The sequence below is a fragment of the Branchiostoma belcheri genome, unplaced genomic scaffold (genome assembly GCF_001625305.1).
Source record: "Branchiostoma belcheri isolate BF01 breed outbred unplaced genomic scaffold, Haploidv18h27 scaffold1, whole genome shotgun sequence".
Classification (NCBI taxonomy): domain Eukaryota; kingdom Metazoa; phylum Chordata; class Leptocardii; order Amphioxiformes; family Branchiostomatidae; genus Branchiostoma; species Branchiostoma belcheri.
This window is the reverse complement of record NW_017802379.1, coordinates 7,782,274-7,854,079: the sequence shown is the minus strand read 5'-3', so window position 1 is coordinate 7,854,079 and position 71,806 is coordinate 7,782,274. Positions and strand designations below refer to the sequence as shown.

The window sequence follows — 71,806 nt, the reverse complement described above, 5'->3', positions numbered from 1 at the left end:
ATTTTTTTATTCACACACACACACACACACACACACACACACACACACACACACACACAGACACACACACACACACACACACACACAAACACACACACACACACACACACACAGGCAGACCCAAAATAATACCTCCATTTTTCATAGAGGTAAAAACACCAAGTCACATTCACCTTCAAATAAGTCCTACAGGACGAGAGTAAGAAGTTACATAGTAAGAACGTTCACATTTTTGTGTGCCGTATACGGTGGCTAGGGTGGTTCGAATGTTTAACCCCTCCATTTTAAAGTGAGTATCGACTTCAAGACATGAGACAAACAGCACTTTGGACTAAAAGCATGCCGCGACGGCATCGAACTCCGTGTTAATGTACTGTCACAGTGGTACGTACCGGTAGAATCATTATGTGAAACTGATGAGCATGCCAGTTCTTTTTTTGGTATCTGGTCTGCATTTTTTTCAAAGACCCAAATAATAAAACAAACATGACAATGCATTGACGCGAAATGATTCAAGGACATTAACTGCACACACAACGATTTCTACGCCCCTAATCGAAAATTAATGAGATTTAAATCCAATGCAATTTTAGGGTGGTAAGACAAAAATATTTTGGATGAGGAAATCTGTCAGAAATTAACATTTATTTAGCACATTTTAGTAATCATTTCATACTTGAATTGTTTGAAATAACCCGATAACAGATAAATGAGGCATCTCTTTATTTTTGGGTACCACCCGTAAATAGCCAGAACCAGCCTCGATACAAAACAAGCAACCGTTTTCCATCAGCGACGTCGCAATTTTGCGTCACAGATATCAGTATGCTGTGATATAGGATTGATTCAACTTTTAACTACATTAAAAGAATGACATTAAAAGAAAATTGACAACGCAGTTTTCCCGCTCTGAAATTGCCTTAAATGAAACTCCAATCCTCGGGGATTCAATAGCTTTTACTCTATACAAATCAGACCCGATGGCAATGTCAGATACACACATACATCTGACATAGTGTTAATTGGTGCTCTGTTCTCTGGAGAAGAAAACTCCCGTATCTATTGACTTTGAGTCTCGTTTCTCCGTCCTCTTTTATGGAAGATGACCTACGGATCGTTTTGCCTTTCATGTGGGTTTCTCGTTTGCCTTACAGTCGGTGAGAGTTGGTTCTGGCGACAGCTCACAGACAGAAGTTTTCCCCCGACAGTTGCTTTGCACCGTGTCCAATTAAACAAGGCATCCAAAGGAAATGCAGGGCAACAAAAATATATTCCGGAAGAGGGAATCTGTCCGATATTGACATTTACTGACATTTTTAAAAGCAAATTTTCGTCATCATTTCATACTTGAAGCGTTTGAAATAGCCTGAAAACAAGCTATGTGACGCGCTTTTTTTGGGGGGGGGCGGGGCTACCACCAATAAATGGCTAGAACCAGGTTGCGATTCGGTCGGGTTGGCTACTGTTCGGCTGGCTAATGTTTCAAGACGTTTAAAACATTCGGATGTTTACGGGGAGCTAGTCTATGGCCGGCTAATGGTTGGCTGGCGTTTGGGAGTATGTCGGGACGTGGTTGGCAGTAAAATTTGACTCAAATTTAACTCAATTTTTTTTTCAAAATTTAACTCAAGTTTTCTCTGTTTTGTGTATTTTTGCCACATAATGATTGTACAAATCAGTGCAATTCAGCTTGTTGTACATGCACCTCATGCTGCGAGGCTGATTTTCTTAATAACTGTAAACTGTAAAGACAAAGTCAAGTTCATACCAGGCCCAGGATACAAACCTTGAAACATCGGCTTGAGGCTGCGGAGGTCGATGTGTGGACAGTAGGGTTTGATGGTGACGTTCAGCAGCCCGGCCGCCACGGTCTGGACAACCCGCATCACCCGGGGGGAGCAGGCGAACGGCGCCGAGCCTAGACACGTCACGAACTCCTGGAATATAACCACGGTAACGGGTAGGTAGAGGTAGAGTTACAGGTACAGGTAGAGTTACAGGTACAGGTAGAGTTACAGGTACAGATAGAGTTACAGGTACAGGTAGAGTTACAGGTACAGGTAGAGTTACAGGTACAGGTAGAGTTACAGATACAGGTAGAGTTACATGTACAGGTAGAGTTACAGGTACAGGTAGAGTTACAGGTACAGGAAGAGTTACAGGTACAGGTAGAGTTACAGGTACAGGTAGAGTTACAGGTACAGGTAGAGTTACAGGTACAGGTAGAGTTACAGGTACAGGAAGAGTTACAGGTACAGGTAGAGTTACAGATACAGGTAGAGTTACAGGTACAGGTACAGGCACAGGTACAGGTAGAGTTACAGGTACAGGCACAGGTACAGGTATAGGTACAGGCACAGACACAGGTATAGGTACAGGCACAGGCACAGGCACAGGTACAGGCACAGGTACAGGCACAGGCACAGACACAGGTATAGGTACAGGCACAGGCACAGGTATAGGTACAGGTACAGGCACAGGTACAGGCACAGGCACAGACACAGGTATAGGTACAGGCACAGGTACAGGCACATGTATAGGTACAGGCACAGGTACAGACGCAGACACAGGTATAGGTAAAGCTGTACAGGTGAAGGCACAGGTACAGGTACAGGCACAGGCACAGATACAGGTACAGGCACAGGTACAGGTACCATGATTGAGTTAGAGGTACAGGTAGTCCCATAACTTTTTTGCGGGGCAATGGGGTGTTAAAGCCCCTGGTACACATAGCCGAAATTGCCGAACTCCCCTAACCCGGGTTTGGAGTAGGTTGTATGAAATAAAGTCGACTGGTGTCAGGCAAGGTCGCATCGGCTACTACCAGTATTCGGTTGCGGCGGTTTCAGGATGTTAAAAACATTCGTGGGTTGATCGGGAGCTTCGGCTATGGTTGGCAGGTGTTCGGCAGTATAGTAAGTCAGCAGAACACCAGCCAACCATTCGGGAGTACGTAAATCAGCAGTGTTCGGTTGTCAAATTTGACTCAAATTTAACTCAAATTCGTTTCGATTCGTATGTAGACAGGGCCTAAATCTGGCCAGACTGCCAACTTCAAACGGCCTTGGTCGGCTGGTGTTCGGAAGCGATGAAAGCAGGTGAAGGTGCTGAATGTGTGACAACCACGCATAAACAACGTCATCGTGTTGGTAAATCAATATATACTGGGTTCTTATCTACATACGGAACAAAAAGATTTTTTTCTGCCGACGTTTCGGCAACCGTCACTTTTGGTCACCCTTCCTCAAGGCCGTGCAATCTCTACATACCGATACGTCACAAGGATGAGAAGAGTCAAGGATGAGAAGAGTTCGTGCGTCAAGCCCCGAGGCTATAGTCGAAAGGTTGCCAAAACGTCGTAAGAGAAAATCCATTTGTTGTGTAGATAAACACCCACAGTAAATGCATTTGATATAGAATGAGCATTCGTCCTTCACTGTTCTACAACAGACGTCCTTGTAAAATGGACATGTGTGACCAATATGTTGTACATGTACATGAGTTCCGTAGATATTCATGAAAAGCATTGCATAGATATTGATAACTCCCTATTTGTTGTCAAATTCAACCCACAGTAATTTAATCAACGTTGAGCATAAAAATGCCCCAACACCTCAAAACAAGCTGTTTAACGTCAACAGGATCATTCCGATGCCTTCCTGTCCTATGCAAATTAAATGGAGCTTAGGCCCCAGGATTCGCAATGCATCCTGGGGATATGGGAAACTCGTGAATATGCCTCACCTGTTCGGCTCCGCAGAGATGTTGCAGCAGTGCATCCTGGGATAGCCCCATCATCTCCCTGTCTAGTCTGGAGTAGCTGTCAGCCTGCTGGCGTACACAGCCAGCCGTCACACGGACTTCACATAGCCGCGGGGCTAGTATCAACACCACGGTACTGTTAGGCAACGACAAGTAAGTTTTATGGATGGCATCAGCGCGCCTGACTTTGGAGAAAAAAACAAGAACTTTTGTTGCCCTTTGACAGTAGTCAACATGCCGAAAATGGGTAAAATGGCATGCCCTGCCATGCTGGAACGTGTATGGCAGATAGATATGAAGACAGGAGACAAGACAAGGCTCTGATTTATTGTTTTGCCTTTTAAGTTGATGCAGTGATGTATTCATTCCTTTCATATGTGACGTTTCCACTGAATCAAAACTATTTCTACAATGATTGAAAATTTTTATTTTTCAATGACAATGGATGTTGTAATAGATCACAATATAGGTATCATTCATTGTTTAGCAAAGTTTATAATGTCAAAATTTGAAAATGAGGGAACCTTGTTTTTTGGCCGCCTTGTTTTTTTCGCCCTCTCGCATTAGATTTCTAGTCTGCGAAGGATGCCATCCATTAAATTTACTTACTGTGGCCTTATCATGTAAACCCGTGTACACGTCGAGAATAAAGGTTGTACACATAACTCAACCACCCACCGCGTTCATGTAGAAGAAATCAAACTTCTACTTCACACAACTTATCAATGTTAGCATTAAGTCAACTATAAAGCCATTGCTTTCAACTATAACATTTGAGAGGAAAGCTACGTGGGAGTAAGAATGCTTTGATATTTGTAACTTACGTTCCAACGAAAGGACCCGGTCTCCAAGCAACTTTTCAATCTGGAAGAAAAACAAATGTCGAAATTTGTCCAATAGTTATAGGATAGGCGCTACCAACTGACCCGGCCGAAGGGTCTAGACCTTTTCAGCCGAGTGTTTAGAGCGTCGGCATGTGGACTAGTGCGCGGTTTCGAACCCCGACCCTGGTTTCTTTCTGTTTCTACTAGTACTGCTCGCCCCTGTTTCTTACATACTGACAGTAAGGCTGTAAAATTGGGTTGAACGTGTAGCTTATGCACGTTGGGAAACAGCAAAATTGAATGAAAAAAACTTGCTATAATCTTGCAACATATGGAGAAAAAATCACTGTAATTAGACACCGTTTTTCACTTTTCACGTTTGAGCGTTTGGAGGAAAAGAATTTGCACGTACGATTGGAGGCGGCAAAAATACGATAACATGCGGACCACTGCATGCTGTATAACAACATATGTGAAAGTCCTGAAAAAATCCAGACAAGTGTTCATTCCTAATGTCCGTATAACGCACATTTTCTTTTAAGGCCAGACCATACTGACTTATCTTCTGGAGATGCCAAAACTATGGGGAAGGGTGAAAAAAATCCAGACAAAAATGCTACTAAACCACGGGGATACAAACCTGGTGATGACAAACACAGAAAAACGTGCATCAATCAAGCAACAAATCTTCCTTTGTACGAGGTAGGAAAATGATCAAAGAAGTAGGTTGTCTTGTTCTAAGACTGACATGTTGTTCACGTCGCTATGATGCATACTGCTTTCATGTTATTTGATGAAAAGAAACCATCTATACGCCAAAAAGCAGTTACTAAAGCAACTGGATATGATTTTGATAGTTTATAAACCTGCATTTCTCCTCTGGTCTCACTGACGAAAGCTAGTGGATGCTAGCTGAAACGTCTGACCGTTTCCAAAATCATATCCAGTTACTTGAGTAACTGCTTTTTGGCGTATCGTATTACCTAGATGTCTAACCTTCATCGACAAACCATCTATAGCTTACCAGCCTTTTCTGGAATTTATGAAGCGGCACCACACCACAGTTTCGCGGAGCATCCGAGGGGGTGATTTTTGGCCGTGTGCGCACTGTAGCATTTTACACGAAGAGATGTTGTCTATTATCAGGCTGATTTTTTATAAGGATGTAGCACTTTTACGGCCGTGTACCAGTTCGCTGGACCGGTAGTTCCAGACTTGTAAAAATGTTTAGGTTCAAGTCCCCCAAAAACCTAAAAGCCAAGAACAGATTACGGACGTATTGCAAAATGAAAACATTTCACATACCCTTTTCTTTCTAAACCACCAAAAACCTTCCATAGGTTGCAAAATCTGTGCTGCAAAATGAGGAAAACATTGCCATCTGGCATCGTCAAGTGTCGGCCTACATGTTATGTGGCAACAATTTTGTCCATACAACATTGCAAGGTTGTCAACATGCAATTTTGTACATGCCATGGGTTTAGATCCGGACTTACAAGTCCAGAATTGAACCTAAACCTCTGGACTTGAATTTGGACCTGGACGTGGGTTTAGGTACACAGCACTACTAGTCTTACCTGTTGTGTTCTCTTCACCTGTCCCCAACCTTTCATAGCGACAGCCATGTTCAGCACCAAGGACAGAACCACCAAAACACACCTTCTAGAGGTCTTCGCCATTCCTTCTATGCTGGAGAGTAGTACTATAAGAGAAAGACTATTGCTGAAATACTTGTCGGAGCAGGCTGTTTTATGTACTGAATACCACCGACCTGTAGTGACGTTACTGACGTGTGATGACGTATTTGCTAATTAGAATACGGCCACCCTCCAGGTAAGAAAATCGTCCTTAGATGAAAGGCTGATTTTGATTGGTCTTTGGTTACAGGATGTGCGTCAATGCATGGGGCTATAATGAACATTTCCTGAACGTTGATGAAATCATCTCTTTAACGTCTCTGTCAGGCATCCGCAGGGATTCTTAAGTAAAACGTCTTCAATTTAAGTTGAAGGACATATTGTTTTCATCATAGTTCTTATATCTGCGTCATTCTATATTACCTCTCTTTCTATCAAACTAAAAATCAAATCTTGTAGCATTGGTGGCGTGTTTGTTTGTAAGGCCAAATTGATTGTATTTTATGGATGACGTCCTTTGAATGCAAGTGCACACAAAGCAATGCCTTAAGTTTAAGTGATGGCAAAGGTTACAAAAACACACGAAATACCGCATGACAAACAAAAATGTAAGTAATTCTTTGTTCTTGTTCTTAGGTACTAGTAGATAGGTTGCCTTGCAGGCCATCATGGCAGGCCAATTCTTGGCAAGACTCTTTTTTGTGGTGGGTTCTTTAACGTGCGTGGGGTGTGGCTCTCCCCAAACACGGGACCTCCATTTAACGTCCTACCTGAGGGACGTCCCTAACCGAAGCTAGGTACTCATTTACACCTGAGTGAAGTGAGGAAAGTCGTGTAAAGTGCCAAGTGCACAGGATCGGTGACATGGGTAAGAATCGAACCCGGGACCTCGAGGTCCTGAGCCAGATGCGCTACCGCTGCGCCACACCATCTTACAAATCTAACAGCATTTTGGAAGAAAAGTTCGACATGTAGTAAGAGACAGACAAAAACACAATTGCATTCGCTCAACATTTTCTTTTTTCCTAATGAAATTTGGATGTGGTACCCTTTAGAATGTGAACCTTCGTACAGCCCTACTGCAATAATTGCTGCTGCAGTATCATGAACTGCTAGTCGGCGCTTTTGAACCGCTGAGGCTTGACCGACAATGTACGGACCGCCATCAACGAGAAGGGTGAGGCGTACTGTAATCATGTTTTCAACAGTATTTCTTGTTCTGGATATGTTATTGTATGACTTTTTATGGTAGCCTGCTTCTGGGCTCGGTAAAAAGTGGTATACATGTATTGTGATTGTATAAATGATGAAATTGAGAATTTTTCTGCCCATAAGTTATAATCAGTTGCCTATGTCCTGGGACTTCTAGGCTTCCCGGGATTTTGGGGCCCTCTTCCAGATTTGGCAACGAGGGGCGTGGCTTGAAAACTACGATAGCCCAAAAGTACAATGCCCCCCCCCCCGGAAACAGTACAAGCACAGTATATCTTAAAAACTACAAATGAATAATGGAAAGGTAAAAAAAAAACAACAACAACAACGCAACTCTTTTCTCATATAGACACGGTTTATTTCTCCAAACTTGACATCATAGTTTTAACAAATACACGTAGATATGGTACAGTCATTGGCAGAGGCATCTCCAAGCCCCTTGTTCAACATGTTATCACTGCTCAAAATCCTAGTTGGCGCTTCCATAGAACTACTAGGGCAGTACATATACTATACTCTATCAAAAGAACAGAATAACATCTATTTTCTGCCTAGAAATACATGTACCAGAGTCCAAACTTTGTATACATACATACCCAGCGTACATACATACTTGTAGGGCGAGACTTGTCCTAACCCTCTTAATGCACACATTAAGTATGATACAGACAACTCTGCTCTCACATGCACCAAAACTTACACCTATATTCTGAGATAAAACATATAGAAAACAAATATAATTATTCATATAAGAATTTTTTTTATTACTATTTGAGCAACAGGTATCACTTTTTATCTTGTCTCACTTTGGTCCTGTACACAACTGCAGCGACAGAAAATGGCACGGAGCATGGCAGACAACAAGTAAACAACAAACAACAACAACGACAACAAACACATCATCATTTTTACATCACAACTAAAGACAAAATAGTTAACTGTACAGATGTATTTTCCCCCTATATACAGGAGTGTCTTCTATATTGCCCCCTTTTTTTCAACAAGACCTCAGTCCTCACTATGCGTTAACTAAGAATCATCGTCAGTCATTAAGTATAACTTCCACTCAGGTCTGGCAAAAAGCGACACTTCAAGTCATACCGACTTAAGCAACTGGATTATTTATATCTTAATACTGCCTATTGCCAGCGTACGGCACCCAATATTGCATGTTTTAAGCAAAATACATTTTAGTCTCAATTCTCCATGGCACAAAAATTAGAGAATGCAGTTGAAGGCAAAACTGAACTACACACTTTTCACACTGTCTATATCAGAATGGTAGTATTTGAGTAGGGAAGAGGGGACTAGATCCTACACACAGCACTATGTTTGAACAATAGGCAAAACATTCAAAATACACATCATATCTGTCTGATTCTGTTGAAATGCCCCAGTACATGTATAAGAGAAGTGGTTTGTGAGGTAGGACCTGGATTAGAAATACAGTACAGCCGTTTCAAAGAAATGTTTCAAATCATGTTTTATTTTGTGGTGTAAGGCCACACCAATTTAATTTGTTGGTTCAGCCTTTTGTGTTGACTTCATGGCTCCTATCATACCGTTTAATAGGATGCCTAGACCTGTCCTATAATAGGATGCCTAGACCTGTTTTTATTTTTATTTCTTATTTTTTGTCCTGTGGCTTCATGTTTTTTCTGAAAAAATCCGAGAACCAACAAATTAAATTGGTGTGGCCTAAAAGTAATATATGTAAGCATGGCAACATCATGTATTTTAGTAGTGGGGCAGTTGGGAATGAGACAGACATGTAATGTGCAATACAAGCTTAGCATGGAACAATACCATACATACATTTAACAGAACAAAACACAACATTTTTAATATAGGGGTATTTTCAAAAGTACCACCAACATCTAAGCTCACTGTTTCTGTGCTAGAGTAATAAATTATCTCTTGAAGTATTGAACACAAAACTATGTGGAAAGTTTAAAAGATAAAACATTAAATGTCCTAACATTAATCTAATGATAGTAATACACTTTTCCTTAGTCCATCTGTTGTAATCTCAACTAAATTATAATCCTTCATACTTACATATTAATATCTTCCATACCTAATCATGGTAATTGTGTCTTTACACAGAGTTGTTTTTTTTTCACACTGAGGTACAGGCGATTGAGAACCTCATGTCAAGGAATGTGTAAAATCTTAGTTATCATCACAAAGTCATACCTAATTTTACATTGCTCTACATCATCCTTTACTAAATTAATGAATTCTGTAGTTTTCATTCTCAAGAATGATTCAGATATCTTATATTCAGATATGTCAGAGGCAGACAAAATTGTTTTGATTTTAATATCATGAATGGGTCCTTTAAGTGCATCTGTCAAGAATGAATACTGAAGTGTGAATTTTTAATTAGTAAACACAGCTCCAAAAACAAATGGGATTCAACCATTCTTCACAACTGAAACTTACAATAGACCACATATTAAAACCTCAGATGGTAGAGCAGAACTTCCCTTTCAGAAAATTTTTTCCAGCATTAGACAACACCATATTAATTTGTTGGTTCTCGGATTTGCCTCTTCATTTTTTTTCTGATTTGCAAAAAAAAAAAAAAAAAAATTCTGGTTCTGAATCAACTCAAATATGCCCATATTTTGCCCCCAACAGTTGAAGAAAGTCCTTTTTTTCCTAGTGGTTGTTACAGTTTTTCCATCAATGCAGTGGTTTGATCAAAAGTTCAAAATTCATTGTTTAAATATTAACCCAGCCTTTTGCATTGACTTCCTATCATAGCTTTTGGAGCTACAATAGGATGCCAAGACCTGTTTTATTTTTATATATTTTTTTGCCCTGTGGCTTCATAGTCTTTCTGAAAAAATCCGAGAACCAACAAATTAAATTGGTGTGGCCTTACCCTACATGTACTGGGTACAAATACATGTACTGTGATGTACATGTAGTTGCAACACCACAAACTCACTTTAGGAGGCTTTCCAAATTTATCAAACAACATCATCCTACACTTGGGATGTTAAAATGAGAATCGAATTGCACTGACTTGACAAATGTGAAAGTCTACGTCCTGGTTATTCTAATGCTGAAGGCTCTAGAATTGCAGAATAGAGAGTAAGTTTATCATGTAGAGTCCTGACACAGTAGATTTTAAAAATAGGCTTCAAATCTATTTTTAGAGCCAGGATTTGGGGCATGTACATTGTATTTTTTTTAAGCTTCTTTCTGACTGACTTTTGAACTTCTTTTCCAGAAGACCTGCTTCCATCAATGTTTTTTTTTTGTCATAAATAATTCTGTCCTTTATTTAATCTTTTCATAATTGTAAAATTTTGTTGATTCTACAACATCGTATAGTTTTCTGTAGTTTTTGTTGTCTTAGAGCCAACATTGCAGTGCGTGAGGAAACGAAATGTGTTGCATTTCTAAATCATGTACCAATATTATTACAAGAATATGGTTATAATCTTTAAGTAAATAATATACGTTTTAGTACTTTATACATAATGTACCTGACTACATGTATACTTATCATTACCAATAGGATCATGTCTTGGACTCAAATTTTGTCTCAATTATATTGATGATTCAAATAATGTCATGAAAATAAGGAGGTCAAATAATTATTTGCAACAAGACCATATACGTATACGTAATTTTTTATAGTTTGCAGTTATCGCTGTCACCAATCTAGGCATCCAAAGTGTGCTTATGCCAGGAAAAAACCCAACAGTACTTTTCCTGCTTTTGTAGATTTAGCAAAAGTGCTACACCATGTTTTACAAGGATTTTCTCAATTTAGATCATGAAATTTCAGGGTGCAAAATTGATAAATCTGACTTTAAATAAGCCTACATGTATGCTTCTTTCCTCATGAAATCGTTATTAAGAAACAATCATTAAATTTTCGACTGTCAGCAACTTATTGACAGCAAAGTGTCCATTTTTTCTTAACTTTCAAAAATAAGCTGGACTAAAGGAATAAAATCATTATGTACTGTACGTCGCATCAACAAATACCTATCTATGGTGTAAGCACAGTTCACTACTTTGTAAAAGGAACTTTTACGTCCAGCCTCCAGCCTTCAAGTATCATAGTACCTAAAAGAGTATTAAATGTTACTACAATCTACAACCCCAGTTGACAAGTATGTTGTCTGAATACCTTTATGGACATGGCTACATTCACATGAACTCCAAGGTTCTACGAGTAAAATGTGTATAGTAAGCTAAGAATGTACAGTAATTACAATATTATTCACCGTTTTCCCATTCCCAGGATGCATAGCGCCAGGGTGGTAAAAATTCCCAGAATGCACAGCGCCAGAGGGGGTCGATATACATGTACAACATACTGTTGATGTTGTAACAGCTTGTTTTTCTGTGTGTTTTGAGGTGTTGCAGCATTTTGTCTTTTGTGTCATATTATTATAAACCTCCATATGTTGTAGAAACTTGGCATTGACGTAAATGTAGCCACTTCATAGCTCTCACCACCTAGTACGATGTATTGAATGGCTCAAGTCTACAAAGGTACATCCACATATTGCACGTCACGGGGGTAAGTTATCAGTCCAAGATGTAGGGTTAGTAATTAAGAGAGCCCACACTGCACTTCCACCTGTACAAACCACCCCCATGGAGCATAATGGTTTCTTCTTTTATCTCTGACCAATGGCTGTACAGTTGGGTGAGATGACTTTGTTGTAGCATGGTATAACATGTGAATTTGTCATGGAATAAGTACTACATGTATATGCAAGCCAGGAATACTGCAAGACTCAAAGGGCATCATAGTGATCTCATTTTTTCTATTAAAAGCTGTTACAGTACTATTTTTGTAGTGATTCTTCCTGTTCAAGACTACATCATTTGTGAAGCAAGTCACTCTACACACTCAGACAGAAACTGTTAGTTACAATCCATAAACTGAGACTCACGTAAGCAATGCTCCAAAGCAGAAACCACCACTGAAAACGTAGTATAGTGGCTGTGGACTGCACCATTGCTTCATGGGGGGTGTACAGGGTAGGGAGGGCAGCCGGCTCGACTGGTCACATGTATAATGTAGTACATGTTGTGTGAATACGTACACATTTGTATATGCTACATTCACGGGTTGAAGAATTCCTTGGTTGTACGTCAGTTCCCGTTGCTGTTTCTCTGTGCCAGCGGGACCTTCCCGAGGTCAGAGGCCGAGCTGGACTTGGCGAACTGTTTTGGCGCCATGCTCATGACCCGCTGTGCCTCCATCAGGGCGTCCTTTATCTCCTTCATCCACTGAACAAACTCTGGGTCACTCTGCAAGGGGAAAGGTCATGATCAAGCCTCGAAATTAACTTTTCTTCCTATTGTCCCAGTACTGTCCCTAAAATACATTTCAACTGTCCCGAAGTCAGGATGAACTTTCCCAACCTGTTTTTCGGAAGTATTGTGTGACTTCAACTTTATCACACAACATTGACATGTTTACGATACAAAGAGAATTGTAACACCGATAATCACTTTCAGAGAACCATCCCAATTAATTTGAGGCGCTGGCTACCGTGAAATAAGGAGAGAAAACCTGGCAAAAAGCTTCTTCCTAGGCCTTATGTGCTACTTGTCTTTCTGCCACCCCTGCAAACTCAACTGAAATAGGGTGTACAGAAAATGCAAAACCAGTGCAAACAATGGAAAACAAGCTGAAAGAAACATAACAGAAGGATATGGAATGAAATATACAGCACATTTATCATATAAAATGCAATGTTTCATTTCAACACACTTAGGCCACACCTAAGTGTTGGTTCTCGGATTTGTCTCTTCATTTTTTTCTGATTTGCAAAGAAAAGAAAAGATTCTAGTTTTGAATCAACCCAAAAATGCTCATATTTTGCCCCAACAGTTGAGGAAAGTCCTTTTCTTCCTAGATGTTACAGTTTCTCTGTCTATCAATGCAGTGGTTTGATTAAAAGTTCAAAATTTATTGTTTAAATTTTAACCCAGCCTTTTGTGTTGACTTCATTGCTCCTATCAAAGCATTTGGGCCAATAACAGGATGTCTAGACCTGTACTGACTGGTCAATCAGACAAGTTCTGTATCTGTCCTTGGTGCTGACTGACCAATCAGACAAGTTCTGTATCTGTCCTTGGTGCTGACTGACCAATCAGACAAGTTCTGTACCTGTCCTTGGTGCTGACTGACCAATCAGACAAGTTCTGTATCTGTCCTTGGTGCTGACTGACCAATCAGACAAGTTCTGTACCTGTCCTTGGTGCTAATTGGCCAATCAGGCAAGTTCTGTACCTGCCCTTGGTGCTAACTGGCCAATCAGGTAAGTTCTGTACCTGTCCTTGGTGCTGACTAGCCAATAAAACAAGTTCTGTACCTGTCCTTGGTGCTAACTGGCCAATCAGGTAAGTTCTGTACCTGTCCTTGGTGCTGACTAGCCAAAAAAACAAGTTCTGTACCTGTCCTTGGTACTGACTGGCCAATGAGAAAGTTAAATTGGCGTGGCCTTACCACATTCAAGGTCAGACTCACCTCTGGACGCAGGAGGAACTGTTTCCCGCCCTTGACCTTCAGCTGGATACACTTGTTGCCCTTGACTGTCGTCTCCTCCACCGCCAAAACAGACTCAAGAACTAAAACATTATTCTGTTGGACGACGTCCTGAAAATGAAATAAAACCACATCCTGAAAAGACGAAGAGACGCTTTGGTTAGGACATAGCTTTCCACATTCTGCAGACTTTTTGTCACACTTACACACTGCCAAAAACTGGCAAATTTTTTTTTCAAAATTTGGCATAAATATTTACATGTAAAAAACATACAAACAAAATTTTAGGGGAAAATGAAAAAAAATGGGTGAATAAAATCTGCAATCATGTGGAAAGGAATGGTGATGTAAAAACACAGCAAAATGCTTCGATGTTAAAACCATGGAGTTAACCATTAAATCATTGCCTACATGAACAATATTGTATAGAATGCACACTGAATAAAATTATAAGCATTACAGTATCATTAAAATGTATTGTGGGTAACATTGAAAATAACCTGCGCCAGAAAAGTTTTACATGTACCTGCACCACATGTACATGTTATTCCACAAAGCAAGCTATAACAGACCAGACTTGGCATACCTGTAACATGTTGTTAAGGACACAATTTGATTTGTTGGTTCTCGGATTTTTATAGAAAAAATATGTAGAAAAAATAAAAATAGAACCAAGCATCCTATAATAGCCCTAAATGCTCTGATATGAGCCATAAAGTCTACATACCAGGCTGGTTTGTAATTCAAACATTGAATTTAAAACTTTCAATCAAACCACTGCATTGATACAAATGTACATGTTGATGGAATAACTGTAGCAACTCTGAAGAGAATCAACTGTTGGGGCCAAAATATGAGCATTTGGGAGTTAATTCTGAGGCTAAAATGTTGGGGTTTTTTTTGCAAATCAGAAAACTATGAAGTGGGCAAATCCGTGAACCAACAAATTAAATTGGTGTGGCCTAAAGTTAGTTGTCATGAACAACCAGATATAAAAATCCTGAGAGTTAACCATCAGCATGCCACGGGTGACTCCACATCTGTACTGTGGTGCTACTAACACTGGTACACGTAACTCGGCATGCTAAAGGTTAACACAGAAACCACCCTACATGTCCTACAGGTCTCCTATGTCTACACTGAGTCAACCTCCGACTCAGCTTCCTACTAAGGGATGTGAGCAGCTTCCTACAAGTATGTCGTCTGCCTGTCTCCTTAGTAACAGCACACAGCACAAACAACAATCAAGACACACAGCAAATTATTCAAAATACAAGGGGAAGCAGAGCACGTCAGCAAAACGTACTGCACCTGCGCAAAACCCTGATTTTTCAGTTTTCGTTGGAATTTGGGTCAACGTTGCATCAAAATTTTACCTGTTGCAGACGATATTTAGCTGGTGTGTTACGCCAAAGGGCAGTTATACCGGCTATACAGATACAGATTTTGTTTGACATAACATTTGGAAACTACAGATGGAGTGTTAACCTTATATGCGCAAATACAACCTTGTATGAGACATTCTGCCAAAGTGCTATGCACTACACTTTACGGGTTTCGCGCAGGTGCAGTACGTTCTGCCAACGTGCTGGGAAGCAGGATTCTAATAGTACTTGAGGAAAAGTCTTGCAGTGTCTATAGTTCAGTTAGTAGCTTTTTATTTCCAGAGTATTGTATTTTAGTTCCTTGTTGATTGCTACTGTGCAAATGGAAGGGGAAAGAATTTTTGGTACTGAGTGTTAATTATCATTGGATGCCAAATATATGAGAAATTTGTGAAAAAATGGAGATCAAATTTGAATGTTCCTCAAAGTCAAAAGGAACATCGAATTTCAGAGAAAATGATACTACATTAAAGGTATAAAGAGGGGGTTACTTTTGGAGATACAAATGTATAACAATGTATGCACCTGCAATATCATTTCCTCAGAAAGTTGGAAAAGCATAAAACATATAGGCTTATATAAAACAGCTAATATATCTAAATAATCTAGGCACACAGATTAAGAATTTTATGTCACAGAAATTAGAATTAGGGTGTCAAACACCTTAGCATTAAACATCAAATAATGTAGTTCCTTTTACTTGATTGTCACCACTTAGCCAGAGTAAATTGTGCACAAAAAAAGTCAAAGCAAGTCATAAGTTATGGCCAACAGACAAGAGAAAGAAGACCTATGCGTATTAAAGGATATAAAAGCAAACAAATCACATACCTCCATGGGTAGCAACAAAGCGAACGACTGATGACAAAACAAAAAAGGGGGTAGTCATTACACAAAAAAGCTAACCTTACAGGGGAGAGATAGATGAAAACACACAAACAATGCACAAAACTACATCAAATCAGGATCTATGACTACAAAATGTACAGTACACAAGAAATAAAGCATGAATGGCTTGATTATTAAACTGTCTCTAAACAGTTTCAGCTCAAACCATGTTGAGTCCTAAAACCAGTCAGTTTGAAACAAGACTTGAAGAGAGAATTTTTTGTGTTGGATCAAAAGTTTTAACTCTAAACAAGACTTGAAGATCCTGTTCATTTCAACCCAGTGTCAAATCAAAGGTCTATGGTAAGGAACATTGCGAAATATTCTCGGTTCTTATACGTTTGTGGTTTTCTGGTTATCACTGATTTACGTGTGTCATCTGCACAACGTTACATCACAGGAATAGTGGATTGTTCATTCCTTGATAAAGACTAGAGTTGTACTGTCGAAAAGGTGGGTATGTTTTGGATCCCACTTCTGACACCATGTTATGCTTGTTGCTTTGCTTGTAGATACGCTTTCTTGTGTAGGAAATTACACTTTGATTAAATTTTGCTTTATAATAGTCTTTGAAGTGTTCTACCAAAGGTGTTGTTCTGCCAAATGTGTTGCATGGTTTACTGTCAAAAGTTTGGGTAAGTCCAATTTCTTGTGTTGGAAATTACATTTGCTTCAAATAGTCTTCAAATTGTTCTGCCAAAGGTATTGTTCTACCAAAGATGCTGTTCTGCCAAAGATGTGGCATGGTTTGACCCTTACCCCTTTCTCGGCTTCACCCTGCCACTCCAGACGGTTGGGGAAGAGCCAGAAGTACCTCTTCTGCCAGGCCGTCAGGAACGGGCCGCCCAGCTTCAGCAGGTGGCCATGGATGATGCAGTCCTTCCCCTCAGCATATTCTGACAGAGTGACATACAAAATAACTCAATCTAACATACTAAATATGTACTAGTCAGATATTAAACACACTAAATTCACTTATCTTCTCTTTTGCACCCACTGAATCAATTACCTAACACTAGCATGTTCCTTAGTGCCCTAACCGTCATTTTCCCTTTGTTTATTCGTACTGGTCACTTGTTATTCTCTTACATTCTTTTCACATACAAGTGTTCTCTTACCTTTTTCATCCATCATTTTCTTGGCTCGTTTCTTCGCCTCGTTCTTGTCAGCGTCAGTGTTGACTGCATCGTACACAGTTTCTGGAAAGGAAATGACAGAAATTGTATCGGATACCTCTAAAAGACTGAACAACACTTTCAGCACCAAGGAGAGGACCTGTTCGGTATAAAAAAAACCTCTTTACATGGCTTCCTATCAAAGCCAGTTGTAAACATGGATACTGATTGATTCAACTTACTACACTAAAAGTATGGCCAGTAAACTAATGCCCTAGAATTGCATTGAATGCCTTTAATAACACAATAAAGAATTTCCAGGGTAAGAAAAAAACCTTCCACTGACCAGCGATCTCTTGCTGCCACCTCTCGGACACCACCAGGGGGAAGTTCTTGTACAGCTCCTGGTCAGCCTCGGTCAGTTTGATGCCTTTGGTGTCCTCCTCGTCAAACGATCCAATGTCAAAGGCATCTGCAGCGTTGACCTCCCCTCGTGGGGGCACCAGAGGTGGGGGGTACTGTACAGAATGGACCATAAGGAACATGTTTTAATCTACCAATGCCAGAAGTCTTGTGATTAGGCCACACCAATTTAATTTGTTGTTTCTCGGATTTTTTTCAGAAAAAATACGAAGCGACAGGGTGAAACAAGGCAACCCATGTTAGCCGGAAATGTTACAATATGAGCCATGAAGTGTACATACCTGGCTGGTTTATAATTAAAACAATAGATTTTGAACTTTCAATGAAACAAAATTGCATTGTTACATTGAAAATTAAGAACTAGAAGGAAAAGGACTTTCTTGAACCATTGGGCCAAAGTATGTTTTTCAATGAGCATTTTGCTGTTAATTTAGGACAGTTTTTTTTTTGAAAATCAGAAAAAAATGGACAGGGCAATCCGAGAAGCAACAAATTAAATTGGCTTGGCCTTACCACCGTGAAAAATGGAGGTATTGTTTTGGTCTGTCCGTCTGTGTGTCTGTCTAAGTTCCTGCATATTTGTGGTCAACATAATAGGAAAGCCTTTATGGATTGTGATATTTGGTATGTGGGTACAAAATCTAGGTCATAGGAAGAAAAGGTAAAGGTCAAATGTAGGCCTCCTTGTGGCTGTCCTTGGTACTGCAGCAGCACTTTTGGTCTTTGTGTCTTTTGTCCCGGACATGGCTTGGTCTTGATTTTTGGGTAGCTGATACATGTAGATTTGCATGTGAGGAATAAGAACTTATTGGAATAAGCAGACAGTAACTTTCCTACCTTGAGTTGGTACACTTTGGCCCAGTCGATGTCCTTGAAAAATCTCAGAGTCTTTACCTCCTCAGCTCTGAAATATACAGTCATGTATGTCAGAAAATATCCCTGAACTGTTTATATGGTAACAGTACAGGCTGTTAGCACATAAGTTCATAACTCAATGATTCATGTTAAATTGCTAAGATAACACCCTTCATATCCTTTCCCTGCATAAGAATCTTCAATAGGATAAAATGTATTTCCAAGTTACAGCTACAGCATTATTGTTATGATTATCTACAAATTACATTAGGCATGCGACAGTTACATTGAAAACTTGTTAAAAAAAGCTCCCTACATCCTATACCTACGTTAATATTTCAGAGTCTACTTTTACACTTAAGTTAAAGCTGCATTATGTAACATTAGGTCGATGAAACAAAAAGAAAACTAGTCATTCCTTTATAAATTATTAAATAAGCGTGTGAAAGAAATGTGACACAATCGCACAAACATGTGGAAAAAATATTTCCATTTTTGGTGCAAAATGTTACATAATGCCCCTTTAACAGTAAAAGACTTTACGAAGGCTTTCAAACCAGTTCAGTCTACAGAATGCTCAATATAGGTTTGTGTCTCATTCTACACCCCATCACTGACCCTCTCCCTTGGCAGCCCAGCCTATCGTTGACATCTCTCTTGAGTAAACCCCCCAGCAGTTCCTTGCACTCTGAGGATAAGGAGTCGGGCAGGTCCACATCCTGGGGCGACAGGTGTCAATCAAACATTCAAATTCTGACTCTACACGCATCAACAATCTGGTGACTTGATTTTCAAACTTTTGTGGCATGTAAAATCTGATCAAGTTTAGCGTCAAATATTATCAGTCTATACAGTGAATACCAGAAAATACAATGTAGATATATCATGATAAAGGGTAATTATCCATTGTGATAATAGCAAATGAGGACTAATTACAATGTATAGAAACATTTAGATTTAAGTCTAAGAATGATATCGCAATTTCCTGGATTTATCAACACTAATAACATTAATAACAACAATCACCAAACAGTTTTTACTTAATCAGTTGCCATCACAAATACAGTCACAGAATATACATGTATATAGGAGTGGGCAAATATTTTTCTGCATAAATCAGAGCAATGAGTAAAAATGATCTTTCCAAAATGTTGAGCATGAGTGCTTTCTAGATTCAAATTGTTGCTATTTTCCTCATTAAATTCTGAAATAAACTTTCCAAGCATCAGCTATGGAGTAATCTTGCCTACGAGTCTGAAGCTTGTATTACACAATATGTACTAAGTAGTGACCACAGATAGCCTACAACCCATCTCAAAGAATTGGCATAGGACTGCTGTCAGCCAACAAGAATGTACCCCACTGCATGATGTCGTTTCTACCAGCCAATCAAATCGCGATATAGTAAGGAGGCAAGCTGATTGGCTGATAACCTGCCCAATGAAGTCTGTGTGCAAATTGGGCCAATTAGATGCGCCAAAAACTTGTAACATTGAGACCAGTGTAAAATGCATTTTGAACCAACAATCAAGCTCAAGAGGTACATTCTAGCTAGTATGTTGCTTTTGAAGGTAATTCTTATTTGGAAAACTAGTTTTTAGCCCTGTTGGTGTTCTCTTGACTCACATCACAGTCATGGTAGACAACACCTAGGAGGTGCAGTGGCTTACCCTTACCATGGTCATGGTCATCCTGTCAATCTCGTGTTTGTCTTTTGTCTTGTGCTGTCGGAATGGGCTGTGTCTGTGATAATAACAATAAGACGTTGCAGTTCATGGCATTCAATGGTCTTATCGTGGTCTAGTCAAACCGAGGAAAAGTGGTCTTCTTATACAAAAGCCATGGCAACAAGGCTAGACAGGAAGAAAACTGCAGCAAAATTTCCATCCATTTTACAAGACTGCCCCATTGATCCAAATTGACCCAGTCGGTGCCATTCCACAATGTGCGAAGGCAGTTGCCATGTTGTCAAAATCACAGAAAGTAGGACTAATCAAGCAAAATATTTAAAAGTGTCACTCATGTTAACAGGAAACCTCATGAAAAACTACAGTGACTGTACCATTAATTTATACCTGACCACATGATTAAGAATAGTTCTTAATAAGCAGGTAGACTTGATGCATCTTCTTTCCTACTAGTACTGAAAACATCATTTTTACCAGATGTGATCATCATTCTGATTCCTAGTATGTTTCCTGAATGTTACATTTATTTATCAACTTGAGCCAACACACCTGTGCCCTGTCTGTGGAATATTAGATTTACCTGACACACGGCAAGTCTAGACAAATACATTAGCATGATAACTCACCCTTTTAGTAGTTTAAAGAGCATACAGCCCAGGGAGAACCAGTCTGCACTCGAGTCGTAAGCCTGGCCCTTAGCCAGGACTTCAGGAGCCATGTACCCATGTGTGCCCCTATGAGGAAACAACAGGCATGGTTAGCAATCAGTGGAACACGCACACATTCTCATCTTTTTCACAGTGTAGGGGGATTTAGTGCTGTGCATGGGGTCTTGGGGCACCCCCCTGGAAAATTTTGAAATTCAAAACCCACCGAAACCCCATTTTCTGCATTTTGATGGCCAAACCAAGTTTTTTTTCCAATGTTTGTTACAGGTCTACTACCAGCAGTACTTTTAAGTCAAAAGTTATTTTTTTTATTGGTAAAGGGTTTGTTTGTTTGTTTGTTTGTTTATTAAGATCTCCTTTAGTATGGTAAATTCCATACTATTCTACATTCTAATATCCAGCAAAATAGAATAAAATAACAATAATAATAATAGTAATTACTTTTAGCAATAATGATAATAAATAAAACATAAAAATAAAACAAAATTATGCTGAAATTATGACAAACTTGAAACTAAATCAGCATAGAGAAATAAAATGGTGATGATAAATTAGTTACTCGTTCTCATCCTCAACAAATAGAGTCTACAGTACTGATTGAAAAGGGAAAAACAACACAACTCCCCCATGCTGTGTTTCAAACCAGTGTAGGGGCGAAATCACAGCGTTGAAATTCAAAATCACTAGCCTCCATAGCATGACAAAAACTGGGTGTTTTGGGGGTCTTCGGGATCTTTTATGTGCTATTTTCTGATCGCATATAGACAACATAGCCGGCCTGGTTGAATTACCCCGTTTTTTAGAACTGGGCTACTGAGAAAACAGCCGAGGACCACCAAACCCCCAGTTCTATAAAGCCTGCTACGGAGGCTACAAAATCACAGTGTTGGGGCCCCTTACGCTTAATTGTGCTGGCTAGACCCCTGACATTCATGCATCCAAAATCCTGAGTCATACACCAAGGGAGGTATAAAAACAACAGCTGCTTCATACACTTCAGTTAGGAAAGCACGATGTCATAATTAACCTTACAGCTACAATGTAGGTGGAGAGTAATTGGTCAACATTACAACAATTAAGTACCAGACCTGACATCAACAATATGGTAAGGCCAAAGGAAGTAAATTTTATGGATGACATCCTCCGCAGACTCCAAATCTAATGCGAGTGGGAAAAAAACAAGGTGGGCCGAAAAAAACAAGGTTCCTACATTTTCAAATTTAGACTCAATCATTGTACAAATGGTTTTGATTCAGTGGGAACATCACATATTATATATACACAGCCACCATCACATATCACTGCATCAAAGTAAAAAAAAACAAGCCATTAAATCAGAGCCTTTTTTGTCTCCTCTCTTCATAGTTATCTGCCATCCACCTTCCGGCATGGCAACAGACATCTGTTGCCAACATTAAGTTATGCTGACTACAAATGTGCGGAAACACAAACACACAAACAGACACACACATACACACTCCAAAAACAATACCTCCATTTAAAAAAAAACAGGAGTTAAACTTACACGCTAGCATGGGGCTTCTTCTTGGAAAAGTCACAAGCCAGACCCAGGTCTGATATTCTGACATGTCCGTGTTCATCCAGTAGAATGTTGGCAGGCTGGGAAGAAATACAAAATCAGTGTTAACACAATAAAATATGCTTTATAAAGCTACAGTTGGTAACAATTATCAAGACAAGGACTTTCCTCAACAGTCCAGGACAAAATATGAACATTTTGGAGTTGATTCATAACTTGAATTTCTTTGTTTTCAAGTAAGTTTTCAGATTAAACGTGGGTGGAGTGACGAGAGTTGTGCCTTTCCAAAGAACACAACTTCTTGCCAGGAATGCCAGAAAACGAACCCATGACTTTTCACTTGTCAGAGAACCGGTACACAGCTCTAGGTACCGCAAAAGTCTTATTATATTACATTTACCTTGAGATCCCTGTAGACGATGCTCCTGCTGTGCATGTGCTCCAAGCCCAGGATAATCTCTGCTGCGTAGAACTTCATCTCTGACTCTGTGAACACTCCGTGCTGGGACAGGTGGTAGTGTAGGTCACCACCTAGCAACACAGGAGAATATTCATGTTTACCTTGAAGAAGAAACACAAATTAACCTGAACAAGGCATTTGTCACCATGGTAACTGGTGCTGTAGCAGACACCCTGTGGTGTTGGGTCATATCATGTTTACCTAGAGTAGTGAAGTTCGCAGAAGAAACACATATTGCTCTGTTGCTTCTTGCTCTTTATCTTCTCCAAACAAATCAAGTCAATGACCTGAACCAGGCATCTGTCACCATGGTAACTGGTGCTGTAGCAGACACCCCGTGGTGTTGGGTCATATTATGTAGTAGGACAGAGTTGGAGCGGCTGGTCACCATATATTATATGTGAATGTGTTTGAGCAACAATAAACAGAGCAGTAGTAAAAAAATGGTGAGTCTTTCATGTTGGAACAAAGATTACTACGTGTTGTATATATTTGTATAATATTTATTGTATCAAATGTAATTTTACCGTTCATAAGATCCAGAATGAAGCACAGCTTGTCGGGAGTCTGGAATGCGTATGTCATGCACACTATGAAGGGAGAGTCAGCCTGTAGGGACACACAACATCATCAGAGCTCATTTTAGGTATAGGTAGAAAAAGAAAATAGTCACATAAAATTACTTCTAAGATCAAATATTTTTGGATCTCTTTTTAATAACCAGGATTCTTCGTTAATCAAGATTTAACGAAAATCCACCTTGTTAGCAGCTGAAAACGGGGTTTTTATCATACTAAGGGGTTGCATCAAGTGTTGTCAATTCAGGGTCTAGATCTGTCAGCTATTGCCTGGACTGGTTGACCAAAACATACAAGTCATGCCGTGCATATCAAACACTCAGACCAAAGTGCATGGTATACAATAAAACACATCCTGCTTACTGTAACATTAAACAAATGAATCCTGTTCAAAACAAACTGTGTGCATCCCCCAAATATTACATTATCCATGACCGTTTCCAAAATCATATCCAGTTGCTTGAGTAACTGCTTTTTGGCTTATCCATGAATTATAGTTTCATCAGGTTGGTAAGTCACTGAATGAAGAATTTTTTTACACTTGTCAATCAAAAGGTTTATTCGGCCAATGTTTTGATGACCGTCTGTCACCTTCCTCATGGTTCTGACTGGTTCACATTACACAGCACAGGTGTTAATGGGAACACATCTATAGCAACAACACCTGTGCTGCTGTGCAATGTGAACCAGTCAGAATTGCCCTGAGGAAGGTGACAGACAGTCACCAAAACATCGACTGAATAATCCTCTTGTGTAAAATGAGTCTCCTTATTCTAAGAGCATGATCACTTTTTGAATAACAAAAAAATGGCAAATATGAATTTCGAGATGTATTTATATTAGCCATTTACAGATACTGAAGATCCCATAGGCAGAAAATATAACAGTGTTTAAGTGATTTTCTGACTAACTTATAGAGCCTGTGGCCTTTATTTTGTCATGTACATATGTACATGTACAACTTCACTAATTTAGAATAACCACTTCCAAAACAAAGTGTTTGACATGTATCAGCAATTGGCCCTCATTACAGCATTGCTGAACCCCCCCTCCTATCCAATCTTGCACAGATAGTTCAAAAGCCAAAAGGTACAGTGTGCATGCGCAGAAATACGACAACAGAAATGACTAACACATGTGCAGCACAAGTACATGTACACAGCTAAAATGTGTCAGTTTGTTTCTTCCACTATATCATGCCACTACTTTCGGTGCTTGTGAAATGTCTGCTTTAAGGTCTTCCTACCTGCCCTACCATCTGCCGAAGCCCAAGGAAAAGCAAGGAAAGGAAAATAAGCGGATGCCAGAAAGGCTGGTTAGCATAGTTACTGTAGTACTGTATATATAGCTGGGGAGACCCCATAGTTGAAGCAAATGCACATGTATGCACATTCAACCTCACCATACGATAGAGTATATTGTGGCTGTTCAGGCATTAATATAACATGGAGGCAATGACAAACATTGTTGTTAACCATTGCTAGAGCTTGGCTAGGCCTAGGAAAAAAAATGTTTATTTTCCGATTACCTGAACAACCATAGCAATCCCCCAAGACTTTTTTTGGGGCCATCATGGCGGCACATGAGAAACATCAAATTTTTGATCTGTCGTAATGTCACATACCAGTACACTGGACCCAATTCAGAACCTTTTTGTTCGAGTCCAAATACATTTGTTTGTACTTGTGTGTACTGATGCATAAATTTCAGTGTCGTATTAACTGTATGATAAAAACTTCATCCGTACTGACTGAACCTAATTTTTTGAAGACATTATGAGGAAATACAACATTAATTTTCCTAGGCACCTATAATGACAATCCCTTAGTACAACAATGGAGTGTATTTACTGCATGTAGTATACAGCCAGCTTTGCTAGTCTCCTGGGCAACACCACAGGTATAATATTACAGCTTTGTGTTGACAATGTTGTCAATAATGTATCATGCACAATTATTGCATGATGTAAGTATATTAGATCATATGGAGTTTAGTAATTGTAACATGGAGTTTTGTACTTACCCCCGTGCTAACTAAGGATAACATGATACGCTCGTTCAAAGCCAGTGTCTCCCCCTGCTTCATTTTGATTCTCTTTTTATCCAGGCATTTCATTGCATACCTGGAAAGAAAGCAGAAAAAACAACAAAGACTTTACATTGAGAAACTTTGACTTAACATTTTTAGTACTAATTTCTTTACTTTTCTAATTTTTACTGCATTTTTTTCTGATTGATAGATTGAAAAATCTATACAATGAAGTTTAAAGGCATCCCATGCAATTTTAGGGCAGCAAAATGAAAAATATTCTGGATGAGAAAATCTGACTGATATTGACATTTACTGCCATTTCATAGCACATTTTAGTTATCATTTCATACTTGAAGCATTTGAAATAGCCCAAACACAACCTATCTTTATTTTCTGGGTACTGCCCATAAATAGCTAGAAGTCAATACAAAACAAGCAACCGTTTACTGTCAGTGACATCGCATTTTCCCCTTACAGATATCAGTGTGCTATTGGATAGGATTGATTCAACTTACTACAGTGTAACAATAAAAGAATGACCAGAAAATTGACTTTGAAATTTCAGTTTTGCTGCCATGAAATTGCATCGGATGCCATTTCCTCTATAGATGCAGACCTTAACATGCACATATTTTTTGCCAAATGTCAATGATAGTTCAGGCCAAAGCCGTGACGTACATTTTGCCTGTGTCCGCTTTTCGGCATCCGTACACTTCTCCGAAGCCGCCTCTGCCGATAATTCTGTGAACGCTGAAGTCGTTCATTGTTAACTGAAAAGAACAGGACAGTGTAAAGTTCTTTTCTACAAAGTTGAAATGAATCTGCAACACAGCCCTAATTAAACATATAATTGTTTTTGCTCAGTTTCTTCCTCTTCTTCTTCTCCAAACAGTGACCTCTGACCTGACCAATGATATGATTTGTTGACATCTGTCACCATGGTGACTGGTGTTGGGTAACATAATGTTGCAATTTCATGGTCTGCTCTGCTCCTGTCACCATATACTAGTAGTACATGTATGTGAATTTGTATGAGTAAGAATTAACAGAGCAGACCATGTCTGAAGGTAAACATTACACGGTATGTATTTTCTTTGCAAATGTTACTTCTAGTTTGTTCATGTTTAAAATCCTCACCACGCCTTTAAGTGCATATTTATGGCATACAAATATACTTACCTGGATGTTCAGCTCTAAATTTTTCCACTGGCAAAATCGTGTGTACTTTTCACTGCAAAGAAACAAAAATACATTTTTTTTTTTTATCAGCATACTTTCAGCAACTCACGCAAAGTAAAAAGCTCCTAAGCTCTTGTAAGAAATCTACAAAAATAAAGTGAATTCTGAATCTGGCTATCAGCATATTGACAAGGTTGAATAGCTCTTCTTTCACACTAAATATATCCCTTACAATGGAAAGGTGTGGCTCTATTTAAACACGGGACCTCCGGTTTTACGTCCCATCTGAGAGGACATCCTTAACCAAAGTTAGCTACTCATTTACACCTGATAGATCATGAGTCAAGTCAGGGAATAGGTGTGAAGTGCCCTTCCTGAGGACACTTTATTTCCCAGTGGGACCTGCCAGAGATTCAAACCCAGAACCGTCAGATTCTGAGTCAGCAACCCAAGCCACAAGACCCCCTTGCCACAGTATAGTGCTGCTCTCTCCAAGGTACTGAAGTTACATCACTTAATCCACAGCTTGATAATGTTGTGTTAGCAACAAACTGCTGCAGCTCTTCCCTTTGAGATTTTGGTATAAAATGATAGTACAATGTAAGTTCATAATTGATGCTACTGACCTTTCTAGAAATTTCTGAAATATTTCTCCTCGTAAACTGTTGCATATCTCTTCAATGTAGGGCTAGAAAAGGAAGAAGGAAAGTGGAAATTCAGCATAATTATTGTGTAGAAATGTGGGATACACAGATGCAATAAAGACGAGAAATATATCTGGGAGACACTTGACAAGCTCAACTAAAATCATTTTAAAAGAATTTGGCTTAAAACAAGGCCACCAAAGCTTTAGAGGTGTAAAAGTAGGTGTTGGTTTTAGGCATATATAGTATCAATATAATCTAGATCCCTATCACTGACACCTACACAAAGACTAGCCTCCATAGCATGCCAAAAACTGGGGGTTTTGGGGGTTTTCAGGGTCTTTGGGAGCTTTTATGTGCTATTTTCTGATTGCATATAGACAACATAGCCGGCCTGGTTAAATTACCCCCGTTTAGAACTGGGCCAATCACTCAGAAAACAGCCGAAGACCACCAAACCCCCAGTTCCATAAGCCTGCTACGGAGACTACACAAAGACTTAGTCATGAAATGTAGGACCTTACCTCGAACAGGTCGACTGGCACCTCTTGCTTGAGCAGCCGAGTTTGCACGTATTCAACAGCACTTTCCGAGAATTTCTGAGGATCAAAGATAGAAGAAAGCACTCAATATTCTGTTTAGGTCAAAGATATGGGATGATTCACAATGCCACATTTGTAGAAAAAAAGCTAGGAATTTTATATCTACAAACACTCTGAGTGAGAAACCAACACCCGGTGTCCTTACATGGGAACAAGACAGCAGCTCCTTCATGATGTAGGTGTCGTAGATGTGTCGGGCAGCCTTCAACCGCTCATCCTCCTCATCCATGTGTTCATATGCCTTCGTCTGAAACACAATTTAATATTCAACACATCATCATCATACCTCCAATACGGTAGGGTACGTTTGACAAAGTCACTCCATGCCAGTACCCCATTCCTCATGATAGACACATTAGTGCAGTCACTGCGAGACCAGTGTCTTTATCATATTATTCAATGCAAATAATTGTTCAACATGTACAGGGCTTGAAATACTGGGTGCATATGCACCTTACCTTACCTTACCTGGGCCCTTGGCCCCGTGTGGAGCATAGGCCATCAACGATATGCACCTTAATGCAGGTAAAATTAGGGCTATGCGGGTACTTCTGATGTCTACCTGCACCTAAACTGTCCTGGGTCATGTCCTGGGTTTATATTATACATGACTTGTATATGTACATGTAGGTATGGATTTTTATTTGCTGCATGGACTGTTAGTGTTACCAGTCCTGTAAAAGGAATGCTGGCAATGGTTTCTGAACAGTTTTCAGTGTAATTCATATGCTTTCTAAAGTCTGAGTGGTGATGAGGCACCAGTCCAAGTGTGCAGAAAGAAAAGATTTCGAGCTCACACACACACACACACACACACACACACACATTTCTTGACGCCGCTACAGCACCTTATTTTCCAAAACCTGAATCTGTGGAATGATAGACTTCTCTCCTATGATGGTGTGTTTGACTTCAGGCCATAGGACCAAGGTTATCATATGTCACAACAGGATTTCTAGGATGACATTAACAGGTGGGACTTGCACTACTAAACCCTTACACAGGCAAAACACACACATCTATCACGTATCAAGTTACAGCTGCTGTAGGTGCAAGTAAAACTGAAAGTGATCTCGAACCAGTTTAGCTCACTAAAGACTGTAGCAGGAAAGACAAGCGCTATGTACGGTTCATACAGGTTCAGTGTATTGGGCTGTTTTTAACTTGTACAATGAACAGCAGACCAAGGATTAACGTTCCGTACTAATGACTACAATTCTTTCCAGTAGAGTGTTTGTTGGATGAATGACAACAGCTGGGATTTGAACTCCAGATGCAGGCCTCTAACCACTACATGTATGCTGTTTTAGTTCATATCTGCAATCACAGTTTATTTTTCTGTGAATTGAAGGTAGACTGCTGGGCCCTCAGAGTTCTAGCCAGCCTGAATTTTTTCTGTCATTATCATGTATTAAGTATTAATATTTTAAAATTTTGACCATCTGAAACCCTATTACCAGCATTTTGAGCTGCAAATTTGTTGATATGCTTTGATTTGCTGAATTACCTTTTCTTACTATTGTCCCAGCACTGTATTAATTTCAACTGTTCCAAAGTGAGGGTGAACTTTCCCAACCTGTTTTTCGGAAGTATTGTATGACTAAAATTTGTATGACAAAAATAGGAAATTTGAGGGGACTTTTCTAGAGCCAAAAGCAAGGATGTGTGCCTGGTGAACAAAAGAAGGGCTGACATTCTGTGGACGTGTGGTTGATTATTTTTTTATTGTCCCCAAAAAAATGTCCCAAAGTGTCTTTATAATTGTCCTGGCCAAAATTTTTGGTTAGTGGCCACTGGGACACAGTTAATTTCGAGGCTTGCTAGTTTAATGACATCTCTTTCCATATCTTTACACATTGATCTCTGTCATAGATGATTGATTGGCCAAAGTTTGTGTCCAATATTCTGTCAAATGATGGATAGATGCCCCTGGTTGGAACACTGCTGATTTCTAAGTTGTTTATACCTTCAATTTTACTACCAGGGCTCAAAATTAACAGTGTCCCGATGGCCACTGACCACTAAAATTTTGGTCGGGACAACTGTAAAGACACTTTGGGACATTTTGGGGACAACAGAAAAATAATCAACCACAGAATGTCATCCCTTCTTTTGTTCACCAGGCACACATCCTGGCTTTTGGCTCCGGAAAAGTCCCCTCAAATTTCCTTTTTTTGTCATACAAAAGTCATACAATACTTCTGAAAAACAGGCTGGGAAACTTCATCCTCACTTCGGGACAGTTGAAATTAATATAGGGACAGTACTAGTGCTGGGACAATGGTAAGAAAAGTTAATTTCCAGGCCTGACTACAGATTGTTTTTCTGCAAATTAAAGGTCCTGCACACTTTACTCTTTGGAGGATTCTGAGAATCCTTCGACTGGCACCAAAAGGCCTCATTGACGCATGACTGACATTCATGGTCGGCCAGACTGCCTGTTTCAAAGGCCGATCATTCTTCAGTCTTAGTTGATGGAAAGCAGACAAAGGGAAACTACGTACATGTAACTCCAGAATTGAGTTCAGGCCACTTTTCACATAAAATATCTACAATTTTCATTACGGCAAAAAAACCTTCACAAGGTAAGGTAAAAAAAATTCTAAAGAGGTAACTTAATGAACCGAGAGATTACAATTACAGGTACTTGGGAATACCTATTGTACAATTAAAATTGCTTAGAGTTCAAAATCATTTTTTTTCTGTATGACCTACACTGGTGCAGGTAACACTAAAAATCATACAGAAACTGTTCAGAAACCGCATTTATTATTTCATGTATACTTCTTCATAGGTGCTAACAGTCGATGCAGTTACTGTACATGTAAATAAAAAGCAACATAGTTTTATTACATATAACATAAGGTGCAAATATAGTACAATTGACCGGTGCAGGTTATGTGCAGGTAGACATCAGAAATACCTGCATAGGTCCAATTTTACCTGCACCCAATACCAGACAGTATTTCGAGCCCTGGTGCTTCAGATCATAATTGTATTAACAGACGTGCTTAACAAACTCATTGAAATCACATAATTGTCCTTCTTGAAACAAATTCCACTCTTTGAAGGTTGAGATTGCTCAAGCACCATTCTTCCATCGCGACTAAAGCCACAATACTTCTTCAAATTCAATGAGCCTTCGTTAGCAAGAAATATTTCATCCACAATAGCCATTTCAAACACACATACATGCATGTATGTAGTATATTACATACATTGTACATGTAATGAACATATGTAAGTCCATACGTAAGAGTAATTTGAAATCATCTGACCCTAGGCTTTTTTGGGGGTGGATCCCTGGCCTCCAAGAGACATAAAATTTTTTAGCTGATCAACCTTTTCTACAATTGTGGCCGCGCCATAAAATGCTGAACATAAATGTACATGTACAATCAGTTTTCAAACACAGACCTTGAAAATATAAGTGTTCTCATGCAAGTTTTACTTTTTTAAACTGTATGGTATAAAATACGCCAAATCTCTAGAGATTGCCAAAAAAGAAAGAAAAAATATATCCCTAACCTACCTAATTTTTTCTGGACTGAAAGAGGAAACACAATATTTTTCCTAGGCCTAGCAAAACTTTATAATCTTACCTCTTCATAAAACTGTAGCTGTGGCACTGGCTCCTCAATCACGTTCTCACAGTAATCTTTGAACAGCAAGAACCCTGGACAACAGAACATCAACCAAAGTATTAGTCATTCAAGTACATGTACATGTCTTACAGCTAAAAGATATACATGTGCTACATATCATTGATAACAATCTTTCATGTAGAACTACGTATACATGTTGTGTGGCAATAGCCACCCTGTTTATTGACCAAAAGCCAAGAATTTAAAGCTGGATATACATGGATTTTTCAGTTGTATATTGTTATTCAGGAAGTTTTGGATATAGACAAGTATTTAGTAAATTCTAGGTAAGTACTTTCCAAGGCTGAAGAATCTGAAGATATTCATCTATTATATGTAGGATTGAGACAACAAAGGTCAAGGTCAACATAGACAATCTAGCAGCTTTGTATGGTACTGCAGCTGAGTGTACATGGGTGGGGCACCCTGTGTTGTGGACATGCTATGGTTTTAATATTTGGTAGGTAAGTTGGGCATTGGGACAGAAAAATTCAAGGTCAACTATGGGCAACCTAGCAGCTTTGTATGGTACTGCAGCAGTTTACAATGTACATGAATGTGATCTCCGTATCTCCGTCAAACTAAAAGGTTATTTTGAGCCGAAGCAATCTACAATCATGGTTCATTACATAACACCCAGCAAAATCAGCTTTACCATATTATACAAAAATCAAAACTACAAAATTACTAACAACGAAGGGATCAGATTTTTTACCTCTAGTCAAGTATAATTTTTATGACATTTTCTTTCAAACGGTGACAAATGATCATGCAACATGTTAATGCCATCAAAGCCAAATCCATTATCTGACAGGTGTTTCTATTGTACCAACAGTAACATTAGGCATCTAAATGAATAGGCTTATGGATTGAAACATGAAATATGTATGAAGACACTAAATTACTAATGGAACCAATAATAATCTGTGGTTTACTGGGATATATAGGTCCAAGATTAAGTCTTAGTTGACCTTGGCAAGATAGACGCATTATCATAAAACATCAGCTGTTCATAATGCATTTGATAAAAAAAATTAATCTGCAGTACAGTATTTTTCTCTTCAATCTGAGACAAGTGGTAATATTACTAAATATGTGCCAGACTGGTTTTAAGATTGATTTTTTTTTCTTACAAAGTACAGGTCCACGTGGCTTTACACTAAAAGAACTTGTTTAAAATATATTCAAAATGAACATCCCAAATCTCTTAGTACTACTGTGTTTTTGCTCAACAGTATCTCATAATGACTTGAATGTGCTATCTAAGGCCACGTTTTAAAGAGGACCACAATTGGGCGAGTTGGACAGCCCAAATAGCAAGTGGTATAGCCCAATTTCTGTCATAGATTTATTGTATTACGTTATAGGTGAAAGTGGCCATAATGTACATGTCATTTGTTGCCATGGCCATGAGGTCAATATTATAACATAACAAACAGACAAATCTGTTGCTATTGAATATTTGGTAATGGATATGGCAATTATGATATTTCAACCATGTGCACTTAGCTTGTTCAGGGACACCATACCATCAAAGTCAGGTGTCACTAAGGGAATATTTTACAGGTTGGTATGATAATTAGACAAAGATATCTTATTCTGAATTTAAGCCTACCTTAAGTTAACATGACCTTTTGGTTTTGTTATGGCTTCACCACTATATGGTGAAGACATTGTTTTTCCTTCTGTTTCTTCTTCTTCTCCTCCTCCTCCTTCTCCTGCCATTTCTTTAAACTGATTCACTTCATACTATAGTTATATCAATGTAAAGAATAGTTTTCCCTTGTGTTTATCCCTGCCATGTTGTAAAATGTGTGAAGCCATCTCCTACATTTGCTCCAAAGCAAATGTCTGCCTTTCTATTTCTAATATTGTTAAACAGTTAATAGATATGAGGCATAATAAACTACTCTTGTACACCAGCAGGTGACATAATCATTGAAAATTACCTGCACCAGACAAATTTTACCTGCACCACTCAGAATTTAGAAGTATGGGTCACACTAAGAACTAATCAGAAACCATTGCCATTATTTCTTTTAAACTTCAGGTGGTCACAATCTCCAGTTTTACCCGCACTAAGGCGCATAATTGCGCACAGTATTTTGAGCCCTGCTTTCAAATCTAATGGCCCAAATCTGTCAGCATTGAAATATAGAGGGCACGAGTGTATGACGCAAAGACAGTGAAACCACCAGAAATCTGCCAATTAATATAACTTCATACAGTCATAAATCATAACAGGACAGCAATTCATCACCCAAATTTTGCTGATAGAGACAACTTAATTTGATGATATCTCTTTCCATATCCTTTAATACACTCCAATTTTTGCCCGTCAACGATGACATACTTCGAAAAATTTTTTGTTTTGTCCGTCATGAGTGGCAAAATTCCCTCAAATCACAGAAAGACTAGGACACTGCCATGTCATCTAGCTACCTGATTGAGCCTAAGGTTGACTCAACTTGCTTAATTTGCTTCAACCTTTTCCTCCAAAATTCCTCAAAGCTTTTAGTGTTTTTACCCTTTACCTAGATCAAAGCCCATGGCTACGGGATAAAACACCTATTGTGCAGGTGTGTGGATGCCAGTCTCCTGGTTACAATTAGCCACTGATGTGTGTACATACACTAGTGCGGAGGTACCTTTTAGGTGATTACAACTCTCAAGTACAAAAAGGCTGGTGGGCCTTTAACCTCACGGTAAACACTAAGGCCTCTGAACAACACAGTAAGGTACTGATAGAAGGGGCACTAGTGTTAGGGACTGGTGATTTCAAACATCAGAAACTGGCAAATGTTAATGGGGTAAGCTGTAGATTAAAGCCAGCCAGTGTACATTTTGCTTGTTTGGCAAGCTCACGCATTAAAGGGGCATTATGTAACATTTTTGCACCAAAAGTTGCAATATTTTATTGGAGAAAATATTCGAGTGACTGTTATGTACTTCCACCTTTCAACGTATTTGTGAAATTATCTCACAATTCTGACATTAATAGTAGGCACTAAAAAAAAGTCCACAGAAAGCTCAATCAGTTTGAGGTACCACCAGAAACTACCAGAATGTAAACAAACATGGTTGACAGTTGTATGTGTTTTAAGCTTTTAAGCACTCCAAAGGCGTCATATTATGGCATCTAAATGTCCTAAATGGCACTTATTTGTAACGAAGTAGGGTTGATTTAACTTTGTAAAGAAATTACAAAAAAATTTTTGCATCATCCTAAATGTTACATAATGCAGCTTGGAATCCAAAGAGTCAGATAATACACCTGACACAGCTACAGGTCCACCTTTCAACCTTACCTTGTGGTTCTTTCACATGCAACAGGTAGTCAAACATATGGTCATACATAACAAAAGGAAACATAAAACCTCTTTCTACCCACACTGTACTAAAGCCTACACGTCACAACGTAGGCAGCGTATTGTTTGAAAGGGGATTTATGATGGATCAATAAAATGCTGAATTCCTTCTGTTTTTAAAAGGGTCAACGATCTCTGTCTGAGTACTAGTCTGACTGCTGCATTTCCTGTTCAATGTAATATTATGACTACTATTTTTCCTCATCCTTGCACCTATGACATATAAATGAAAAATATTAAAAATATGACATATGAAAAATATCAACCATCCACAGCTTCCCGAGTTATGATATGCATATATATGCATAAATACAAAGGCCTCTGCAGTACCGTAAGAAAATGCCAGGTGAACCATTTTCAACGTTGACCTCCCTTATCACAACTGCCACTCACCTACCAAATAAATATAGTAAGATTCATTTATGTACATGTAGCTTCTCGAGTTATACCTTTGATATACATAGTAACATATAGAAACAAACCGTAGCCACTCCACCATGGCATAATCGAAAACATAACCTTCTTTTCGAAGGTAAATACACATACATACTTACTATTAGGCCATATTTTGTCATGTATTTGATTTTGAAAATAAACCTAAGGCCACAGCAAGTAAATTTTATGGATGATATCCTCTGCAGACTCCAAATCTAATGCGAGTGGGCGAAAAAAAAACAAGGTTCGTACATTCTTAAATTTTGACTAAGTCATTACAAATGGTTTTGATTCAGTGGGAATATCACATACACAGTCAGCATCACATATCACTGCATCAAAGCAAGAAACAATTCATTAAATCAGAGCCTTTTGTTGTCCCCTCTCTTCATAGTTATCTGCCATCCACCTTCTGGCATGGCAACAGGCATCTTTGCCCATTTTCGGCATGTTGACCACTGTCAGAAGGCAACAAAATTTTTTTTTCCCCCAAATCAGGCAAAAATTAATGCGTGCACTGATGTTATCCATGCTGTGACCTAAGGCATAGGCCTTGTAAATTTCTTAAAGTTGTGTTTCGAGTGTTTCGGGGACTTCATTTTCAGACCACCTTGGCTGCTTCAGTGGAGTTATTCACGGAACCATCCTGCAATGTTTATTATTTTACTCCCACCTTTGACACCTACTCCTTCAGCAGGGTATTTTGGGCAACAGAGAAAAAATAGTTTCTGATGCAATTACTGATGTGTTATGCTGAAGGGTGGTTAAGCCGACTGTACAGATAGTGATACTAGATCAGATATAAACCCTGTTAGTCATGACTGACAAAAATAACATGCTAGCAATTACGCTCATAAAATGCAATTCTAGTACACAGGGCTCGAAATTCATTTTTGGGAATAGGTGCACTGGTGCACCCACCCTAAAAAAATTGGGTGCACAAAATTTTCTGTGGGTGCACCATATAAGATAAAATAAGTAGAATGTCAGCAAAAACTAATTATGTTTTGTTTCTAAAGAAAAGTACTACAAGAATGATTTTACTATTTTTCCGACACTTAGAATAGATGTTAGGAATATGCTGAATACTAGTTCTACTCTAAATTTAACATCTTGACATATACGTAAACCTACAAAAAACATTTGGGTGCACTGGTGCACCCACAGAAAAAAATTGGGTGCACAGCTCCAAATTTGGGTGCAATAATAAGGTGCACATGCACCCAGTATTTCGAGCCCTGAGTACGGCAAAACAAAAAATATTCTGGATGAGGAAATCTGTCTGATACTGACATTTCTTATCACATTTTCCTCATCATTCCATACTTGAAGTGTTCCAGATAGCCCAGAAACAAGCTACGTGAGACATCTCTTTATTTTTTGGTAACCAACCCATATAAAGCTAGAACCAGCCTACATAATTACATTTTACCAAGCAACCATTTTCTGTCAGCGACATCAAACTTTCAAAGTTTTGCCTCACAGATATCAGTATGCTATATATGGGAGAAGACTGATTCAACTTGCTACACCAAAAGAATGACCAGAAAATTGACTTTGAAATCCAGTTATGTTGCCCTGACATTGCAAATTGGATGCCTTTAAGGCTCTGTGAGATGAAAATTCAATATACGTAAAACTCTATTTTGTTGTTTTCGACATAAAAAAATTATCTTTCTATAAAATCATGGTAGATTCAACTGCTAGTCTTCATATCTAATATTAACAAGAACAAGAAAAAATTTAAAAAATATATTATTATGTTTACCCAAAAGTCTAATGTTCCAAAAATAAACATAAATTATGTTATCTACAAATGCACAAAGATCTGCAATGTGAATTTATGACTAATCAAATATCAAACATAAATGACAGAAAAGTGTACCCTATATACGTGTACGTCGGTTCTTTCACTGTGTTATGTTAATTACTCCAAACAAATTGCATCCTGCCGTAGACAACATTCTTTTCCTCGCCATACCGAATGTCCCGGCTATGTTATGGTAAACATTTCTGAATACAGGGCGTCTGTACTATTCTGCCACGTTGTTTACAAGGTGTTTGTATTGTCCGAGTGGGCGTGGCGTCATAGGCGAAAACAATTACGTCTCACCTATTTTCTGGTTGAAGATCTTATCAAAGGTGACCTCCCCCCTCTCTTCCAGGTATTTGTGCATCACCGATCGCACACTGTGGAGGCAAACAAAAACAACAGTCAATGCCATTTGTATCAAAAAGGTAGACATCTCTAGAGGAGCAAAAGCAGTGGAAAATGTCAAATGACAGGACGGTAATAGAGATGATGGTAGCCACATCGCAAAATCTATTCTAACAACCCATGTTTTTTTGCTGTCAATTTCTCTCCTGTATTTTTCGGATGTAGCGGGCCCAACACCCAACAATTTCGGGGCGCCCTGCGCCTCGCTACGCCCGATCTAGTCGACTACAAGCCCCCGTACACGTACCTTGGGTCTGGTAGAATGATTTTTTTGCTAGCTCTGGCCGCTGGAGTAGATTTACTCTTCTCCATGGCCATGAGATAGCTCACGTCCGCCAGAACCGCCTCTAGGTCCGCCATCTTGCCGTCTTTCACAGTGCAGCTACTCTGGCTTTTACATCTGGTGCGCTCCCTCCCTCCGAGCTATTCCGCTAGCCTTTGCTCGGTTCCTTGATTATATAGTCTACATCAGACTCCTTTGGTTGCTCAGAATAAAAGACTAGAAATAAATTTATGTCAAATGGGAACAATTTTTTATGGGAGAAGTTAGTCAGAATTCTGTGGACATTGGAAATCTTGCAGGTCCTCCTCAAATTGCATTATTTTTCAGCATTGAATGAAATACCTTTATTGCACTTCATGTTCTTACAAGCTAAGTACAGGTCATATATAAAGAAGAGTTAGAATCACAGTGATATATAATAACTTAAAACTACGTACAACTATACGAACTATGCTAATATTAATTCAACTACTATGTACAGGTTCTTTTTCAACTTCTCAGTCTCGCTTCTTAAAGAGAGTTGTAGATGAATGAAGTTTATACGTGCTTTCAGTGTCCAAAAATACTAATTTTGTGTGCTATCTAAAGGCCGAAAACTAGGAAAGTTGTCTTTATGTACAAACAAAGAGGATATTTCTCTCGTTGTATCATGTACTAGCCTCCATAGCATGCCAAAAACTGGGGGTCTTCGGGGTCTTTGGGACCTTTTATGTGCTATTTTCTGCATTGCTTATAGACAACATAGCCGGCCTGGTTGAATTATACCCCCGTGTAGAACTGGACTAATCAGAAAACAGGCAAAGACCACCAAATCCCCAGTTCTATAAGCCTGCTACGGAGGCTAATCATGTACAGTCAACGTTGTGCTATACTGTACTATGGCTATGCGTCCGACAGCCCAGCTGCTGTATCTAACGTTAAGGACATTGACCTTGTGGTTGAGACAATGTCGTGACTCTTTCCAAGGTCATGTAGCCGCGGCGCGCGCGACCTTGGAGAAGTCACGATCAAGTTTAAGTTCACAGGAAAGGTCATTGAAAGGTCAAAGTCCCAAGGGATTGTTGGGGATATATAATTAACGGAGGGTTCCATTTAGACTTTGAACGCACCCTACATGTAACGTTAGCTTCGAATGAGTTTTAGTTTAATACTATACAGAAGAGTTTGTGAAGATTAATATTAGTCATCAGGGGAGGAAACTTAAATCAACAAGAGAGGAAAAGAATTAGCCTCCACCAGGCCTTCCCATGGGGGTACGGAACTCGACAAAAAGAAGGAAAATAGTAATTCGCCAAGACAGTCAGTCCGCGGGAGGGTTAATTTTCTAGCCTGGTTACCGAACCTATTAAAGCTCCCGAATCCTACATTTAGCCTCCACCAGGCCTTTCTACGGGAATACTGATCGTAGAATTCGGCAAAATAGAGTAAAAATTGGCCAAGGGCGTCCGGTCGCGGAGAGGTAGTTTCTTTCCCTCCTACAAGACGGCCAAACTCCCGTGGCAAATATTCTCCTATATATATAGCCAGCAAAGTTAGTCTGGTAGAGACTATCCTACATCCTCGGATCTAGGACTACCTACCTACTACCTACCTAGTCCCATGACCGACACTGGTCGTCGGGGGGACAAGGCAGACTTTGCAGCAGGAATATAGCCAGGTCCTCCTGTCTTGGGCTGCTGTCAGGAGTGGGAGCTATAATTGGCTATTCATTTCCTCCTCCGAAGCAAGCAAATGAACTCTACGGTTGCCAAACTCCCCTGGCAAATTATCAGTATCCATATTTGGCTAAGTTTGGCTGAATTTAAATCCGAGTTGTTTAGTGTGGGGGAGACTAGAAGATGGCTATGTTTGTTACATACAATTGCTCGACAGACGGGTGACGAACATGTTATTGTTAGAGATTCCAGAAAATCTGAAGTTGTCTTTGACTTCTTTTTGCGGGTCGTCTGAAGAAATCCAGAACTCAAGTGGTAATATTACTACTGCGGCAGAAAAGGTAACGTTACAGTTTCTGAGTAAGCCTTGATGATAAATTGTTGAAAACTGTAATATGCACCAGCCTTTCTATTCAGCTTTTCAAAAGAACAATGCTTCTTTTGCCTTTTTCACTCGTACATTTTACGTTTCTGAAATGTATCAACGATGAGAAAATTTAAAGGGTCAGGATGTCATATTTCCTCCAACGGGAGTAGCGACACCATCTGGAACAGCTTACAACCTGGCCATATCTATTTGCGCAAGGAATTTTTTGATTGGCTGCCAGCCAATGACGTCACACCCCGCACACCTGCCAGCGTCCCAAGTCGCGGGGGATTTTCCCGTCCTGGTTGCGACACGCGGGGTAACAACTGGAACCACGTTTATTTTAGGGGGATCGGCCTTACACTATGCCCTGGGAGTCAGACTGGATATCGGGTCGTTAGCCAGGTACCTTCGGTGGCCCAGGGCACTACGCCCGCCTGTCCAAATTACCGCTACGAGGGGAGTTGGCCGGCGGGCGTAGTGCCTTGGGCCACCGAAGGGAACTGGCCAACGACTCGATATCAAATCTAGCTCCCATAGTAGCTTTCCACCATCCAAGTTTAAACTTCGCATCCAGTTTTAGGGCCGGCCGGCTACATCAGTGTAGCTGGCCATGTCTCATATACATAAGGCTCACATCTGAAAAGATATAACGTTACATACACGGCAGTAAAACAAAATTTTCAATGGCAAATATAACGTATGTGGTTAGTTGATCACATGTACATGTATCATTGTATGTGCGAAAGACTCTATGGATTTTGTATAGACAATAGTATACTCTTACTGAGATCTAGTATTACTGAGACAATACTGTAGTTGATCGAGTCTTTCATGGTGATGTCGTCATATGTCCAACAAGTTGTGGTGACGACATGTCCAAAAATATACCATCGCCATTGTATTGCACAACCGGCTGTAACCGAAAGCGCTACTGACTCCATATAAATGTAAGAGTAACGTATACTGGGGGTATCTTACTTCAAGACAATGTAGAAAAGAGGCTGCGATACGCGTATAACCGTCCGGAAAATTCCACCCAACCGGGAGTTTCAACCTACGTCACTTCTGAGCTGGTATGTTTATGTGCTGAATGCTTTTGTTCAAATTGTTGTGTCTCCTTGTGCAACTGACGTCATGATGTGAGGGTATTTGCGCACTTCATGCTTACAAGGCCTTCTTAGGAGGTTTAAAATCAATCTTGTATTTAACCTTCTTGGTGCTTATGGCACAGTCTAACCTTTTTACACAATTAATTTCAAACCCGCCATGTTTCCTACTCTTTCCAGCCGCTTAGAGGGGATGGTATAGAGGGGGAACTGCCTGCCCTTCTTCGTAGGGCGCACTAGTAATTAGGCCTTTTTAGTCTTCGTAATCCGTAGGCCGCCTCCCCAAAAATCAACGTAATTCGTATTAGTACATTATTAAGTCGTAATCAGCTCTGAGAATTTAACGTAATCGGCGGCAAAAATTTTGCGTAATTCGTAATCACCCCCCCCCCCATGCAGGCCCTCATAGAGGCTAGCCGTCCTCCTGTACGGTTTATTATGTGAACGGCCCCTAAGCCTAACCCTGTACGTCGTGATAGAGGCTAACACCGTCCTCCTGTACGGTTTGTTAGGTGAACGGCCCCCAAGCCTAACCCTGTACGGCTAACCGTCCTCCTGTACGATTTATTAAGTGAACGGCCCCCAGCCAGGCCCAACCCTGTGACGGCTAACCGTCCACCTGTACGGTTTATTATGTGAACGACCCCCAGACCTAACCCTGTACGGCTAACCGTCCTCCTGTACGGTTTATTAAGTGAACGGTCCCCAAGCCTAACCCTGTACGTCGTGACAAAGGATGATAGATGAATGATAGACACCGTACATGGACGTAGGCAGTGACACCCGATACGCGAGATGGTCCTTGTCGGAAAGGTTAACAATCCGGCACGTTGATTGACAATGGACTTGGTTCAGGATGTGACCTTTACTCGACACTTGAAAACTGACAGTCGCCTCCGCTGTTTTGAAAGACGATATGACTTACGTGAGTGTTGTCCCTGACTGTGTCTTACGTAAAGCCTTTATTTACTGCACTTTACCGTAATGTGCTAGAAGAATAAATTAAAGCCCGGCCTTCCTGTGGTGCCAACACTGCACTAAGGTTAGGCCACAGCAAGTCATTTTTATGGATGACATTAGCGCGCGCATTGAGATTTGGGGGGGGGGGAGAAATGTTGTTGCCCTCTGACAGTGGTCAACATGCCAAAAATTGGTAAAATGGCATGTTTGCCATGCCGGAACGAGGATGGCAGATAAACATGGAAAGAGGAGACAAGATAGAAAAGGCTCTGATTTAATGTTTTGTCTTTTTCTTCGAGGCAGCTCAGTGAATTATGTATTTACTTTCTTCTATGTGATGGTGGCTGAGTATATATGTGATATTCCCACTGAATCAAAAACACTTGTACAATGGTTTAAAACTTTTTGTTATCAAAGTTGTTTCAGTGACAAATGGATTCTATAATATTTGCAGTAAATTTAGCACAATATAGGTATCATTTCTTGCTTAACAAGGTATACAGGTTAAATATATATTGGCCCGCCTTGTTTTTTTTTCGCCCTATCGCATTAGATTTGGTATCTGCGGAGGTTACCATCCATACAATTTACTTTCTGTGGCCTTACCTCTTTATTGTGAGAACGCTACTTTTGCTAGCCTATTTGCGTACTCGGCGCTATATTAGGTTTGGTAACCAGGCTAACTTTGCGTCAAGCAAGTGTTAAGATCCAGTAAATAGGACATTGTGAAAATTGCCAAATTAAGAAAAGGTGTACAACTGCAGTGGTGCCCCAAAAATAGACAGAGATGTGCCACTCTTATCGTTAGTGACGTCATTGCCTACGTAAAACGGTGGGAGTTCACGCAAGCAAGCCTGTCAAGATGTTAACCAGACCCAAGCAAACCTAATCAAAGTATACGTTGTATTATTGGCTCGGGGTTATTTTGGGAACTCCTGCTTACAGCTTTTCTTTGATCTCTAATTTCACTTAACCTACATACGCACACAGCAATCCGTTTAACGTATTTCGTATATCGTATAACGTATATCTAAAGCCTAGCTATAGGCCATGGCCACGTTTCAGCCATATGCGTACGTAATGAAATCCAAGCAGATTTTTTGTTGGGACTCCCCCCCGTAATGTTTTCTGTTGAGCACTATCACATCGTTAATGCCAGCGAAAAAAAAGGTCTAGCCTGAAAACGTTCAATCTGCCTAGCCTCTACCAGGCTTCAGAAAGCGGCTGGAAATAGTATAAATTGGCCAAATAGACAGATAACATGCCAGGGGCCGGGGCTTGATCCTAGTCTCCACCAGACTCCTTTGCAGGTTGAATGAATAGTAGAAATCGGCTAAGGGGGAGTTAGCCGGCCATAGAGGGTCCAGCTTGGCCGATTTCTATTATTTATTCAGCCTGCAAAGGAGTCTGGTGGAGACTAGCTTGGTCCGCTGGAGAGTACAGTTTGCCGCTCCTGCTCCGAAGCCTGGTCATAGAGGCTACGATCTGCCCCTTCTTGAAGATTTCCTGGCTCTAAACGAAAATGGAACACAATAAGTGCTGAAACATTTTCCTTTTGTTTTCCTGTAGAACCTTTGCTGTTTCATTGCTGTAAGTCAACTGTTTCACTGTTCATCGGAGTCAAAAGCAGACGTCAAGCGGGGATATGGCTGCAGGCGACGGCCCAAAACCTAACAAGGCAAAATCTAACAAAGACGACTACGCCCAGACTTCCCTCGCGACCTTTCACGACTTCTGGCAGGATGCCATTCTCACTGACGTAAATATTTGCGCAGACGACGGGGTCTTGCCTTGCCACCGGCTCGTTCTGGCGAAGAATCCCGTCTTCAGGGCCATGTTCTTGACTGAAATGTCGGAATTTGGGAAGGAGGAAATCCGCCTGTCTGGTGTCCGAATTGCAGAACTAAGAAAACTTGTCGGTTATCTATACACAGGGCGGGTGGAGATAGATGGTGAGCGGGTTCAAGAACTGCTGTTGGCGGCAAACATGTGGCAATTCTCCGGCATCCAAGCCGCATGTGAGAAGTATGTAGACAGTCATCTGGATACATGTAACTGCATTGGGGTTATGGCCCTTGCAAAGGCAGTTTGTTGCACGGCACTGCTTGACAGAGCCAGACATATGGTTATATCTCAGTTCTCTTCCGCTGAGGAGGATCCAAACTTCTTGGAACTGGGGGAGAATGACGTCAAGGAAATACTAGACAGTGAGGAACTAGTCATCAAAAGTGAAGAAGACGCTCTGACCGCAGTCCTGAAATGGGTGAGCCATAACACTCAACAGCGCCTCCACAGTTTCCCGGAAGTACTGCAGTGCGTGAGGCTGACACATTTGAGACTGTCCACCTTGAGGAGGTTTGCGAACCATCCGCTGGTCCTGGAGGCAAACGAATGCCTGGAGATGATCACAAACAGTCAGGTTTACTTGAAGGAAAGAAGGTGTGACCAACAGAGGAAAAGTCGTCGCAGTGCCACACACGAAATAGTTCTCCTTTTTGGTCAGCCAGACCAGGAGACACAGAAAGCAGAGAGTTGTGAGGTACTATGCTATGACGAAGAGGATGACAGTTGGAGGAAGGTAACGCAGATGCCACAAAAGCTATCCCTAATGTCTGTTGCAGTTGACGGGGACACTGTGTACCTCACTGGCGGAACAACAGACGTTCGCAATCCCAAAGCCGGCGTACAGAAGTGTGCGTACAGCTACAGCTTCCTCCAGGATACGTGGAGGGAGCTTTCTGACATGCACGTCGCTCGCTACGGTCACATATCTGCCGCGGAGAAGGGTAGACTTTACGTGATCGGAGGACAACAGAACGACATGCCAACTGCTAGTACTGCTAGTGTGGAAATGTACACAGAAGACACCAACACGTGGACAATATGCAGCCCGTGCCCCGATGTACCCACGACTGTACAAGCATGTGTCTCCCACGGTAACCTGTACCTTCTCGATCCAGTAGACACGGGTATTTTTACTGAGGAGACTGAAGAGCCAAATGAAAACTTCCTGACATTCCAGAGTTACAACCCAACTGAAGATGAATGGAAAACTGTGAAGGATACAGCTATGTCGGTCAAAGCTGCGGGTGTATATGGTAACCAAATCCTGGTTGTAAAAACTAACACCACCGGACACATGCTGTCGTACAATCCTGTGAACCAGACGACAGACAAGCGACCTAGCCACGACAGACCCCCGCACGTGTACACGACTGGAGTGTACGGCGGTCTGTTCCAGTGTTGCGATGAGCCCCACGACTACCTGTACCGCTACGACGACAGCGGGCCGACGGGCGGAGGACTTTTCCAAGAGTCTGTGACGTACCTGCCATTTACTGCGTGGAACCCCGTCACCGTAACAGTGGACAAACTGTCGTTTGGATGGTTTTGCAGAGATCTTGACATTTTTGGCGGTCAAGAACGCAGCAACGTGTCTACGAAAGAAGGAAAGTCGGAAGAGACAGTACAGTGAATGGTTACAGTGTTCTAGCTATAGCCAGCCTGATATTTTTCCGTAGTCTACATGTATAAATTTTGTTTGGCATAATATCATGTCAACCTCAATCCTCGAGCTCTGATATGCTATATATTTTCCGCATTTTACTGGTAGACTAAGCTGAATTTAGTATTATGAGCTTAGTCGAATATTCTTTGTCTGGAAAAAGATCTTGCTATTCGTTCGCCGGTCCTTTAGTTTGTTCATTTCACTAATTCATTCATTCATTCATTCGTTCATTCAGTCATTCATTCATGTACTTATACTACATATTAATCATGCCTTCCAATCATTGATGCATACGTTCCGATCAAACTATGAAAAAACAACAATATAATTTGCGTCATCGTAAAGCAAATATTTATTGCATATCTCAGCGCAGAAACATGACGTACATATATTATAAAAAATCAGCTTTAGGTTAAAAAAAAATCACCAAATCTAAAATCATTTTGCATATTTCCGGCCCTCTAGAATCATTATTATTATTGTTGCATCTAACTTACGTTAGAAAACTTCAGAAACATTAATTAAAACTTACCAATGTCTGTCGATAGATATAATAAAGTTTTAAGAATAATACTTCCTATTTTCACACATGATCTGAAGCTTCATTTATATAAAATAATTTGCAAGTAGGTATAGGTAAGAGGAAATACTGGCTATCTAGTTCGTCATGTTATCTCTCTACAATGAATACCAGAAATTCTTTTCCACCACATATTCTTAAATAAAACAACGCAAGCATCCATAGTCCTTACAGTAATAAATACATAAGCAATGAATAAGTTAAGATAATACTATTGATATGTATGTCAATAAGTTACAATTGTGCGAGAAATAAATATATTCAACATCGCAATGTCGCAATTATAAAAAAACTAATAATTCTACTAGCTGTCTGACTCAATGCAACAAATATACATAGGCATAAGCTGGTGTGTTACGCCGAAGGGTGGTTATACTGGCTATACAGGTACAGATTATATTTCCCTATGGAAGTTCCCTATGGCATAATTTTGTTGATTGAAATTTTTCTGACTAAAACTGCAACTCTACGTTGATTTCTTAATCGTGAATATCAAATTTGTGAATCATTCTTTAAATTGATATTAATTGGCATTTCAAATGTGTCATAAATGCGATGTTGATATCCAAGTCACCACTACTATCGATATTTTAGGGCAAAGGTTAGTAATAGCGCAGGCGCAGAGGGCCCAGTTTTAGTATATAGAGATGGCAATGTAATGTAGAGTGTAAAGAAGTCTTTTTCTAGGGAAATGTTGTTGTTTTTGACTTGGATGTTATAGGTAAGGGTTGTAGTATTTTAATTTTGGTGAAAAAACAGACTTGCAGCCATGTTTGTGTTGTCTGGCTGGCTGAAGAAGATATAGGTTTACATGCGGTCATCAGCTGTCCAGAGAGGTCAGGGGTCACTTCTCAATGTTTGGGTAGAATTCTCGCATGGTTTAGGTGCGTAGGATTTTGTCATTTTTTGGGAATGGAGACTTGAGAGGTTGGCCTACCCTGCCAATGTATGTTCTTCAAGGTCTAAAACTCAGGTATATGAATGTTGACCACGTTGTTTTGACATAATTCCCATATATTAACATAGGAAAGCCCTATTACTGTGCTGTGCCCTTTAGTGTTTTCTATCAAGGCTCTACCTCTAGGTCTACAAGGGTTTTAGCGCAACCCAGAAAGTCCGTGGCGACGCTCCGCGGGTACCCCCCGTTGGTGTCCACAGCAGCGCGGTTAGCTGCCAGTTTCCAGTAGCGGTCCTTACGGAAGATGTACCTGGTGCCGTCCGCGCTGGTGAAGGCGGCGTCGATCCGTGTGGGGAAGCCGCGCCACAGGCTGAGGGAGCGGGGGTAGCCGGAGTCGGCTCCCGCCCGGGCCCCGCCGGTGTACCGCCAGTACTGCCCGTCTGTGCGGAGAGACGGTGGAATTAGTCAACTAGAAATGTCTGTTACAACTTAGTCTTTGTAGAAGAGATATTGCCTGGTTAGGCCATGTTGATTTGATTATATGGATGACATCCACGCGCGCATGAATTTTCGTCCGTTTCCAAAAGAAAAAAGTTTTCGCCCATACAGTAAATCGTACAAAGCAGCTACAAAATGAGCAAAGGAAAATATAAGAAAATTGTAAAGAAATAAAAATGAATTCGAACCGTCTATTACTTTAAGTATTCGCCATACCATGCTCATTGCTTTAGAAAACTAATTGTTTTTAACTTTTAAGTCTTTTATGGATGAAATCTGTCTTGTGTCATACGGTACTTTGTTAAAATAGCTAGTGCCCAAGTATTTAAATGTTCTGTGGCCAGCTGTGGTGGTGTAGTTAGAGTAATTGCTACCTTTTACGTTCGTATACAACGGCTTTTGATACAAAAGTAAGTGCTGTAGTGATTCCTTACCTTTGAAGAAGTAGGATCTGGTTCTGCCGTCCCATTCTCCGTAGTACAGAGCGGCGTCGATGTCACTCACAGTACGCCAGACACTGATGGAACGGGGGTATCCGCTGTCCATGCTGTCACCGGTAAACCGCCAGAACTGTCCTCCCTGGAACAGCACGAACAGCAAGGTCAGACAAACATACAAAATAGATTAAAGGGGCAAAAAGTAACATTTTTTACCAAAAATTGAAATACCCACATGTATTTTAAATTTGTTTTTAAAACATTCGTGTGATTGTTGACATCATTATTCATGGGTGGCAATTTGTGGTGCCACCACAAACTACCAGAATGTAAACAAACATGAATGACATGATTTAAAACACACTCAAGATGTCATATTTTGTCACATTCACTTTCTGAATTTCAATTATTTGCAATGGAGTAGGGTTGGTCCAAAATACTTTGTAAAGAAATGAAGAGGAAAATTTACCATTCGTATCGCCCTAACGTAAAAAAATGCAGCTTTAAGCAATGGAGATTTAAAGAAGTATACACCAAGATACGTGGAGTTTTCCCCTTTAAAACACATCAGAACGTTGTGTGGAATCATCAGTATAATAAGAGTACAAATTTGCCCTCTAACACTGACCTTGAAGAAGTATGTCTTTCCGTTGATCTCATAGAACATGGCGGCGTCCAGATTTCCCGGCAATCCCTGCCAGACGTCCTTGATCAGCTGTGGGTATCCAGGCGACACCCCACGCTCAGTCAGCTGCCAGAAGTACTTCCCTAAAATTTATGTTGAAGACATACATTGAAGTTAAATCTAAAGGAATTTCTATTGAAGTGTAATGCTAAACCTTCTTCCAACACAAGAGCAAACAAGAACCAAATTTTCAACGACCACTGTGGCCTTCATCAGGATAAATAATGACCAATCACTTACAAACGTGATCTCGCGAGAGTTGCGCACACGTGACCAATTCACACGAGACGTTACGGATACGTGACGTCGGCAATTGGTCAAACGTGCCAGGCAGTTTATATCGTCCACCGTCTCTGTTTATAGCATGGGTGTAGTATTTGTCATGTGTCACGTAACTCACATTTACTACACATTTCTGCTCATTGGTTTAGTACTCAACTAAAACTGGTTAATGATTAATCGTTAACTAACCTCTGAAGGCGTACATGGTGCCGTTGGCCAAGCGGGTGAAGGCGTCGAAACTTTTCCCGCTGCAGGTGTCAGCATCACCCTCTCCGCCAGGGGGCGGTGGGTTCACGGGAGGCTTGGTGGGCTGGGGACGAGGTGCTGGCGTGGGCTGGGGACGAGGACGAGGTTGCGGTCCACCTGTTCGTAAGTTTTAGCCGTTCATTATTTGCATAGATAGTGGGCAAAACAGCTTTGGGTTATCACGGTATACTTTTCGCCCTAGCTTATTATTCCTGGTGCTTCCAAATTTACGGTAACTGATATAACATGAGTGAACAATAATCTAATGGTTTTGATTCTTCTTGTCTACCTTGATAAAATCAAATCTGCAATTATCTAGACAATCAAAGAATCAAAGAGCTTCAGCTATGGCTGAACAGTCGTATGTAGGAAAAGGTCAACGTTATCCTCCTTCGCAGACTTGTACGGCGGCAGCGTTAATTTTTTTCGGGTAGCCACGCGAGGTATGTCCCAAATGGTGTTTTGCCGTGGAGGGAGTATTTCGCCGCCTGACAATCAATTCCAAAATTCCATCTGCGGCATACACTACTACTACTACTACTACTACTACTACTACTACTATTACTACTACTACTACTACTACTACTACTACTACTACTACTACTACTACTACTACTACTACTACTACTACTACTACTACTACTACTACTACTACACGCGTCGCTACCCCAAAATATTATCGCCGCCGCCGCACGGGTCTGCGAAGGAGGCTACTAAGTAAAAGTCCGTTCCTTACCGTACAGACTCTGAATCCCGTTGATATCGTCTCTGTCCAGACGCAGACGCGACTGGTACCGGTAGAACGGCGCCATCAGGGCGGAGTTCACTTGGGAGTGCCCCAGCCCCAGAGAGTGGCCGAACTCGTGAGCCGCCACCGAGAACAGGTCAGTTCCGCTCAGGAACGCTAGGGGGCAGGCATGAGACACCGATGAGCTCGTGCAGTTTGTCAAGAATGCAGAATTGTACAAAATAATTCAAAATATTTAAGTACGTACTTAAGTACACATTTCTAGAAGCCGTCCAAGTACTAATATGTACGGAAATTGTAGAACTCTCCGCTCTTCACGCATTTTAAATTTCATTGCAACTTGAGTAATATTACTACCAACAGGTTATAGGCATATAACCTTTTTGCTTTAGACATATAGAATTTATGGAAACTTGAAGGTAAAGTAACAATGAAGCATATGCCTGAGCGTCAGGTATTCCATGATAATCAGCACATATATGTATAAATCAAGTGGTCCAACTATCCTTTGTTTCGGTTAATTGAAACAAAAACATTTGCAAAGCAAATGCATAATGTTTACCTTCGGACATGGTCTGCTCTGTTGATTCTTACTCAAACACATTCAAATGCATTGTACTACCAGTACATGGTGACAGGAGCGGAGCAGACCATGAAATTGCAACATTATGTAACCCAACACCAGTCACCATGGTGACAGACGTCAACAAATCATGTCATTGGTCAGGTCATACGTCACTGTTTGGAGGAGAAGAAGAAGAAGAAGAAACGGAGCAAAAACAGTATGTTTTCCTTCGGTAAACATTATAAGATCCTCACCGATACTTGGTCCTCCGATTTGCCAGACTTCCGACTCGTCAAAATGGGCGTCACCGCCGATGCCCCCTCCGGGTTGGTACGCATGCGCCAGGACGCCTCCCCTGGAGTCGAAGGCGTTGCCGTCTCCATGGCTACCGGCGGCGAACCGGATCTCGATGTCAGCTGGACCGGAAACACGTCTGAAGGTCAAGGGCGTCACCTCGGACCATACCTGTTGGTGGAGGAATTTTGTGTTATGGTAGCAGAACACCGTTTTCGCCCTATGAAGATTAAGGACCCAAAGGTGACTCACTTCGACGCGGTAAAAAAATATAGGATAGGGTTCCACAATCAAGGTGCAGAATAGTATGTGTTTAATTTCAGGGTATGATTTACAAAATATGTGAAAAATCTCTTCTGATGCAATCTTTTACATACGCTATGCGGAAAACTTATGAACTGCAGCAAATTCAACTTTGACAATCTTCTACCACAGGCCATATCAGCACACAGTTTCATCTCGCAGCCATGCACAGAAGAATCGCTGCAGCTTTCTCAACTATTGTGCCGCACTACTTTGTTCCCGAATAAATACTATGCAACCTTATAGCTTTGGGGATTGAAGATATCTATTGATATCTACCGAGTACTCACTTTCTTGCTTGAGAATATTGTAGCGTATATATGACAACTCTGTTGCTAGCACTAACACAGAAAATGATACCAACTGATGAAAGAAATAGAAAAGAAAATCTTAATTTATATGAAAACAAACTAACTAACTAGGGAAAAAATAAAGAAATAACAAACAAACAAACAAAAAACTTACGTCAAATGCGCGGGCAATGGCATCTACTACTTGATCGCGGGGGAGGTCAGGAGTGAAGTTGTTGATGCGGTAGGTCAGGTCGTTCTTTTGCCATCTGCTGCCCAGGCGGGTGTAACGCGCCACAGGACCGCTAGGCGGCGCCACAACATCAGGGCATCCGCACCGCGGCATCTTCATCATCTCTGCCGTCTTTTCATCAATGACACCTGGAATTTAAATCAACGTATTTGCAGTTAATACAGCTGAACAATCAACATGAAAAATTTCGACAAGATGGTAACACACAAGACCAACAAACTCTTACGAAAACATTGGAACAAGACCTAAACAAAGAGCGCCAAACCAAGAGTCACTAGACTAATACTTAAGGTCAATGCCCTGCCTGTCCTAGTGTTCAAATAGCCAGAGGTCTGATGACTAATAGTTAATTTCCTTCGGAATCCTGTTGAGGTCTCTGACCTGTGGGAGGGCAGGTCGCAGTGCTAAGTGCACTTCTGTGTAGTGTGTTTTTGTTGTGGTTCTCACCAACGATTCTGCTTTTTGTTCGCCAGACACCCGATACGGGAAGCACACGGGAGAACAACAATGGCCCAAACATGGCACTGAGCGAGTGGTGACTAAACAAAACACGGGTGTACGTCCGCCGCCTGTCCAAAAATACAACACGGTACTGAAGTTGTGTGGGCTGACATTACGTCAGATAGCGCGCTCAAAATTAGCCGACTCAGCTCCGAAAAGATCGAATTTCCAGGAGTTACGGTCACTTTAGTCAAGTTGGTGTATGCTATTTGTTTGTTGCCATTTCGGAACGCTATGGTTTGGGCAAAAACTGGGCGATATCACTAAATCCACACTTGTGCCCAATCCAATGTTATTGTAAGGCGGTAAAACAAAAATATTATAGATAAGGAAATCTTCCTGATATTGAGTTAAGTACTGCCATTCCTTAGAACATTTTCGTCATCCTCTCATACTAAGACAAGCTAGCTACGTAAGTAGTCTTTGTGTTTTTTATCATCAAGAGCTTGAACCATACAATACTGTGAACAGAAAACAAGCAACCGTTTTTTTTTATTTCGTCAGTGACATCGCATTTTTCCCTCACATATATAAGTATAATATGGGATAGGATTGATTAAACTTACTGAATAACCAGAAAATTGACTCTGAAAATCCTGTTTTGTTGTCCTGAAATGGCTCTGGTTGGATGTCTTTAAATGGCCTAAAATCAAAATTTAAAAAAACTAAAATTTTTCGAAAATTTATCAAACCGTCCTACCTGTTGTCGGGATGTTTGCGAACCTCTGGAAGTTGATGACCGCGCGACGCATCATGGGACTGATGGTGCCCAGACTTCCCAGCATGCCTGTGGGGTCCTCTGACATGTTGTAATACCCAAACTGTTGTAGGTAGAGCTAGAAAATATAAAGTTTATTTTTCTGAAATCAGTGATTATATTTCTATCATTATTATTACCTCTATGAACTGAAAAAGAAACATTCGTTTCAGTAACTGAGTTATACTTTGGTGTTCATGTCAAGTTTACATTCTAGCTCAATTGTTTGGACATACAAGTACCGTGTTATCTTATTCTGCCTACGTAGCTGGTCAAATTTTTGTTTGTTTTGGATTTCCGCTTGTGCGCCTTCAATTCAAAACACACACCAACGCAATGGCCACTGGCCGATGACACACTGTACACGGGCTGTACACGATCTCGTGAGCTTCTTTTTCCGTCCGAAAACACAAACTCAGCATGTAATGGTAGCACGTTAAACATTGAAGGAAAACTAGTACTACATTTGGCTCACAGTCTCCGACTTGTAATCGTAGCAAGTGAAACATTGAAGGAAAACTAGTGCTATATTTGGCTCACCATTCCGTCATTCTTGTTGAATCCTTTTGGTTGTTGTGACAGGGGCTCACGATTCGTCTCACCTTCTTCCGTACCTTCAATCTGTTCACTGTAAATTGTGAAAAAAGTGTGATATTATAGCTTGGTATATTACTATATATCAATGGAAACGTTGGAAAATGATACTAATGTCGAAGAATGCCAGAATCAATTGCAAAGGAAAAGAAAGAAATGAAAATGAAGAGTCTATTATTCGCTATACTCTGTGTATTTAGTCATTTGTTCAACCCTCATAACCACGCAGATTTCATAATGAAGGCAACTTTTTTTGCCATTTTTTTTTCTTCATTTTCACGCTCGCATTATGTTTTGGGTTTCCCATAGGATGTCATCCATATAATCAAATCAACATATAATTTAATTGTCCAAATCACTGTCTCGTCGAAGGGCAACGACTTCGGAAGTCTTCGCCACTTCCTTTTGAAACATGTAATTTACTTGACATTAAATATAACCTTACGATGGACATAAAAAGATGAGGCTTTTGTTTCTTTGTCTTGATGACATTTCAGACAGGAAACCGTGTATTACAGAAGCATGTGGTGATCACACATCAGGTGTTTTCTTCTGTAGGTCGACTGTTGATGTTCGTTTAGGCCGCGCCGACTTCATTTTATGGATGACATCCTCTGATGACCCCCAAACTCGTGCGCGCGGGCGAATAAAAAAAATTCCGGCCAAAAATAAAAATGCTAGTACAGGAATACAAAGGTGGTATTGTGAATTTGCGGCAGTACTTAGCGACGTATACGACAAGTCGGCACATGCTGGCTTTTTGAGAAATTTATGAATCGGCACTGTACGTATGTACTGAGTTCTTGAGTCGAAGAGCTTTCGGCAGCCTGGGTTACCAACGGCTCCGTATTGTCGCTAACCACTATGGACTACCCAGGCCTAGAGCCAGGCCAGAGCCTCGGTGGACGTGATCTTTTTTTTAGAACAGGCGAAAATCAATGCGCGCGCGGATGTCATCCATAAAATTAAGACGGTGAGGCCTTAGGTTGAGAACTAGGGACCCAAAGCTAATTTCCAAGCAGACGTCTGGCGGCAAAAGCGTTACGGTTAGGCCAACTAGAGAGAGTCCTCAGCCACCCAACTGCATGGTGGCAAATGATAACTGTCTGGCAAAGGGATGCTGCCTGGTCAATTTGGTACTGTCTTCAAGTTTGCAGCCACCAAAAAATCTGCTTGTACTTTACGTAAAGCAGGTTTTAAATCTGTGTTTTTATCCGTCCAAATGGATCACGGGAGGAAGCTTAAAGTGGTCAATAGTTTGGAAGTAGCTTTTAAGCTTTTGCTGAAGTATATCTAAATGCTGCATTTTTGTAAGGAGGACGTTATTCTGGCTACTCAGTTCCTTTCTGATCTTAATAATAAAATTTCAACTTAAACTTCATGATTTTACACATAAGCAATGCCGATGGAAAAGTGCGTCACTTCTTATCACTGAACGGCCTGGCAAGCGGAACATTAACAGCATCCACTAAAGATACACTGCACAAAACATGGGTAAAGGTTCTGTGTACTTTTATGTATGATTTAGGGCATACTTGAATATAGGATTTTGTACAGTGCAGTGATACGTTGGAAAAAGTTGTCAATCCCTTCGAAATGACAAATAAGATGTGCCGAAACGTATACAGGCCTTAAACGTTTTTGGTAAAAAATGATTGAAGAGGTTAAAAAGAAAATGTTCAAACGAATGAATGTCTTACCTTAATGGGTCCTCTGGCACCCCGAAAAACTGGTCGAAGTCGATCAGCTCGACATCTGGTGGAAGGTCGTCCTGGTCGGGGTGGGGGTGGTGGTGGCGTCCCTGTCCTCGGTGTAAGGGTGAGGGGTGCGCCGAGGAAGGCACGAGCAGCGTGCCGTACAGACACGCGGCGAGACAGAACACGTAGAAACTCTTCATGTTGTCCTCTCGACTCGTCAGGTCTCTGGTGGTTGAGTGTTGTCTTCTTGCCTCTCGAAGTGGAGTGTTTGAAATCACTGGACATCTCGGCCCTTATTTATAGCTATAAAAATGACGGTCTTCTGACGTAAAATTTCCTGTGTTGTAATACCTGTGGCGTTTTCTTCTGACTAAGGACGTTTGGAGACAAAGGTTTTGATACGTTTGACAACTCAGAAAGCGCAACGGAAGTTGCGTCGGGAAACGGCGAAGAAAACGACTTCATGGTTACGTAGAGAAATTCCCCGCATTCTTAAGGAAATTCCTGTTGTGTTCGGAGTCTGGTCGAGGTGTGTCGAACATCCCAACCGGATAAGTGAAGATGTAATTACAAGAGATTAACATTGCTTTCATCTGAAACGTCAGACTTGGGTGGTTAGGTCTCCCAGGCGTACCTCCGAGAACAATAGAGCACAAACCTGCCTTAGGGGAAGTGAGAACAGGTTATCAGCAATGTCATCACTAACGTTAACTTTAAATAGAGACAGATATCAAATGTATGTTTGATCGTCCGACATTGGTAAACAAAGGCGGGTGGGACGACTCTTTCATTGATACACCACAAAATCCGTATGATTTCTGATTTCGTGGTTCGTTGAAGAAAAGGGGACAATGATACCCAGCAAGAGGGTTTTATAATCAGCAGAAACGAACTCTTCTAATTTTGACATAACATTATACACGGTTTTTATATACACAAAAAGACTACAAACTTGTGGCCACTGTTGTTCTGGCCAGTCTCGTCTGTTATTTCGAATTCGTTGATTCCCTCTAGCAAAGGGAGATCCAGAATTAAATCCCTATGGATTTAGCGCACTTCCCTCTGTATGTTATCTTTGGTTGGGTTTTCAACGACGCTTAAAGGTTCAAATCCTACAAAAACCCGTTCCTCTTTACAGGTCGCTTACGAACGTAAGCAGTCGTGCTTTCTTTGGAGGAACATGTAATAGACCTAAGTTTTGTTTTAGGGCTCTTATATAGGCTAATACAAATTCTAAACGGATACTTTGGTCGTATACAGTGGATTTTAAAGGAATAGGAGTGCAATAGCAACGAGTTAGTCTCTACCAGACTAACTACGCTGGCAATTATAGGAGAATAATTGCCAGGGGAGTTTGGCCGCCTTGTAGGTTTGACAGGCCGCGCAGTTAGGAGGGAAAGAAACTACCTTCCCGCGGCCGGGCTCCCTTGGCCAACTTTACTGTCTTTTTTGCCGAATTCCACGATCCGTATTCCCGTAGAAAGGCCTGGTGGAGGCTAGCAACGAGTGCACTTGGCATTAGAGGCTGTGGTGTTACGAATAGGGTTCTAAATCGGGATTAAACAGGTGTAGCGGCGATTTCACACCCCCGGAAAGCCCAGTCCTTCTGCGGTGCTACTTGGAAGGTAACAGGAGATTGTGGGTGTGACGGGGGAGGAGGGAGGGGAGGTTTATAATATCAATATTTTGGTGACGCGAAGGCACGTGCCGGGGCGGATCACCACGCGCGGAGTGATATGATGTCGTAGACGTATCAAAACAGCAACAGTCATGGCAGGTGCAGACATCAACTTGGTGCTATGGTGTGTTGTAAATATCTGAAGATAGTGATCTGCGTATATCTAAATACATGTATCGAGGAAAAACCAATATACAAGATTATTCCCTAGTTTTCGATTTTTAGATAGAAAAGAAAAAAAAATCACATTCCTCATGAAACTCGATAATCCTCGTACTATAAGCTCCATCTGTTCTTACATTTACAACTGTCTTAAGAAGCGAGAAGAAGCAGAACCTGTACATGTGTAGTTGTACTATAGATATATCTTAGTCTACCATCGCTATTTGACATAACCTGTACTTAGTTCGCAATGAGCAAAAATGTACAATAAAGGTCTTTCTTAATCACCATCACACAAGATCCAAATATTTCAGGGATCATCGAGCTCTGAGATCTCTAAATTCTTGTTCTATGATGAATTGTCTTTCCCCCACCTCCCCCACTCCCGACACTTGAGTCCACCTTGGCGGTAACCCAAGTTAAGTTTGCGGTTTTGGGCGGAGCTAAGTTTGCGTGTCGAGTTCTCGCGTTGGAGATGATGATGTCATAGCTTTGTTGATGTGCTTTTTGGCCAGGATGTCTTCATGTAAACACAACACCCCCTCCATGGGCGGGCTGAGGGAGGACACGACCGGAGTGGTGAGGCGTACGTACCGTGCATCGTTCGGTGAAATCCCCGAGGTGTACGTAGCCTCCACCAGGCCTTCCTACGGGAATACGGATCGTAGAATTCGGCAAAAAAAGAGAGTAAAATTGGCCAATGTAGTCCGGCCGCGGGGAGGTACTAGTAGTTTCTTTCCCTCCGAAGGCCAGTCAAACCTACAAGGCGGCCAAACTCCCCTGGCAAATATTCTCCAGTATATAGCCAGCGTAGTTAGTCTGGTAGAGACTAGTGTGCTTATACTCCTTCATGCGTTCATGTCGATGAATGTCAGAATATCTAAAATCTGCCAATATTTTCCGACAAACATTAATTTTAAAAACTAAAGACGGGATGCCATTCTTTAATACGCCAATACGGCCTTAAACGAGACGTATGTTTATCAGGATTTTCCACAAATTTTGGCAAAACAGGTGCAAATATACGCAGGTTGCCCCTCCCCAATACAAACAACACGACAACACTGATATACATTTCAAAGTCAACATACTCTGCAACATATAAAAAATATTGTCATTTTAGAATTGCCGAATTCTACGATCCGTATTCCCGTAGAAAGGCCTGGTGGAGACTATAGGCACGCAACCCAGGCGAACGTTAACACCTAAGATTTCCACTGTCGTCATCATGACCTGGAGTTAATGACACTGCGATCCGGGGTCATGTATGTTGATGTGGGTACCATGGTGCGGTACGTCCGGGGTTTCCACAGTCCAGCAACTTCGTCATCCAGTAGTGACGGATCCGGTAACACGTAATGGTTACGTCTGGTTATATGACACATATTTGAACAATGGCAGAAAGAAGCAACTCTTCGTATTTACAATGCATGATGTACAAAATGACTAATAAACTGGTGGACGTCCCAATCACTAAGTACCTAATACCAGCCCAGAAGAGAACAAGAAATAGCCATGCCTTCAAATACCAGAGTTATCAACCAAGCATTGAGGTGTTCAAGAATTAATTCTTTCCTAGAACTATCGTAGAGCCCGGGAACTCACTGTCACCAAGTACAGTAGCGGTATTACCATTAGATGGCTTTAAATAATGTCTAGAGTTAAATGTTCAAGGGTTAGGTGTAACAAGTCGTTCGGTGTGATGTAGCCAGCTGCCGCCGCGCCGCGTGCCTGCAAAGCTGGCATGTTACGCCGAAAGGCGGTTATACCGGCTATACAGATACAGATACAAAAATCTTGGGCTAAGGGCAACGGAACTTGCTCCCCATGTTTGGTTTCGCCCTGGTAGCATGGATACTGTATCAAAGTCCTTCTACAGCAACTTGGTAGATTTTCCCCGGACTTCGAAGCTTTGAATTGGAACTTACCCTCCCAAACACATGCTTTCCTTCCGAATACAATCCTCAAGTTTTCAAAATAAACATTCATCGCCATCTTTTTTCTTTTGCATAGTCATATGTCTGTCCATGTCTGTCATATGTATCACCTAGCTCAATGCCTAATAGTGGTCATTTGGCTTTGCATTGAGTATCATTCTTTTGAATAGGATAAGTGTAAAAGGTACAATGTAGTTATTTCTGTTTTGATAAATGAAGAACAATCATCGTATAACTGATACTCGTACCATGGTGGTAAAAGGGATCCATGCTGATACTTAATCTTTTGGTAGCCAGTATATACGTTCGAACCTATTTCCAGGTCCGAGAAAAAGCGAATACGTTTGGATATGCATGTACACATGTCCATTGTGTGCTTACTAAATTAGGCCACAGCAAGTAAATCTTATGGATGACATCCTCCGCAGACTCCAAATCTAATGCGACAGGGCGAAAAATACAAGGCGGGCAAGAAAACAAAATTCTTTCATTTTCAAATTTTGAGGTCATAAGCCTTGTTAAACAAGAATTAAGACGACAAAACATGATATTACAACCAAACAGATACATGTGTATTCTATTTTTGTATTCAACAGTGTCACCTGTCCTTGTAGATATGTAAAGAACGAGTCGATTAACTAGATATTCTAGCAAAACGGCTAGCCGTACCATCATGGGCAGCTACTATACTGGGTTGGGTTGGATGCGATGGAACATGTCAGTGTCAACATTTGCGATCAAACGTGAACCATTGTGTCTCAAGTTTGCTGGATCCCTGGTGGTCTCCGAACCGATAGGCATTTACAACATACTTGCCCAAATTTCGGCATGCTGACCAAAAAAATTCTTGTTTTTTTTTTCAAAATCAGGCGAAAAAATTGATGCGCGCGTTGATGTCATCCATAAAAATTGATTGCTGTGGCCTTATGTAAAATTGCTTGTCATTTTGTTCCCCTATTACTCCAAAATTGTACGGAAGCTCAGTACAGTTTAGAAACTTTTGTTGACATATCAGTACCAGGAAAACCGACGTCCTTTTCTTTTACGTGGCCAAAAGTACATCGGTGTTGTATTTCTGGAAAACATTGCGGCCGCCGTGGTGGTAATGTTCGGGTAAAACGTAAAAAGGATGTGGCTACGAAGGACATTGACCCTAAGAAAACTGCTAGTCATCCAGCTAATGTAGGACAGTGTATCGTCATCATTTAACCATACTGTTGAAACGTAGACTTGCAGGATATCGTCCATGGGAAGGAAACACGTTTTTGTTACATTACAAAGAAGTCATCACATCATGAGTTTGAACTGCGATTGTACGTCATTGCAAGGACGTTTTATCTGATGGAACGTCTTTGGTCGTTGTGTAACGGTCTCAGGGTGTGTGTGTTCCGAGGGTGGCACAACTGGATTTTTTTATAGTTCTTTAAATGTATACAGTAAGTTGAATCAGCCCTATACCATAGCATACTGACATCTGTGAGGCAAAAATGTGAAGTCACTGACCGAAAACAGTTGCTTGTTTTGTATCGTAGGCTGGTTCTAGAGTGGTCCTAGTCATTTATGGCTGGTACCCAAAAGAATTAAGAGACGCCTCACGATATGGCTTGTTTTGGGCTATTTCAAACGCTTAGAGTATGAAATGATGACGAAAATGTGGTAAGAAATGGCAGTAAATGTCAATATTAGTTGATAGATTTTCTCATCCAGGGCTGCTAGAAGCCTTTAGTCAAGTAACGTTTTTAAGCCAAACGCTTCTTAGGCTAACCTTGCCGACAAATGAGAGCCCGAGTAGTGAGTACATACTTCGAGATTTTGTCTGCACTCCGTCTGTCAACGTTAGACCATTCGACTTGTTTTCTCAACTTTCGCTTCCCAAATACAGTTGTGTTGTACTGTTGAAGATAGATTTTCCATAATTGTGCGATGACCAAACCGTTATATTTGTTGCACTTTGTCTGTCAGTATACGACGGTTAACTCTTTACAATGTTTGTAACGCAAGCCAACTTTGTTTAATGGACAGCAAGTCTTTGTTTTTGGTTGGGGGCAAGCCTCTTCACCTATTTGGCACGCTAGGAGTTCACTTAGAACGTGTCTTAAAAGCACGCAAACAAGAAACTAAGGGTTATGCACTATACAGTGTCAACGGGAGTCTTTTAAATACCACCTGGTCTTGGAAAATGTTTTGAAACCCGAACATATATAAATTTACGGATTTGTAAAGGAAGCGTAAAGATATAGAATATGTTAACGTAGTATTTAAGCACACTGCAAGGTGACGGAAAGGCGGAACTTGCATTTCAGCAGCCTTAACGAAGTCGTAAAGTCTACTGAAATATTTTCTCACCTTTAATACTTCTTTACATATTGCGGAAAGTTTGCTTAAATGTCTGTTTTCGTGCTGTGAACGTCCTAGGATTTGAACGGTAAACGCAAATCCAAAACATGCAAAAAATAAGTCTCTAAGACCAGCCTAGATGTTCTTGAAGTATCCAAAATAAAGAAGTTATAAGAAGAAAAAAAATAACAAAAACAGTCTTGTAAATCCAAACGATAAATTTTCCTCTACTGTTACAATGGCTGTCCATAGCAAGTATACATTCTATGGTCTACACTTTTCATCCAAGTTTGCTTGTTTGTCTATAAACTAACACCGAAAAGACTCAACGATATGGCATACCAAAGTCACGACTAGTAATACACGTCGAGCTGGTATGTAGATCGATCTTAACAAAAACAATAGTTCAGAATACACCTGTATAAATTCCTGCACGTTACGCAAGGGAACATTTCTTTGCAGTTTTCCTCTTCTTAAACTAATTCGCAGTTCTATCGGCTTTACAAAGCTATATCGCTGTCGTACAGGCCAATCGGTTAAACTAAAAGCGCGGTTAAATTTCCCGGTGTAGTATGACTGTTATTTCTCTCTATTTTTTTTCAAACGGAAGAGGATTTTACAGCGCGCAATTCCATTAGTCAACGGAAGCGGAAGTGACGATTTGTCAGCGGAAGTGACGTCACTTGAGCGTGAGTTTGAACTCACTGGTGATGGTGCCCATGGAGTTGTGTGCGACCACCTTGTAGTCCCCAGCCTCGCGCTCTGTCACCTTCCCGATCTCCAGTTTGTGCACGCGGCCTTTGTGCTCGATCGTGTACAGCCCTCCTCCCATCAGCGTTTTCTTCTTGTGGATCCATTCAACTAGAGAAAGAAATATCACAGCATTAAACAGTGTTCATTCAGGGGAGCTAGGAACATAACTGATGTACCCTTGCATTGAAAAACTTACTACTTGCTGGGATGTAGGATTTCTAGGGCAATGGCTTGCGCGTTTGTGTGGAACTTCTGCGTCAATTCTGTGTGTTTGCGTGGAACTTTTGTGTGTTTGCGTGGAACTTTTGTGTGTTTGCGTGGAACTTTTGTGTGTTTGCGTGGAACTTTTGTGTGTTTGCTTGGAACTTTTGTGTGTTTTAGTGGAACTCTAGTTCACGGTTTGTGTGGAACTCTTGGTGTGTGTTTGCGTGGAACTTCTGCGTGTTTGCATGGGACTGTTGTGTGTTTGCGTGGAACTCAGGTGTTTGCGTAGAACTCTTGTTTGCGTGAAACTCTTGTGTGTTTGCGTGGAACTCCTGTGTGTTTGCGTGGAACTCGTGCGTGTTTGCGTGGAACTCGTGTGTGCTTGCGTGGAACTCTTGTGTGTTTGCGTGGAACTCAGGTGTTTGCATGGAACTCTTGTGTGTTTGCATTTGCGTGGAACTCTTGCTTAATTGTTTGCGTGGAACTCTTGTGTGTTTGCGTGGAACTCTTATTTGTTTGCGTGGAACTCTTGCTTGTTTGTGTGGAACTCTTGCTTGTTTGTGTGGAACTCTTGTGTGTTTGCGTGGAACTCTTGTGTGTTTGCCTGTAACTCTTGCGTACACGTGTTTGCGTGGAACACTTGTGTGTTTGCGTGGAACTCTTGTTGTGTGTTTGCGTGGATCCTGCGTCTTTGCGTGGAACTCTTGCGTGAAAAAGATTAGCGGAAAAGACTAGGGATTGACTTACCTGTGGGTGGCGGTGCGGCATCCAACTCGGCGTAGAACTTAGCGGAGGAGCCCTTGGCAACAGTGATAGACTCCGGCACCAGAAACCACTCAGGCTTGGCCAGCTTACGAACGCCACCCTTTTCTGTGTTTGGAAACATGATTTCAGTTTTCATAGTGTACATATCGGGAGATATATATTATAACCACGTCTTTGATTGTCATGTGTTCACTTACACATGATCAGTTCGATGTGAAGCGTTGATTTTGATATCTGTTTTTTTTTCAGGTATGTCAGTATAATTAATGTGTTCTAAAATTTGAACAGTTGTCCTGGTATAACGATTGGTTTAAGTTTGTACAGAGGGTAGGTTGTATAATCTGCACGAAGTCGATAGAACGCGCTACTTACTTGCTGAAAAAAAATTCATAAAAAATCGTCCTTTAGGAATATGAAAAGATCCAAACGTGAAGTTTTTACTATGACTAGTATGCAAAATTCTGAGAAATATTGAGTTTTTACTGAAGCACTAGCTTGAAGATTCAATTTTTCTAAAAATGGCCTCATAACTATTGATGACGTCATCGTGACGTCATAAAATTTGCAAACCTTATCTTCTTGCAAGAAGACACTTTGTGACAAAAAAATTCATAAAAAGTCCATACTTAGCTGCAACATGTACTTTTAGAACACCCCAAAAGTCCTCAGGATGGGTTATTTAGCACCTTAAAGCGTATGATATATAAGAGTAGAATTTGAAGTGTTCTAACCTGTAGTTCTGGTGTAACGATGTTTCAGGTTTCTACAGAGGACAAGACGTGCAATCTGAACAAACTCGATAGACGGCGCTGCTTACTTACTGACTTAGTGTGTATGAATTATCAGAGTACTCACTCATCGTGAGCCTGAAAGCCTGCTTGTTTGTTCCCCACTTATCTCTCGCAACACACACGTACTCGCCTGCATCCTTCAAGGTCGCATCCTGAGAAAGAAAAGGACAAAGACAAAGCAAAATGGCGTTTATCTGCCGATTAAAAAAATTGAAACGAGACGGGGGGCTCCACAGACTGTCTGCAACCTATGATCCACTGCCGTGAACACCATTTTTTCTCAGACCGCGAAATGTTGCTACCGTGAACATAAAGTGAAGTTAAAGATATGTTAGAGCCTTACCTTGATAACTAGGGCGAAGGTGTTGCCATCTCTTTCAAAACTGATTCCTTTAGTCTTGCTCTCCGCCACTAGTTTACCCATCTGTTCCCAGACTACCTCATCCGGGACGTCCCCTGAAAGGAAACATCGAGGGTAACTGATGAAATTTTCTTACAACAAGACTGTCAATGCTGTTAGGGTTATTGTTTGATTTCATGATTTTGATGAAGCCTTCGTACCCTCCCCTCCCCTGAATGTATAGTCAGAACGAGCCCCGGGTGTGACAGAATTCAGAAAGTAGGGCATCGATCTGGGGCGCGGCAGACAGGTTTTCCCAAGGGTTTCCAGGAATGTGGGCATGTCAACAAACAGGGCCGGGAAACATTCCTGTGGACATTCCTTGCCTGTGGACAAATTCCTGTACGATTCCTAGAATTCTTGCAAATTGCACACAATACTGTACCATTAGGCTCCTCCCTGAGACGTCGCCAAAAACAGGGAGGGGGCAAAGATTATAGACAGAGAGGGCAATAGACGGATTCTTTGGATCAAGGAGGCGGCGTGGATAAGAAAGTCAACCCCAGTGAAGAACCGGGATGAGGGGGGATACCGTAAACTTCGCCATTTTTGGGATTGTACATGTGTTCCCGCCGCAAAAGCGCCAGAAACCTATAGCGGCGAGAAGCAAAACTCCAGTTAGAAGATAGTATGAGGAAGGTGTCTGATAGGCACCGAAATGTAAGCCTGTGAGAGACGTTTTTGATCGTGTAAAAGAAAATCCCACTATCAATTGCAAATGTTTCTCCCATCTTTCCAAAAAGCCTTCCCCAGTCTTAATGCACGTTAAACATTTGTATCTGTTAACATCTAGCAATACGCTCTCTCTTTTGTAAAGAGGGGAATACGTACTTCCTCAGGACAGTATAGAAGAAGTAAGCATGTCTACCTACCTGAAAAAGTGACCTCAATCCTGGCTTCCTCCCGTTCCTTGGCAATAAACTCTTTCCTCAGATTCTCGTCGAACAGCGACCCCGTCCTCTTTGGTTCCTCGGGCTCGGGTGGCGGCGGGGTGGGTTCCCGCGGGGGCTCGGGTTCGGGCTCGGGAGGAGGAGGAGGCGGGGGTTCCTCCTTCTTCTCCTTCTTCTTCATGGGCTTCCCTACCAGGCCTCCCATGATGCACCAGTCAGGCTGCGCCCACAAATCGTCGGTAGACTCTGGACAATCATCACATACATCTTATTATAGTTATTGCCTGTTTTGTGTATTATTATATATTGCCGTAATTGACTGTGTATATTTTGTTGTTGTACATGTTTTTTCACACATATACTTTTTTTGTGTAGGAGAGCAACGCGTAAAGGTGCGTACGTACCTGTTTTGCCCTCCCTTTCACTTGGTGGAAAATACCAGTAAACAAATTAACAAACAAACAAATAAGCATATTCAAAAGATCAAAAACTCACATTTTTGCAGGAATTTTTCGAACGAAAAGCTACTACCCTCTTCATTACGAATGACCCATCACTTGAACATAGACACGTGACTTCAATCAATCCGTCATGAAGAAGACCACTGGGCCCCACGAAAGCTCGGCAAACGCAAGTCAGTTTTTGGGTGCCCAGAGATGTCATCCATATAATCAAATCAACATGGCCTTATGGCAGACTTCTCCAGGCCCTACCTGCCACCTGTAGCACAGTGTTGGAGCTGGACGAGCCGAGCTGGTTTGTGACGACAGCTGTGTACGTTCCTGCGTCATCCACGTCACACTCCCTGACGTACAGCGTACACACGCCCTGCGCCAGGTTCACCTTGTACTTCTCACCGTCAATCTGTCACAAGAGAGAAGGGACCGTTTCATATTCCAGAATTATATTCTCTAAGATATCATTTCTTCTCACCGTCAATCTGTCACGGGAGGGAAGGGACCGTTTCATATATTTATGTTTATCGAAGGAAAACATACTGTTTTTGCTACGTTTCTTCCTCTTCTTCTCCAAACACTAACCTCAGACTTGGTCAATGACCTGATTTTTTTACGTTTCTACCATGGTAACCGGTGTTGGGTTACATCATGTTGCAATTTTATAGTAGGAGGAATTTATACTCCTGTCTGGACATACATATGAATGTGTTTTTAGTAAGAATTAACAGAGCCGACCATATTCGAAGGTAAACATTATCCATTTAATTTGCTTTGCAAATGTTACCTTTCTAGTCCAGAATTATATTATAAAAGATATCATTTCCCTGGTCTTTGCGCGGCCAGTAAACCTACAAGGCGGCCAAACTCCCCTGGCAAATAATCTCCTAAATATAGCCAGAGCAGTTAGTCTGGTAGAGGCTACCTTTATAGGTTGATCTTCCTTCTGCCACTCTATCGTGGGCTCGGGACTGCCGTCCACAGCGCAGGTGAAGTACGCCTCGTTACCCTGCACCACGATACACTTGGGGCGGGGTCGGTGCAGGAAGGTGGCGGGGTGGTCCATCAGGGCCTGGCGGGTAGCCGTGCGGGGACTCTCGTGCATCCAGCTGTAGTCTCGGCCCCGCGGGGTGGCGTGGCACGTCGACTCCAGGTAACGCTTCCACTCGTACGTGTAGGAGCGGTCAATCTCGTCCTGGGTCTGGATAGAATACACTCGGCTTACTCAGTCCATATGGATGAAATATATTGTTTTTGACGACGTCTAAGGGAGGAACCTAATGGTACAGTATTGTGTGCAATTTGCAACAATTCTAGGAATTATACAGGACAGGACAATAATCATTTTAACTTGAGTTAAGTGAGGAAAGTCGTGTAAAGTGCTTTTCCCAAGGGCACAAGATCGGTGGAATGTCAGGACTCGAACCCGGGACCTCTTGGTTCTGAGTCGAGCACTCTGCCGTTACGCCACACGACCCAACTCCTTTAAGGTTTGTAATTAGAGTCAAAGCAAAGAAACTAAATGTCCAAGAAGTGCCAAAGAATTCATACGAATTTTATACAATTATACAATTAAATTCATACAATCCATTACTAAGAAACATAGGAATTCTACGGAATACATACGATCCATTACTAGAAACATAATTTTATAGCGGAAAATCCTTACTAATTTCGTAAAATTCGTATGAATTCCGTAAAATTCGTATGAATTCCGTAAAATTCGTATGAATTCCGTAAAATTCGTATGAATTCCGTAAAATTCGTATGAATTCTTTGGCACCCCCTGATGTCGAAAACCGACCTCGAGAATCTGTTGTCGCACAGGCACGCTGGAGGGCACCTTCTCGTCCATCCAGACGTCCTTGCGGCTGCTGCGCCAGCGGGGGTGGGCGTCAGGCGGGCCGTGGTGCGAGTAGTCCCGGGACCACTGGTACTGGTACCTGGGGGACAGGCAACGGGATGGATCTGTACTCTTCTCTTAAAGGCATCCGTTGCAATTTCAGGGATGCAAGACAAAAAATATGAGGAAATCTGTCTTATATTGACATTTAAAATATTTTTTTATTAGCACATTTTTGTCATCATCATACTTAAAGCGTTTGAAATAGCCTCAAAACAAACCGCGGGGCGTCTCCTTATTTTTGGGTACCACCCATAAATAACTAGAATCAGCCTACGATACAAAACCAGCAATCGTTTTTCGTCAGCGACATTGCATACTTGCTTCACAGATGTCAGTATACTTTGGCCATGGGCAAGGGTTGATTTAACTTAAGAATGACCGAAAAATTAACTTTGAAAAAATCCGCCCTGAAATTACATTGGATGCCTCTAAGTTCAAAAAATAGCATGATGATGAGGAAAAACATGTTTATCTAAGAATAGCAATGTTCTTTTCTTTATTTCTCCGTACCTGTCCGCCAACCAGGCATTGTAGGCTCCGTAGTCGTACGAGTCGTAGTCTTTGCCTGAAATCATCTGTCCGTACCCCTTGCCGAGCCCGGGCATGCGGTTAGGTTCCGGCGGGGGCGGGGGCCTGTATGTCCCAGAGGGAGGCCCGCTGATGGTACGGTACCGCCGCCACACGGACTTGCTGTAGGGGGCGGTGGCGCTCTGGTCTGGAGAGGAATAACCGGCCCCGCCTGTCTTCTGACCAGAACCGGGAGTCCTGACAAGTAAAAAAAAAAAAACTTGTGGTAAACACCTAGCAGTGCCAAACTTTGTACGATTCTACACACAGAACTTTATTACATGACAATTGTATGTGGTGCAATATGCATGGCAACAAATATCTAACATAGTGCAAAAAAGGTGTAAAACTTAGCAATGTAATTACAATGGTAGTGTAAGTCATTGACATAGTGATACAATCCAGTGGGACTGATCATGAGGTTTGATACATGTATTTCTTCTGATAACAAATTAGTCTTATATCTATCTTTGAACTGTTGGAGTTACATATACATGAACAATGACTATATCTACATTCTCTTTCGAAAGTTCATCTGTGTGGGTACGTGTACAAGGCATCATAGAAAACGTCTTTTTGGGTCAGTTATCCTGAAGAAGACCAGAGGCCTGGTTGAAAAGGCAAAGCTACGTGAGGCGTCTCTTCATTTTGGGGGGTATCGCCCCGAAGTCAACCTAAACTCCAAGCAGATCCCTTTCAGTGGCAAGACAGTATCCATTAGCCAGAGAAGGTCGCCGGCCACCGACGGGGGTAGCGACAAAAAAATGGCCATAAATATAAAAGCTAACCGTTGATCATTCCCCCACAACCTCTGCTTGGAGAGTAGCTGCAACCAGCCTACGATACAAAACAAGCAACCGTTTTCCGTAAGCGATTTTTGCCTCACAGATATCAGTATGCTTTGAGACAGGATTGATTCAACTTACCGTACATTAAAAGAATGACCAGAAAATTGAAAATCCAGTTTTGCCGCCCTGAAATAGCGTTGGATGCCTTTAAAGCAATCTTTAAGGCAATCTTTATTGAAAAAAATTAGCACATGACAATCAGTATTTCATACTTTGGGTATTTAAAAATGCCGAAACAAGCCCCAAGATGAGTCAGCTCCGGGTCCTTCCAGGAGCCGTTTTCTGACAAAATTTTGGGAATTTTTGCTCCATGAGCATCAATATACATTGGGATAGTGTTGTTTCGCACCACGTAGAAAAGTGACTAGAATATTGACTGAAAAATTGGGTTTTCCAATGCCTAAAACTGCATTGGATGCGTTTAATGATCCTCGACACGTGTACACAGTAACCTTGTGGCACTTACATACAGGACCGTGTAACCTCTCGTCACTGATACACAAGACCCTGAAACCTTATGCTTGTGGCACTTACGTACAACTACAAGGCCCTGTAACCTCGCGAGGCACGGACATACTAGACCCCGCAGGCCCCACACGTATACACTGCGACATACGATCACGTTACAGTATAGGGCGGGGCAATACTCAAGCTATGTCACCTATGCAATAAAATTGTCCATCAAACATCGAAATATTTTCAAGGCAGTCCAAATGTAGATATGTCCCGATGATTGCTCTGTTTTTTACCCCTCTAGAGATCTGTTTGATGTATACAAAGTATTGCAAAGTGTTGTTTCAGCTACGAATTTATTGTTGCTCGTCTTTGGCGTATCAAATTTAACTGGTTGATAAATGTTATGTCTATTTGAAGTATTGTGCAGTTAAGGAAAACGTACGGGAATATCATAGATAAAATTCAGCTAGCTAGGTTACAGATTGAAGAGGAAAATTAAGGAATTATAATGATAGTTTTTGAAAACAGACCAGTGACATATCTGCACGGAGGGGTCTCAGTATCATATACCGCGACCTTCTGGTTATGTTACACGACCTGTTACAGATGTAACTGATAACTGTGTTTTTATGAGACTCCATACAAAACAAACGTCCAACCTTCCAAAATATCAAACTTTAACAAGCTCCCCTTGACATGATCAAACTCGTGCTCATCAAATTTGACCCACTACGCAGAAATGCAGGCGGCAGTCAGTGACTATGGATAGCAGCTTCACAAATATCATTATCAATGGACTAAAATTCTTTATTTAACGAGATCAGACATAAACATAACGAGCTACGTGGGAGACTTCAATATGGCATGTACAACATGTAACGCCTACTCTTAACACTGCTTTTTACTATGTATCATAGACAGACTACGTGTGCAGATAAAACTTTTGACACATGAAAAATTAGGACCTTCGACTTGACCTTGCTATACACGTACTACATGTACCCCTCCACGTATGTCGTAATATATATAACGTTATGACTCATAGAATGTTCTATATCGGTATGGATCTTAAATATCAATTGGCAATTCCTACATGAAAGCTATGAGATTTTGCCAAACATTGCGCTTTAGGGCACTAAGACCAATTCGGCCATTTTGATATAGAATAAATTCAGCCCGTCAAAGAGTATGTCATAATTCATCTAAACTTGGCTCTGATGACAAACGTTATAGACAGGTATAAATAGAACTGATATCGATAATGTACAGAAATATCTTACAACGTACCCGGCTCAATCTAAACTTTTAAAGTTATTACAAATGTAAATTTGTCTATAGAACAGCTGCTTTGGTATAAAAAAAGGACCCGTTTTGTGCGATAATTTTTTAAGTACATTGTAGATATATAGGGAAGGGAAGTATGTCCACTTACCATCGCATTACAGGTTGTGGCGAACCGAAGACTTCCAGGCGAAAACCAGCTATCCCTCCGGTGGTCAAACCGACCTCAACCGCACCGGGTTCCTTCTTCAAAACCGGGCGGGAGGCACCCACGTAGTCTACCGAAGCCATGTCTGTACAAGTCCCGCTACGAGCTTACCCCTTACTCCGAGACCCACCCCTGAACAACACCCCAAACTTTTATTACAATCACGAATTCCTGCAGACGTATCATAGCAGCGGCCGGTTCAATATTTAGAAAGATCGTTGGGCCGGGGGTAAGTTGAGCCGGGTGGCGGTGACTGACAAGTCTATGCGCTGCTTATTGTGAGGACATGTCCGGTATGGGAGCTATGGCGGGGTATTACGTGTATGTGTGACAGACATGCGGGTGGGATAAAACGATGATTTATGAAGGCTACCTTTCCTGAAAGTAGGGCAGAAAAACAACACCTAGAACTAATAAGATTAAAGTTCAGATTATTCCCAACATGGTAGTCTCATGATTTTATCAATAATCTTTATTTGCAAAATCATGCCCGAAGGCTAATTGCTTTCACAGTCAAAGACACTATTTGGTACGATCATTCTACCTCATGGTACGATACAATAATAGTAAACGGACAACTACTTTAGTACTTGTCTGGAAAAGCGTATACTTCTACTACTACTCTATCTATTTTGAGGTTTGACTTCTTCTTTGAAGGCAGTGGGTAATGAATAGTCCCACATTCTGCATAATGAGTGTTTATTTTTAGTCCCCAATGAAACTAACGTTGCTTACAGTGGTATTGGCATTGTTGATTGATCTTAAAAGCATAAGTAAATACCTCTTAAACGAGATTATTCGTCTAAATGTTTTTACATGGGAAAAACAGCCAGAGAACTGTAAGGTAGACCCAAACGTCACGTACGCGTCTGACTATGGACATGCTTCTGTCTGCACGCAAAGGGATTCATAAATGCTGTCATAGTCATATTTCACACACACTGTATCATAAAAATAACATAGGGAGAGA

At 41.0% G+C, this 71,806-nt stretch overlaps 5 protein-coding genes across 11 annotated transcripts in view; 1 reads left to right on the top strand and 4 right to left on the bottom strand.

Annotated features, from left to right (window-relative positions):
- Nucleotides 1–6,544, bottom strand: part of LOC109462659 — a 7,929-nt gene extending 1,385 nt beyond the window's left edge. The window contains exons 1-4 of the mRNA XM_019759222.1: nt 6,164–6,544; nt 4,587–4,626; nt 3,745–3,878; nt 1,787–1,937 (exon numbers count right to left, since the gene is read on the bottom strand). Coding sequence (XP_019614781.1) covers nt 1,787–1,937; nt 3,745–3,878; nt 4,587–4,626; nt 6,164–6,265 — 427 coding nt within the window. The 5' untranslated portion in view covers nt 6,266–6,544. The remainder of the gene's footprint in view (nt 1–1,786; nt 1,938–3,744; nt 3,879–4,586; nt 4,627–6,163) is intronic.
- A 5,829-nt stretch (nt 6,545–12,373) lies between these two features.
- Nucleotides 12,374–38,071, bottom strand: LOC109467794 (beta-adrenergic receptor kinase 2-like). Of its 7 annotated transcripts, none has more exons than XM_019765848.1 (24): nt 37,936–38,071; nt 37,584–37,660; nt 31,626–31,699; nt 28,169–28,270; nt 27,946–28,020; nt 27,404–27,465; nt 26,778–26,829; nt 26,277–26,368; nt 25,590–25,689; nt 24,814–24,825; nt 23,517–23,598; nt 22,930–23,060; nt 22,515–22,609; nt 20,948–21,055; nt 20,304–20,376; nt 19,252–19,352; nt 18,616–18,682; nt 17,702–17,873; nt 17,359–17,439; nt 17,000–17,136; nt 16,184–16,210; nt 15,080–15,181; nt 13,950–14,102; nt 12,374–12,724 (listed from the first exon to the last, which is right to left on the bottom strand). In XM_019765848.1, exons 1-24 carry the CDS (start codon nt 38,046–38,048, stop codon nt 12,566–12,568), a joined length of 2,247 nt encoding a protein of 748 aa, XP_019621407.1. In that variant the 5' UTR covers nt 38,049–38,071; the 3' UTR covers nt 12,374–12,565. The 7 variants fall into 7 exon arrangements, with proteins under 7 accessions (XP_019621407.1, XP_019621442.1, XP_019621416.1 ...); XM_019765883.1 differs by having other exon boundaries at nt 13,950–14,078; XM_019765857.1 differs by having other exon boundaries at nt 20,310–20,376.
- Nucleotides 38,072–40,979: 2,908 nt separating this feature from the next.
- LOC109469695 (kelch-like protein 38) lies at nt 40,980–45,537 on the top strand. The gene is made up of 2 exons (XM_019768304.1): nt 40,980–41,069; nt 43,632–45,537. The coding sequence occupies exon 2, from the start codon at nt 43,708–43,710 to the stop codon at nt 45,535–45,537; it is 1,830 nt and encodes a 609-aa protein (XP_019623863.1). The 5' UTR covers nt 40,980–41,069; nt 43,632–43,707.
- Nucleotides 45,538–47,212: 1,675 nt separating this feature from the next.
- Nucleotides 47,213–55,584, bottom strand: LOC109468271 (stromelysin-1-like). Its single transcript, XM_019766530.1, has 10 exons — nt 55,202–55,584; nt 53,448–53,535; nt 52,851–52,986; nt 51,572–51,777; nt 50,764–50,974; nt 49,933–50,100; nt 49,140–49,313; nt 48,612–48,751; nt 47,981–48,125; nt 47,213–47,488 (listed from the first exon to the last, which is right to left on the bottom strand). Exons 1-10 carry the CDS (start codon nt 55,396–55,398, stop codon nt 47,217–47,219), a joined length of 1,737 nt encoding a protein of 578 aa, XP_019622089.1. The 5' UTR covers nt 55,399–55,584; the 3' UTR covers nt 47,213–47,216.
- Nucleotides 55,585–61,524: 5,940 nt separating this feature from the next.
- LOC109468384 (myosin light chain kinase, smooth muscle-like) lies at nt 61,525–71,029 on the bottom strand. The gene is made up of 10 exons (XM_019766637.1): nt 70,780–71,029; nt 67,987–68,241; nt 67,375–67,513; nt 66,496–66,771; nt 65,829–65,979; nt 65,098–65,361; nt 64,169–64,281; nt 63,890–63,977; nt 63,017–63,139; nt 61,525–62,173 (listed from the first exon to the last, which is right to left on the bottom strand). Exons 1-10 carry the CDS (start codon nt 70,917–70,919, stop codon nt 61,992–61,994), a joined length of 1,731 nt encoding a protein of 576 aa, XP_019622196.1. The 5' UTR covers nt 70,920–71,029; the 3' UTR covers nt 61,525–61,991.
- Between the last annotated feature and the right edge of the window lie 777 nt (nt 71,030–71,806).

Coding starts and splice junctions, on each gene's coding strand:
- LOC109468384 (XM_019766637.1), bottom strand. CDS start 70,919: ATGGCTTCGGTAGACTACGTGGGTGCCTCCCGCCCGGTTTTGAAGAAG. Junction 67,514..67,986: donor AATGCCTGGTTGGCGGACAG/GTACGGAGAAAT, acceptor CCTGTCCCCCAG/GTACCAGTACCAGTGGTCCC. Junction 66,772..67,374: donor TGCGACAACAGATTCTCGAG/GTCGGTTTTCGA, acceptor TATTCTATCCAG/ACCCAGGACGAGATTGACCG.
- LOC109468271 (XM_019766530.1), bottom strand. CDS start 55,398: ATGAAGAGTTTCTACGTGTTCTGTCTCGCCGCGTGTCTGTACGGCACG. Junction 52,987..53,447: donor TCAACAAGAATGACGGAATG/GTGAGCCAAATA, acceptor TATATTTTCTAG/CTCTACCTACAACAGTTTGG. Junction 48,126..48,611: donor GAAAGACATACTTCTTCAAG/GTCAGTGTTAGA, acceptor GTGCTGTTCCAG/GGAGGACAGTTCTGGCGGTT.
- LOC109467794 (XM_019765848.1), bottom strand. CDS start 38,048: ATGGCGGACCTAGAGGCGGTTCTGGCGGACGTGAGCTATCTCATGGCC. Junction 27,466..27,945: donor TGCCAGTCGACCTGTTCGAG/GTAAGGTCCTAC, acceptor TTCCTTTTCTAG/CCCTACATTGAAGAGATATG. Junction 20,377..20,947: donor CTCTTTAAACTACTAAAAGG/GTGAGTTATCAT, acceptor TTATTATCACAG/ACACAGCCCATTCCGACAGC.
- LOC109469695 (XM_019768304.1), top strand. CDS start 43,708: ATGGCTGCAGGCGACGGCCCAAAACCTAACAAGGCAAAATCTAACAAA.